General features: G+C 33.9%; 6 protein-coding genes and 3 non-coding genes across 10 annotated transcripts; 4 read left to right on the top strand and 5 right to left on the bottom strand.

The window, feature by feature from the left end:
- Nucleotides 1–2,195: 2,195 nt before the first annotated feature.
- Nucleotides 2,196–3,666, top strand: LOC18043045 (pentatricopeptide repeat-containing protein At1g62680, mitochondrial). Its single transcript, XM_024183714.1, has 2 exons — nt 2,196–2,841; nt 3,098–3,666. Exons 1-2 carry the CDS (start codon nt 2,214–2,216, stop codon nt 3,571–3,573), a joined length of 1,104 nt encoding a protein of 367 aa, XP_024039482.1. The 5' UTR covers nt 2,196–2,213; the 3' UTR covers nt 3,574–3,666.
- Nucleotides 3,667–18,300: 14,634 nt separating this feature from the next.
- On the top strand, nt 18,301–20,658 carry LOC18043044 (protein BUD31 homolog 2). 2 transcript variants are annotated; one of them, XM_006432724.2, is made up of 4 exons: nt 18,301–18,426; nt 19,373–19,474; nt 19,587–19,774; nt 20,156–20,658. In XM_006432724.2, the coding sequence occupies exons 2-4, from the start codon at nt 19,381–19,383 to the stop codon at nt 20,309–20,311; spliced, it is 438 nt and encodes a 145-aa protein (XP_006432787.2). In that variant the 5' UTR covers nt 18,301–18,426; nt 19,373–19,380; the 3' UTR covers nt 20,312–20,658. The 2 variants fall into 2 exon arrangements, with proteins under 2 accessions (XP_006432787.2, XP_024040003.1); XM_024184235.1 differs by lacking the exon at nt 18,301–18,426 and adding an exon at nt 18,458–18,757.
- A 590-nt stretch (nt 20,659–21,248) lies between these two features.
- TRNAD-GUC lies at nt 21,249–21,320 on the bottom strand. The gene has a single exon. It is a non-coding gene; the product is annotated as a tRNA-Asp (tRNA).
- A 2,489-nt stretch (nt 21,321–23,809) lies between these two features.
- On the top strand, nt 23,810–25,546 carry LOC112098095. The gene has a single exon (XM_024183713.1). The coding sequence runs from the start codon at nt 23,810–23,812 to the stop codon at nt 25,544–25,546; it is 1,737 nt and encodes a 578-aa protein (XP_024039481.1).
- A 3,286-nt stretch (nt 25,547–28,832) lies between these two features.
- On the bottom strand, nt 28,833–30,343 carry LOC18042052. Its single transcript, XM_006432723.2, has 3 exons — nt 29,916–30,343; nt 29,786–29,830; nt 28,833–29,682 (listed from the first exon to the last, which is right to left on the bottom strand). Exons 1-3 carry the CDS (start codon nt 30,247–30,249, stop codon nt 29,540–29,542), a joined length of 522 nt encoding a protein of 173 aa, XP_006432786.1. The 5' UTR covers nt 30,250–30,343; the 3' UTR covers nt 28,833–29,539.
- A 9,984-nt stretch (nt 30,344–40,327) lies between these two features.
- On the bottom strand, nt 40,328–41,172 carry LOC18042053 (ubiquitin carboxyl-terminal hydrolase 13). Its single transcript, XM_024183712.1, has 4 exons — nt 41,017–41,172; nt 40,858–40,910; nt 40,570–40,730; nt 40,328–40,482 (listed from the first exon to the last, which is right to left on the bottom strand). Exons 1-4 carry the CDS (start codon nt 41,170–41,172, stop codon nt 40,328–40,330), a joined length of 525 nt encoding a protein of 174 aa, XP_024039480.1.
- A 1,432-nt stretch (nt 41,173–42,604) lies between these two features.
- Nucleotides 42,605–46,087, top strand: LOC18042051 (probable inactive serine/threonine-protein kinase fnkC). Its single transcript, XM_006432722.2, has 7 exons — nt 42,605–42,884; nt 43,823–43,971; nt 44,078–44,210; nt 44,610–44,779; nt 45,022–45,304; nt 45,423–45,583; nt 45,678–46,087. Exons 2-7 carry the CDS (start codon nt 43,944–43,946, stop codon nt 45,833–45,835), a joined length of 933 nt encoding a protein of 310 aa, XP_006432785.1. The 5' UTR covers nt 42,605–42,884; nt 43,823–43,943; the 3' UTR covers nt 45,836–46,087.
- Nucleotides 46,088–56,338: 10,251 nt separating this feature from the next.
- LOC112098573 lies at nt 56,339–56,457 on the bottom strand. Its single transcript, XR_002905684.1, has one exon. It is a non-coding gene; the product is annotated as a 5S ribosomal RNA (ribosomal RNA).
- Nucleotides 56,458–68,526: 12,069 nt separating this feature from the next.
- LOC112098696 lies at nt 68,527–68,633 on the bottom strand. Its single transcript, XR_002905805.1, has one exon. It is a non-coding gene; the product is annotated as a small nucleolar RNA R71 (small nucleolar RNA).
- Between the last annotated feature and the right edge of the window lie 2,892 nt (nt 68,634–71,525).

The following is a 71,525-nucleotide window of genomic DNA, read 5'->3' as shown; positions in this document are numbered from 1 at the left end:
TATGAGTCAGACATCAGATAATTATTTTTTGCCTTCTGAAATAGTTGTTGCCTCACTGTAGAGAATTTCGCCATCATCCGAGGTACTTGCTACACACCCCTGAGCATTTGATGACTCAGGTTCTTTGCCCTATTTTCTCTTCTGGTTACTCCAACACTCTTTTTTGACGTGCCCTTTCTAGCCACAGTTGTAGCATTTAATATTGTTCTTACTTCTGGATTTTGATCTACCATGATTGTGACTTCCACTGGGGCCACGTTCCGTTGATCTCTCTCTTGTCACCGATTGTGCCTCCGCTTGCTACGAACTTACTTGTCTGTTTTCTTTATTTTTCAGCCTGCTCTCCTCATTTAATACGGAGGCTGCAACATCGTCGAAAATCAGACTATCCGCTGGATTGTTGTTCGTCAGGTTGATGATGAGTTAATCATACGAATCTGGTAGACTTTGAAGTTGAAGCTCTACATGTTCATTTTCCTCTATATTATTATCCAATGTTGTGAGTTGTGAAAATAGACTCTTCAAGGTGTTGATGTGATCGGTCACCGTTGTAGATTCGGTCATTCGAAGAGTATAGAGTTTCTTCTTCAAGAAGATTTTGTTGTGTAGTGACTCAGCCTCGTACAATTTTGTGAGAGTATCTCATATTTCCTTCGCTGTATTTTTCTCTGCCACAATTGATAATACTCCATCCGCAAGTGTCAAATATAGATAAAAAATAGTATTATCATTTATCTCGTTACACTTATCATCAGTTATCTCCATTGACCTTTTTCCAGTTGATGTCACCCTTACCACCCTCCTCTCTTTTCAAACCCTTCACACCTTCTTATACATACCTGTTGTTCCCAACATATCCATAGAAGTATAACGCGTCCATCTTATTGTTCTAGTCATTGCGAATGTATGCTCCATCTGTTTTCACAGCCGCCTTAACTGCACAAAGCATGCCAGATCATTTTATAAGAGTTTCCAACGATATATAATATTGACTAATAATTATATCTTTCTATATAAAACCTTTTTTGAACTCGGTATATATATAAGGCAACCTTTTTAACACAAATTCACCGGTCTCCACTATCATTACCTTGTTGATACGTATATAATTTATAGTAAGACCAACAAATAAGTTCTTATATTTTAATTAATTGTCAAGTGTTATATAGAATGTATCTGAAAATATTGCACCCAATAAGCTCACCATTTTGCTTGCTAGCGGAACCTTTCGGCCAGTTCTCTAGCAGCCACACCCGAAGAGAAGAGAACAGATATGGCTACGAAAAGACCCAAAAGAAGAAGAGATTTTGAGCCATGATGTTTCTCACACTATGAAGTATGAACAAGTATATTGTAGTAAGAAAAGATGAGAAAATAAGTGTCTTCTTTGCAAAATTTATAGGATCAAGGGAACAATATTTAAGCCATATATGGGTGGGCAAGCTATGACCTACAAGTATTCTCAGATGTTCGAAATTTCTCCATTTTTCGAATTTGCTTTTCTAATAGAATTTCCATCGATTGATTCATCTTAAGTAGATTATCATTTACTTCATTTTAGTATTAATTTCTTTAATCAGATCTAATTTACATGTGCAAAGGATCTTGGATATTAAAAGAATATATATATACAAATGGCAAACTTAATCGACTTTGATTGAGAAATTGGACTCTGCCACTACCTTGTTGGGAGCTTAGCGATCAGTTTCAGTTTCAAGAGATATTACGAATTTTGATAGTGTATATTTTATTAAGGATGTGTATATATCAGGAAAAGAAAAAAAATTCAACTGGTTCATTAATTGGTATGCTGGGAATAAATGCAACTCTTCGTTCTCCTTAAAAAACCATGCATTACCAGAATTTTGGAAATCAATAATGAAACACTTTTTAAGATTTAAATAATTAGAAATCCCAAATTCCTACCAAACTCTATTTAAAACTTATATTATTAATACAAATCATAACTCATTAGAACAATTTAATAAGTACTTAAAAAGTAGATAAATTTAAAAAATAAAAATAAAAAATTAGTAAATTGAATATGCTGAGAGTTGGGCTGAACATGCCAATTAGGAAGAACGGGCAGGGCCCAAACTTTATTCGGATCCATCCGGTTTTTCAACGTTCGCCCGAACCAGCCGAGACAAAATAACCCGGTTTGTTTCACCCAGAATTAAGAAGCTTCAGTGGTTTTGAAAGCTTTTCTTTCAATGCCATCTTCTTCACCCGCAACTTCAAGGACAGCTTTTAAAGTTAAGCCCTCATCTTCATTACGAAATTCCAAAAAGCCCATATCTTTAAATTCTGAAAATGAGCCCTCTTCTTTGCATTCGAACTCAGTATCAACTGTTGAAGAGAAAACCAAACTCCTTAAATATCTCAGTGAGAACTCTAAATCAGGTGAGGTTGAGCTCAACGATGCACTATGCTTCTTTAATTACATGATTCATATGCAGCCCACTCCATTTATGCCGTCGTTTAATTCTTTATTGGGTGCACTAGCTGGGAAAAAGTATTATGTTAATTTTATTTGTCTTTCCGAGAGATTGAATACGATTGGATTGTTGCCAGATTTTGTTAGTTTGAACATTTTGATGAATTGCTTTTGCAAAATGATTGGGGTTTCTGATGCTTTTGTGGCCCTTGGAAGGATTTTGAGGAAGGTTTTTAGCCCAGACGTTGTGACCTTGGGTTGCTTGATTAGAGGATTGTGCATGCAGGGTAAATTTACAGAGGCGTCTGGGTTGTTTACGAAGTTCGTTGCTTTTGATTGTAGGCCTAATGTGATTGTATGCGCAACTCTGATTCGTGGGTTGTGTCGAACTAGCAACTTGTATCGTGGCTCTTAAGTTAGTTGAAGAAATGATTAACGGTGAATGCGGTGATGTTTGTCAGCCTAATGTAATATGTTATGCTAGTATTATTGACGGTCTTTGTAAAGACGGGTTTGTAAACAAAGTGAGGGTGCTGTTTTTAGATATGAAGGGTAGGGGAATTTACCCGGATGCGTTTGTATATAACTCTCTAATTCGTGTTTATTGCTGTGCGGTTAATTGGGAGGATGCCAAAGGTTTGTTTATTGAGATGCTGGATTGAGGATTACAGTCTAGTGTGGATTTATTTGGGAATTTGATTAATGGGTTGTGTCGATCAGGCAATACGAGTGCTGCACTTGAATTACATGAAGAATTTGTTAATGGGAATGGTGAATTGGGTGTTATTTGTCATCCTGATGTTCTATCTTATTGCAGTATAATTAACAGTCTCTGTAAAGATGTGTTAGTAGATAAGGCAAAAGAATTATTTTTGGATATGAAGAGCAGGGGAATTATCCCAGATGTGGTTGTATATAGTTCTCTAATCGATGGTTATTGTTTGATGGGGAGAATTGATGATGCAAGAAAGTTATTTGTTTCCATCGAAAGTGAGGGATGTATACCAGATACTTCTAGCTACAATACCTTGATCAACAGTTACAGTAAAATTGAGAAGGTGGAGGAAGCTTTGAGTCTTTATGGAGAAATGATTTCTATGGGAGTTAGACCAGATGTTATTTCTTATAACACCTAGTTAACTCATCTTTTCTCAGTTGGTGAGGTCGGACAAGCACGAAAACTGTTTGGTGAAATGAAAGTTGATGATGTTTCCCCTCATTCATACTCATAAAAATTTTATTGATGGCCTCTGCAAGAATAGTTGTATTCTGGAGGCAGCGGAATTGTTTCGGACTTTACATAACACCAAGTTTGAACTTGACCTCACCGTCTTCAATTGCCTTGTTGACGGTTTGTGTAAATCATGGAGACTTCGTAGTGCTTGGGAGCTATTCAAGAAATTGCCCAGATATGGCCCAGAGCCAAATGTTGTAACTTATACCGTCATGATCTGTGGACTTTGTATAGAAGGAGGAATAGAGAAAGCATATGATTTGTTACCAGATATGGAAGAAAAGGTTGTGCTCCAAATGTGCTAACATTTAATCCACTTTTGCATAGTTTGTCTCAGATTCGTGAATGCTTAAAAGCAATTGAACTTCTTCACAAAATGGCGAAGAGATATGTGAAGCCAGATGAAATTACTGTTTCCATATTGGAAGAGCTGCTCAATAAGGATGAAAATTGTCATGAATGTATGAATTTGCTTCCATCATTCCTGTCCAGGAGCCAAGAAGAGAGTAAGTTGACAAGATGAATCTTAATTTATTTAGCTCGTAGGGACAACCTCGTTTAGAAAATCCAAAGGCTTGTTGCCTGTTCATGACATTGATGCTCAGGCTTTCATTGATTTACACATTTTATTATTGACACTCTATTTAACACTTAGTTTGTATCATTGGAATCCTTGAAGCCTAGCAAATATCATTGTAGAATAAGTTAATTAATTAAATTCAGGTGTTGTCTTACTATATGCTCCCTCTTTTTCTTTTTCTTTTTCTTTTGTGTTTTCGAAGTTGTGGAATGCGACAGTAGCTCTTGATGTTGATGTAAATGCTATTTATTTAACATTCTTGCTGCCAGAAATTCTACGTAATTGATTTTTTTCCCCCCATTTACTTTGATGTTGCAAATTGATATATTGATAAATAATGTAATTGATGTTTAAGTTTTACAAATAATTGATGCATATGGTGGCAACTTATTAAGAAAGAGGACATTTTGTTGGTCTTTTTACTTGGAACACTTTAGTTTATATCATTGAGAAGCCTTAAATTGTACCAAATTTCGTTGTAGAACAAGTTATTGAATTAAAGTTGTCTTTATATATATATATGCTCTATGCTCTCTCTTTCTTTTTCCTTTGTGTTCTTGAAGTTGGGACAGTAGCTCTTGGTGCAAATGGTATTTATTTAATTTCTTGCAGGGAAATTCTAAGCAATTGATTTTTTTTCCTATTTACTTTGGTTATTTGGTGTTGCAAATTGACAATTTAGGGTAATAATCTGATTGATGTTTAAGTTTTATAAATAATTGAGTTTATATTTTCATTCTTTTCAGAAGTAAATAATTGAGAACAAAGCCATAGGAGTAAGAGATGTATGAAGCCTATTAATGTTGATAAACTATATCTACTTGGAAATAAGTTTTTTTTTCATATTAATTAGATAAGTCTACTTACGAAATTATTATTATCATCTAAATATCTCATATCGAATAATAATAAAATACCAATTAATTTAGCCTCTTAAGTTTAGGCTCCGTTTGGTACAACTTATTAAATAGAGCTTATAATAGTAGAGCTTATAGGAGTAGAGCTTATACCAATAGAGTTTTTGGACAAAAAGTCATTGGGTGTTTGGTTGTCAATTAAAAAAGCTCTTTTAAATCATTAAAATGTTTGGTTGTATAAACTAAAAGTGCTTTTGTGTAATTAAATTACCAAAAAAGATATGTATTCATAATTATATAACATGTAACAAAATACATTATCCAAGCTATCAATTAATAAGAAAAAATCAGTTCAATCATTTCTTTAATTTTCAAAATTAAAAATTGCATCATTGATGTATTCTCCCAAACAAATAAAACTATCAAAATTACCTGGCATGCTCCTCACCAAAAACGTTGGCTATGATTATGATTGTTCTCTCAGGTGTTGGGTATGTGTAGGGATTGCAAAATTAAAATGATGGCTATTTTTTAAAAGAAAAAAAGTGAAGTGACGGTAACAATTTTCGTTGGGTATGTTTTATACAAAATAGGGTATTATGTAATTAATGAAAAATATCAAGGTTATTTTAGATATTATATATTTTTTGGAAAAGTTCTCTAATTTCTACTCTCAAAAGCTCAAATTTTGGGCTTTTACTAGTAGAGGTAAATTAGTTTATTTAAGCTAAAAAAACTCTATTAAAAAAAAACCAAACACCATAAAATTTTTTAAAAAGTGCTTATAAGATTAAATAAGCACTTATACCTCTTAAATAAGTCATACCAAACATGCACTTAATCAATAAGAACTTCGTAAGGAGGATATTAACAAACTTAAGTTGAGTGTATAATTATTATTTCAATTTTTTATATTTCTCAAATAAAATAGCTACCACAAGACAGTCAGTTTTAAAGAGTCTTACGGCACATTTTATCCTTTAGGAAAGTTCTATTTAGTAGCCATTAATATCTCCTGTAGGAAGCTCATCTAATTTGGGACAAGATATCAAACTACCTTACTATTGGACCCATAATGGAGGCTGTGGGCTTCATGCCTAAAGCCCTCTTCCACTTAATTTTTGTAAGTTAGAGGTTTTCTTTTAATTTTCTTAACTGATCAATTGAAATCCCACCAGTTAATATCTTATTTTATAAAATAAAATAATTAATTAGGTTGTGTCAATAGTAAAGTCAAATTAATAAACATGATATCAATATCCTATTCTAATCTCATTAGAATATCAATATCAAAGTTTATGCATATGCATGAACATGTGAAGTTAACCTTAATGGTATGTTATTTATTCAATCAATTAATCATATAATTGAACAACTTTTAATCCATGATTTTTTTGGAAGAAAACACGTTAACTTTAAGCCTAATTTTCATTAGGCTTTTTGTTTGCATCCATGTTCCAAAGGCTTCTCTTCATTAATGGGTTACGGCAATTTGGGCTTTAAAATTTACTGTTGGTCCATTTTAATTTTTTAAAATACTTAAAATAATTTTAAATAAACTTTTGAACTAAAAATAAATTTAATGGATTAAACCTTAACTTTGCAAGTCTCTAATTCTAATAACGAATGTAAATAAATAAAAGTCCAATTAACTCTTTTTCATTAATTTTAATCTTAGTTTTAGACTAATAATAATCAATTAATAAACCTTGTATCTAATTCTTATAACTAAAGCTACGCCCATGATGAATGTCGTGCCTTTGTAATTATTATCTACCCTTAAGTCACTATTTGTTCATATGATCATTCTTAGTATATCTATAATTGTAAATAAATTTAAAAATTATTATTATTATTCAACAAACAATTTATTGAACAAACTGCAGCCACAAATTTAAATTATTAGTACCACAACCAACCGCTATAAGAAAATAAGGTTAAGACAACAAAACTTTAACAACGTGCATTAATTGATTGTTGTTAAATAATGAAAACATAACATTCAATAAAGGCAAGTTGCTAAATATCTATTTTAATACGTTTAGCAATGTGCAAGAGTACATGCTGTTGAAACATATATAACAATGATTTTCTGCTACTTGTAAATTAATACAAAGCTTTTGCAACACACTTGCATAGATTGTTGTTAAATGAAGTAATTTTTGACAATATACAAACACGCATGTTTCTGAAAAGGTTTTAACAATGTTCCTTACTTGTTGTCAACTGTAGAAAACTTTTTGCAACATACAATAAAAAAAAAATTCTTAACTATTATCACCCTACAACTTTTTAGAAAAATGCTCTTCGTCACAAGTAAATCGCACATGCAGCACTCACAAGCTGCCGTTTCACTCTTTCCATTTCACTCTTTCACTCCTTAGTGTACTAAACAATATTTATTGTTAAAAAAATTGAAAAAAAAGTGGCAAATGACAAAGCAAGTAAATCTCACGTGCAGCACTCTTTATATTGTGGAAAATGACAAAAAAATGACAGATCACATGCATCATGCTTTCTCTCTCTCAACAAGGAGGGTAAACTTAGGCCACTCACTTCTTTACTCATCCTCAGTTTCTCCCTAATGGCCACCTCTACTTACATCATGTTTCAGGCAATCTCACTCTATTTGGCTACCAAAAATCTACACAAATTCTCCCAAACACGGAGGCGTTACTCGATACAGATCTGGAAGCAAAACACTAAGCTGATAATTACTTGATTATAAAGAGTGATTTTTTATTTTGAATATTATTTTTGTTATATCAGTAATAATAGAAATGTACCTACATTTTGCTTAATGCTCTTAGAAGCAATTTACTAGTTAAATGATAATGATAAATATGTTTGATTTAGAAATTTTAATGGATTAACTTTTTGCTAGACCAAAATTTTGTAAAAATTTATAATAATTTATTCTTAATACAAATATTAATTATTTTGTAGAAATGAAAATTTTGAAAAATGATTCCAGAGTCGAAGATGTACAATCAAAAGAATATGAACCGACTCTTAGAATGTTATTTGATAGTCATGAGAAAATGTTGACATTTTACAAAACTTATGGTAAACAAGAAGGATTTCCTATGAAGAAGCTAACTAGTGAGAAATGGAGTGATAGAATTGTAAAATACACAACATTTGCATGTGGTTATATCAATAAGTTGGAAAGTAAATCTACTAATGTGCTGAAGCCAAAACCTATTATGAAAAATGGTTGTGATGCTAGAATTGAAGGTTGTGTGAATGAAGATGGCAAATTAGTTCTTCAAACTTTAAACCTTCAATACAATCATGGATTGAGTCTGAACAAGGCTAAGTATTTTCTTTATATTTGTAGCATTAGTTCAATTGCAAAAACCAAATTGAAATGAATGATTGTGCAAGAATTAACATTGCCTAAAATTTTAATTCTATTATTGTAGAAGTTGGTAAATATTAAAATGTCTCATTACTAGAAAAAGATTGTCGAAATCTTATTGACAAAGTTAGGCGATTACAACTTGGAGAATGAGGTGTTATAACAATTCTAAAGTGCTTCTAGAAAAAGCAAGCAAAGTGCAATGGGTTTTTTAAGCATTGGTTTGGATTAACATGGTCGATTAAGGAATGTATTTTGGGCAGATCCAAGGAGTAGGGCTGCTTATAAATATTTTAGAGATATCATCATATTTGACACCACATATCTTACCAACAAGTATGACATGTCATTCACTCCTTTTGTTAGAGTTAATTATCATGGCAAGTCTATTTTGTTAGGATATTGATTGATTTCACACGAAGATACTGAGACATTTATGTGATTATTTGAGGCGTGACTATCATGCATGTACAGTTCTCCTCCCATTGGTATCATTACAGACCAAGACAATTAATGCAAAAGGCAATTGAAATTTTTTTTCCTACGATTAGACATCGATGATGTTTGTGACATATAATGAAGAAGGTGCCTGAGAAGTTAGGGGCTTTTAAAAAACGTGAAGTTATTATTTCTCTATTGCTTTCTGCTGTTTATGATTTACTGAGCTCTGCTATGTTTAAGGAAGCTTGACATGACATGATTACAATATATGATTTATGGGATAATGATTGATTGAATGGTTTATATGAGGAGCGATATCGTTGGGTTATGCTATTTGAAAGAGTGTTTTTGAGTAAAAATATCAACAACTTAGTGAAGTGAAAATATGAATGCATTTTTTTATGGATTTGTTAACTCAAAAACAAATTTGAAGTAGCTTCTGAAGCGGTATGAAAATGCATTGAGAAGGAAAACTGAATTAAAATGACTAGCAAATGCTAAATGTTTTAGAAAGACTCTATGTGTAACAAGATATGAGATAGAAAAGCAAGTTGAAGAGGTGTACACCATGCCTAAGTTTAAAGAATTCCAGCAAGAATTAACTACACTAATGTATTGTGATATAGTTAATTCTATGGGATCAGTATATGAAATCAGTGAATCACATGGGTAAGGTAAGAAAAGAAGCTTTGAAGATGTTTTTAAAGAAGTTGTGTGTGAAGTTAGTTGTATTTGTTCAAAGTTTCAGTTTAGGGAGATTCTTTGTAGGTATGCCCTTGCAGTGTTAATATGTAATAATGTTGAATTACTTCCAGAAATGTACATTTATCAAGGTGGAGGAAAGATATGAGGAGATCCTACAACAAGGTGAAAGTTAATTGTGGTGTGCAGCATTTGTTCATTCAGTAGGAGAGATGTGACAAAATGTGTACTGTTTTCAGTGAGGTTGCGGATATAGCTACTGATGATGAGAGTAATTACAAATTTGTATTGATTGGATTAATAAGGCGCTAAAAGATCTACCGAAACAAATTCGGTGTGCAAGTGTGGAAACAATTGTTTCACCAATAACCGTTACAAGTGATGTAAGTTGCAGCAACAACAATGTTGAACTTGTAATCAATGATCTAATAGCCACACGCCGTAAAGGCCGTCCTCTTTGTCTGAGGAAATAATCTGTAATTTAGAAGAAACCAACCCAAAAGAAGAAGATTGCATAAAAGAATAAAGGTTGTTGAAATACAAATATATGTTTTCTAATTTTATTCGATTTTTATTTAATTGTCTGCCATAATTTTACAAGATTTACAAGAAGATGCACCATCGTTTTATGAAGTGCCTGATGAAATCTCCACACAATAGAACAACGTGGGCATGGTAAGTTTGTAAATTTTTATATTAAACTTTTATTTTATTTTGAAGATATGTAACTATGTATATTGTTAAGCATATATAGATGTTACATAAAGGAAGTGTTGTTAATGCAAATATCAATCAATACGGGACTTTAGGCTACTATAATATAAGAATTAAATTTGTGAAAAAAATTTATGTTTAAATTTTTAATATGGATTTTACATTTATTTTTTTTATTTGCCTAGGTATTCATATACCCAACCCAAGGTGATACAGATAGTCATTTCATTATAATTAGCACATAGTAAGTTGTTATCTTCAAATTATAATGTTTTAGTGTATATTTATATTTTTAAATTTATAAAATGTAATATATTGTTTTAATTTTTGTGTATTATAGCAACCAGACCCGCCGTGTGTTTTGCAATCACATTATTCTTCTCATTTGATGACGTACGAAGGATCTAGAAGTGAGAATTTTCAATAATTGCTACATCAACAATGTAATGAAAACAACAGTTGATGTGATTGATTTTTTACTTATATTATGTTCAGATTATTTTTTCTATCATTTCGCTTAGATTTGGCTTAAAATGACTAATTGTAGTGATGATTAATTGCACTATTGTCGCTTTTTTTGATAATTTGTGTTGGTCTGGTGGTTTTTTTTGATAATTTTTATGATATTTTTTGACAATTTTCCATGGTATAGATCATTACAATTTCAATGTGCTTGCACTCATTGTGTGCTATTTCGACATCCAATAAAGAATTTATGCCTACCATTTTTCTCAATAGATATTACAAATTGAAAAAACTTAAAAATAAAACTTGAATATAAAGAATAGCACAACAATCACAAGTATTCTAATGAAATCATATCTTGATCTATGTCTCCTTCGAAGTTCATCATTAAACAATCGTCTCAGCATTTCACATTGTTGAGTATGCTCAAGTTCTTTATATGACAATTAAAATTTAACAGACAAACGCTCAATCTCCAATATCAACTTTCTAACTTCCTTTACTAACAAGTTAATTTTCTCTTCACTAGATCGGTCTTCTGCCCATTAAAAGTTTTTACATCCTTTACATTTCTAAAATTTACAATTTGGATTATTTGTAGTACATGATATTAACAACTCCATTTGGTCACCACATTCATTACATATTTGCAGTGAATTTCAACTTTCATTTGTGCTAGATAACATTGTCATTATTAGACTACTTTAATTGCCAAAAAATAAGTTCAAACAAAATCTAGAGTTTGCAAACAGTAGACAAAGTATAAAATAATGTTGCTAGGTATCAAGAATTAATCTTGCTTATAATACATCAAACTCTTCCCGTGGTTATAAAATGCATAGAAAAAAATGCGGCTGAAATAAGTTTGCTTGTAATATATTTTCAACACGTGTAATACATAAACTATTAGTGGTAGCCCACCCTCTCTTGATCTGATCATGTTCTGAGCAAATAACTCATTTATTGATTGGTAGTTAATAAATAAAAAAAATAAAAGAAGTTAAATTTTACCTATACACTACCACTAAAATACACATGGCAGGAGATCTTGAAAAGTTAAGAAGAGATAAGGAGAATATCTTTTTCCGGGGTCATTGCCAACTACACTAAATATCTTCATTTGCGTTCATCTATCCCTAGAACTACTCCCCATACAAAACGTTAAAGACCAAAATTTCTACATATGGAATACCAAATTCAGACCTACATATTCACAGCAATGACCCCAGCTTAAATTAGACATTTTCTTAACAGATCAATAAAATTTTCACCCGACTCATATTTCTACATCACATTGAATCAAAATCTAGTAATTTTTGTAGCAATTTTCACACAATTAATATATCTAACGAAAAATCCAGCAATTTCCACAACAATTTTCACACAATTAAGACTTCAAATGAAAAATCCAACAATTTCCATAATAATTTTCACACAATTAAGACTCCAAATTAAAAATCCAGCAATTTTCACAGCAATTCTCACACAATTAATATTCCAAACAAAAGATTCATCTTTATCGTCAAATAATTACCACCAAAATTTACAAAATTAATCCATAAACAGGCGGATTTTTGGTTTGTATTGCAATTAATACTCTAAACGGCAGTACAATGATTTACAAAATTAATTTTCAAAAAAATTAAAAACAAACATTAATCACTAACCATAAACAGCCAACAGGCGCGGAGAGTGAGGCCGCAGAGAATGAGGAAGCGTGATGGGGAACGACGATCTGGAGAGAGTGAGGAAGACTGGAGAGAGTAAGGATAAGAGAAGTTGAGGCAGAGAGAGGGCGAGGATAATCTGCAGTCATGAGACAGTGAGGATAAGAGAAGTCGGGACAGAGAGAGTGAGAACGATCTGCAGTCGTGAGAGAGTAAGGATAAGAGAAGCTCGAGACAGATGGACAATAAGGATGATCTGGCTTTTTTTTTTAATTAAAAAAAAAATGTTTATAATGTTGAGAGAGGGAGAGAAGCGAAACGACAATACAAATGTAATTTCTCTCGGCCTTTTCTCGGCGTTTTAACTGTTTAGCACTGATGAACTTTTTATTATTTCCCATGTTATAAAGAGAATACAACACCGTTTTCTCTTAAGATAAAGAAGAAAACCATGTACAAAATTTTCATCTTCCCTCTCTGGTCTAAAATTTTCCCTCTCAACTCTTAAATCCCTAACTAGAATCTTTCATTCACTCTCCCAGATCCCTTAAACCAAAAAAATCGTATCCTGTAGCATTTCAAAGTTATTGCTTGAAGAACCATTCGAACCGGAGCTCGATTTTTAACGCTCAAATCTTTTTGTTTGTCAAAGGCGAGCAAACCCCAACTATTGGAGAATCGACAAATTCACGGTCAAATCACATTCTATGGTAAGCTTTTGATTTCCCTTTTTTTTTTTTTGGGTTACCAGTGTTTCTTTCTTAATTTCTCTAAATCTTTTCTGAGTTTATTTATGTTTGTTGAAATTGGATATCGGTTATTATTATTTTTCTTTCTGAAAGGAATTGTTACTAGATTTTAGTTTTGCTAAGTAGTAGTACTCTTATTATCACTTGCTAGGATCGAATATTATCTAATGGTGATTGTTTTCAAGGTTGTGTATGTTTCTGTTTCAAAATTCTGCGTTTGGTTACTGAGAAAGGGTATGACCAGTAAGGGAAATGAATAATTTCATTGTAACTTTGAGCCAAGTAAAAATTGAGAAAGGCTTTTTTTTTATTGTTATCATTATCATTTAACTTTTTCAAAGTGACTTCTAGTAGTTCACATTTACATTTGATCTTCTTTTTCAATTTATAGATCTTTAAAATTTTATTTTTACTTCTTATTTTATTTTTGTAGTATACTTGTTTTTATGTTATTCAGAGAACACTACACAACAGAGCTTGAACTTTTGAAGAACTAGGTCAGATCAAGTTGACATTTTATTTATTTTTTATTGTAAAAAAATGTAATACTATATTGTTATTCGATTAATAAATTATATGCTACATGTTCTTTAATATGTATTTTCTGAATTTGTTTGAGAGGTTATAAACTTAATTTGAATATAAAATATGTTATTTTAAAAATATTAAATTACTTTAAAAAAATTTCACGATAAGCATCTTCATGCTATTAAAATATATGCCATAAAACTATAGAAGACAACATTTATAGCATGTGGTTAGAAACTTTTTAAGCAACAAACAAATGACTGTCAGCAAGGCACTTTTCATGTTGTTAAAACATAGAACTTAAAGACATCATCTTGATCAACAGCGTGCGGTTGCCTATTGTTGAAAGTGTTTAACAACGTACATTACACGTTGTTAAATCTTATTCTTCTTGTAGTGAACTTAGATAACTATCATTTGTAAAGATTTTATTTTATAGGTGTATGCTCTTACGATGCATGAATTATATCTCCAAGTTATCAAGGTTTTGACCGTTTATATGGATCTCACCATGTGATAACTCAAAGATATAATAAATGAATGCAAGTTCACTACCCACTCAGAATTAATATCAATTAAGCTTATTTAAATTATAATCAATGACATTTATTGAATTGTAGTCAAGTTCAATATGTAATGCATATTAGATATACATATTAACTATTTTACTCGAAGTCTCTACTTTAATGATCAAGATAAAATCAATTACAATAGAAGTAGAAATGTTACAGCCTTAAATAGTAAATGCCCCTTCTAGTATTGACATCGTATGCTCAATACATAAATCACATACTTTATAAATAAGGGTTAATAATGTATACTCCATTAAATAATGAATATATAGAAGTTATTGTGTTCAGTAATTATTATTTACCACATGCTTTTAAGGTGCAAAATAATAATAAGTCTAATAGGAGGACGGCCAATGGTATTGGATGACAGGCACCAATTTGTATTGCCCCGTTGATATGGATGCCAATTTTTTGCTAGAGCTCTACGGACGCCAATTTGTATTTGTTCGAGTTGTTAGGTTGGCAGTGGCTAGAAAATGAGTAGGTTCTTTCGTGTTACTTTGCAAAGATGCTTAGAATGCTAAAAATTTCTCCTGAAGTTCATCAAAAGTGACGGGGGTATATCGAGCTTGAATAGCAAGAACCATTTCTTTGTACTCATCTACTAATCCATCCAAAATCTTCTCTGTGAGATCATCGTCGTTTATTGGTGTTCCTAGTATAGGAAGTTCATTCACGATCATCATCGTGAATGCACTATAAAATTCATAATACTTATGAATGAATTATAAATAATATAGAGTGGTCTAATTGAATATAGAATGGTTTACAATTTTATAGTGTCTAAACAAGAATCGAAATTAGATAGAAACATAATGAGTTAGAATCGGAATAGCTAAAATCAAAATGAGAAATTAGAATCATAATAATTTATTTACTTGAATTACAAGAATCGTAATTAGAATGAGTTGTACTACCCTTTATATGTTTATTTGTCTTAGAATAAAAATCAAAATGGATTAAATTGTAGCAAATTACTATAAAATCCTTAATTAATTTTTATCATAATTATTTTTTATTTTAATTATTGTTAAGGTTTTTATTATTTAAAAATTAATTATTAATAATAATTATCGTTAATTATTATCATTAACAATTTAACAAAAGAAATTATTATTAATTATTGTTAATAGATTAATTAATTATAATACTTTTTATTAATGTTAATAATAATCTACTTAAAAATTATAATTATATTTATACTTATAATAATTATATTATAATAATTATAATTTATTTAATAATTATTATATTTTTTAATTAAATAGAGGTTTTTTTGGGAATTTAAAATTATAGGGGGGCGAATTAGTACTCTCGGAGTTTTAATAAAATAAAACAAAGTACAAGGGGTTAAATGTAATTTTATAATTTAAAAAGTTTTATGATACTTATGAATAAATTATAAATAATATAGAGTATAGGAGGCTGAACGAAATTTTATAGGACAGCTGTAGGTTACATTAACGGATGCAATGACTAAAATAGATAAATAAATAATTATTAGTTAAATTGTTATCTATTACAGTTTATAGGTTAAAGTTAAACTTATTATACCGTAAAAACGCAGGAGTTTTTATGTTCTTAAACTCTTTCCTAACAGTTTAAATAAAAAAAGAAGTCAATATTGCAATGATGGATGAAGAAAAAGTATAAATGGAAGAATTTGGAAAAGAAAAAGTGCGTTTTTTTTTTTTTATGGAGAAAAGAAAAAGTAGTTAATATTGCATTGATGGAGAAAGAAGATGTGCCAATGGAAGAATTCCAAACGGAATTAGTAAGTTTAAGTTTTGTTTTTTAAAAAGTAAAATTTAATTAAAAAGTTGTTTGTTCATGTGGATTAATTTATGGTTTGTCTAGTTTTATGCGATCTTTTATGGTTTCGTTTAATAATTTTCTGTTGGGAATTAATTTTCCTTTTACTTAAGTAAGTCAAAACTCAAATCTTTCTAGAGCATATATGTTAAACTATTTTGAGTATTTGGCTACTGTCGTTTTCGTAAGCATGATTTTTTTCTTTGATATGTTAAATTTATTTAAATTTTATTATTTAATTTATATATAATATTTTAAAATTTACAAAATGAATGCGTTGATAACATGTTGGCCTATGAGTTGGTAACAATTAATTTTTTAAGTTAAAACAAACAAAAATCTAGAAAAGAAAAAGAAAAGAAAATATTATAAATATTAAATAGACAAGGGTATTTTTGGTATTTATGGGGTAGGTTTACAAAATAAATTCATTTATTTTTTTAATGGGGTGGGTTAATCAATGGGGCAGTCTTACAGAAAAGAAGGGGGAAATATCATAAACTTAGGCGGACCCAAATAATTAACTTAACGCATTAGATATTAACTATTACTTCCAACTAGTAAAAGAGATATGCCGCGTTTGATTTTCTAGAGATTTTCCATCCACGTTTAATTGGAGACACATTATATATTAACTATTACTTCCAATTAGTAGAAGAGATATGCCGTGTTTAATTTTCTGCAGATTTGCCATCCACATTTAATTTTCTCCAATATTTCATCAATATTTTTATCTTCTATGGAAATTGTAAACGAAGAAAAGATGATGATAAAAAGACTCAAGATATGCCTTCCACCTTTAATTTTCTTCAATTTTTTATCAATATTTTTATCTTTTATGGAAATTGTCAACGAAGAAAAGATGATGAAAAAAAGACATGGAAATAGTTCTTTTGCAAAAATAAAGAGAACTTTTAATGATATTCATCATGTCTGATATGTGCTTCATGTAAGACGTAAGTAGTGTAGTGACTTTGTGCAAGAGAGATTATCGTGAAAATTTATTACATATGATTGAATCAAGGTATTTATTTTTATATAAAATTTGTACTGCTTTTTCCTTTCCACGTCTTAAAACAAAATCATATTAATGCGGATTGGAACCGCTGTTTTGCACATATCAAGAAGCCCCCTCGCCGATAATAACCATTAATTTATGATGATGTCATTAGGCTAATTTAGGCATTTTAGATGCTATCATCACAAATTTAAAACCACCACCATAAGCAATTCATTCTAGACTTAGGCTCCGTTTGGTACAGCTTATTAAATAGAACTTATAACAGTAAAGCTTATAGCAGTAGAGCTTATACCAATAGAGCTTTTGGACAAAAAATCATTGGGTATTTAGTTGTCAATAAAAAAAGTACTTTTGAACCATTAAACTGTGTGATATTTTTTTAATATATGTTTTTAGAAAATCTCTCTAACCTCTACTCCCAAAAGCTCAAATTTTGCGCTTTTGCTAGTAGAGGTAAATTAGCTTATTTAAGCTAAAAAAACTCTACTAAAAAAATAACCAAACACCATAAAAAATTTTAAAAAGTGCTTATACGATTAAATAAGCACTTATGCCTCTTAAATAAGCCATACCAAACAGGCACTTAGTGAAAGATCGAAAATTACTCAAAACTTTGAAAATTATCGATCCATGTAAAATTACTTTAAATCTTATAAAATTATTTGTAGTTTACTTAAAATTTATAATGTGTATCAGAGGGTCCTTTTACTATTAGCAATATCATTGTTTACTAATTAGAAACTTGTAAAGAGATAAAATAATTTTTTTTTAAAATTTTTTTAAAATAATTAACTTAGTTAATGAAAAATAATCAGTTGATTGATATAAAATTAATATCATTGTTTACTAATTAGAAACTTGTAAAGAGATAAAATAATTTTTTATTTTAAATTTTTAAAAAATAATTAACTTAGTTAATGAAAATAATCAGTTGATTGATATAAAATTAAAAGTTAAGATGGTGTCGAGGTATATCAGAAAAATCTCGGTAGCTCCTTGAGGTGATTTATCAATAAATTTCGTTAATTTATTATTAATGGAATTTTTAAACATGGCGATATTTTTATTCGCGGTTTCAAATGTATCAATGTGTACTCGATTACACCTTAACAATATTCGCGAATACAGTACATACAACTTCTTAAAGGGAGCACCTCAGTCTCGTCTCATCGTGCTTGTGCGCCATCGATACGACACCATTTCATTCCCTCATCCGAAAGTATTAATAATCGCCTCCACCTCCGCTCCATCCAGCCTCGCCGTCTCCGACAACCGGGAAACTCAAGGTCAGATGCGGTTTTCCAATATTTCAATCTCTTTCATTGAAAAAAAAAAAAAAAGAGTTTCGGGTTCGGTTCGGTTTAACGCTAAACCCGGTCGGTTCAAACCAACCGAATTGAAAATATATATGCATCCATATAAGGCAAAAAACCGGAACGCAATCCCTAGTCCCCCTTCTCTTTCTTCTTCTTTATCGTGAAAGAGAGAGAATACCTGCGCCCACGCTGCCGCCGCCGCTAACAAACGCCGACGCCGACGCCAACTCCCGCGCCCACGGTCTAGTTTCTCTAACCCTAAGCTAACAAAACAATCCGAGGATAATACGTAGCTGAACAGGTTAGTGGAAACACCATATGTATAGTTTTGTCTTTTTAAAGGTTTTTATTGTTGGTATGATGCAATTGTTGGTATGATGAAGCAGTTTTGAAGGAAAATTGGATTCAATCAATTTCCTCGACCCTTTGAAACCTTTGAAACTAACAAGTTGAAATAATGTTAACTCACTCGCCAAAAATTAGCTGGATTGGGATTCTCCGTGCTTCATTGTGATCTTTTGATTTTTGAGGAATGGCAGCAGCCTTTGGATCTTGGTATTAATTGAGGTTGCGAATTCGACAACCACGGTTGTAGACCTTTTGGCTTGTATTGTGATTTTGAATGTTCGTGATTGAGATTGCAGTCTCTGCTAGTGTAGCAAAATGCTACTTTTGCTGTGAAATTCTTTTTGTGTTCTTATGTTCAAACTAATTAAATAACTCTGCTGCTTATTTCTCAGATATTAGTATTTCTTGATTTCTTGTTCGATTATACTTCGTATGTAACTTATATTTGACAGACACTTGCATTGTCTTTGTTCTATAATCTACCTAATGGCATTAAGGACTTATTAGGAGAAAATCTTGGTAGTTGTATTAAATTTCTTTTTCTTCTGGTTTGTGGCTTTGCTGGCAGGTAGAAAAATGCCAAAGGTAAAGACAAACCGTGTCAAGATTCCGGAGGGATGGGAATTGATTGAGCCTACACTTCGTGAATTACAGGCGAAGATGAGAGAAGGTTGCTCTCTTCACACTCAGCAAAGTTTGCTGAATTTCTTTAAAAAGTAATAATAACTTTAATTTTCTGAATTCGCGAAACTTACAATTTTATGTCTTATCTTATTGGACAGCTGAGAATGATCCACATGATGGCAAGAGGAAATGTGAGACATTGTGGCCTATTTTTAAAATAGCACATCAGAAGAGCCGCTATATTTTTGACCTTTACTATCGAAGGAAGGAAATATCTAAGGAGCTATATGAGTTCTGCTTGGATCAAGGCTATGCAGACTGCAATTTAATTGCAAAATGGAAAAAGGTTTGTTTCGTAATCTCTGTCTGAACTCATGCTTATGTGAAGTATGTTCTTGTGTTTATCATCCATGAATGGGACTGCATAGTGTTCATGTTTATAACTAACAAAATTACTTGGTAAGAATTTACTCAGTAGTTAATGCAAAAAGTTAAAAATTGGATATAGTTAGTGATGGATATTTATGTTGGGAAATTAGAATCTCTTTTCCATTGTAGCATTGTTATGAATGTCTAGAGAATTGTACAAGAAATATTTGGCAAGCTTATTAATTTCCTTTTCTTCTCTGTCTCTTAGAGATGTTTTTTCTCTTATCTCGTTTTCTATTGAAAATATTGATGGATTCCCATTGTTATTTACCATCGTGATTTCTATTTGAAATTGCAGCCGGGTTATGAACGTCTGTGTTGCCTAAGATGCATGCAGCCACGTGATCACAACTTCCAAACAACATGTGTCTGCCGAGTACCCAAGAACCTGAGGGAGGAGAAGGTTATAGAGTGTGTTCATTGTGGTTGCAGGGGCTGCGCAAGTGGTGATTAATCAACTGGTATCTGCTTCTTTTAATCGGCAAGTTGATGTTCTGAGTTTAGACTGTTTGCTGCTTGATGTCAAATATAGCATAACAATCTCTGTAACTTTGCTATTGCAAATGATTATGATATATCTAATCGAGCATGAAACGTGATTCCTAAATTTGGTTCCGACTTTATCATTAGAGAGTGGACTATTTAGATGAGTGATAGCGTAACATCATAGACAAGAAATTCGAATAGTTTTGCACATGCTATGGTGATTATTATTGTGCTGCTATATTGTGTAGTTCTTATGGATTGAACTCTACCCGGATATCAGTTGTAAACTCATCTAGGTAAAAAATAAAAAATAAAAAAGAGCTTATTATTATCTCTTTTTTGTTGGGGGGGGGGGAAGGGTCTAATGATTTATAAACTGTTTGTTCGAAGAGAGAGAGTTTATATGTGAATGATTCTTCACAACCGTCAATTTTGATCACAACACATTTATTTTGGTATAGAAACTAGGTAACGGCGTGAATTATGTGCCCCATGTTACCTTTAAGCTCGCTCAATTACCATCATAGCTGAAAATTCTCTGGAAAATGAGGCAGACGCTGAGATATCAAAATTCTCTTCATCATTGATGTCCAACTTCTTTGTTTTGCTTTGAGTCGAGATAACCTTGAGAAATTTAATTAGTTCAATTTCGTCTTATCATCCTTTAAAAAGATGAAATAATATACGAGAGAAATAGTACACGAGAGATAACTTCTTTCGATTAAGGACGAATTAAGTTAAAACATCTTCGTTAATAAGATACCATGTCACTTACACTGTTCCACAATTTTCTAATTAATTTTCTCTAGTTCTTCACACTTCTCATGCGACATAAGAAAAAAATGCAATCCGTAAATCAACTTTGACAATGTAGAATAGATCTTCGGGACAAAAATTTTCAAATTCGCCGTTGCCGGGGATCGAACCCGGGTCACCCGCGTGACAGGCGGGAATACTCACCACTATACTACAACGACTGTTGGTGACGTCTATTCTAACTATATCTTTTGATAGAAAAACAGCAGCTATTCCAGATTGCCGAAAGAGGGCACAATAAAAACTCGGTAAATAAATATTCCATAAACTAATAACCTCCTTAAATAATAAATTCTTCGGCTTCCGATTTGGGCCGGTGTATTAAAATAATAATTTCACTCAATGCATAATATAATAATTTTTTTTCAAATCCTCTATGGCCCAATGAAAATTAAATTAATAATTGATCAAATATAAAAATATATTAATAATAAACAAAATATAAAATTCATATTATTAAGGATTTTTTTTCTTGATAACTTATATTTTACTTCTTTTCTAAAATATGCATCTAAAGTTGTTTGTTTTTTCTTTGTTTCTAAATCGAACTCAGTCTCATCCTTAATTTTATGTAAAGAATGCACTACATGTGACATATTTTTTTCTTGCTGTAGAAATTAGGTATTTGAGGTTACTGCTGCTTGAAAAATCTCTTTTATGAAAACATTTGGTAAACTATAACTATCATATGGATCATGATCATTATCAGCGGATGAATTCATTATCCCTTGAATAATATCTTCATTAGTAGGAGATTCCATCACTGCATCATTTTCACAAGAATAATTCAAAAGATGCTTAATATCTGTGGCATTTCTATAGCGTAGACCAAAAATAGCTTCATGTAATCGACGGATGTCTTCACCTTCAACAACTTGTTATTCGGTGGCCACACATTCGTCTAATCGAATTTTACACTGTCAAAAACATTTTCCAATGGTTGTTGTCTTCATGTATGAATTTTAGTTAAAAGAATAATACATGTACTAAGAAAACTCTTCATAAATTAATAAATATTTATTTATTGATAAATTAATAAATTATTCATTTATCGATAATAAATAACCTCGCTAAAATAATATTTTTTCTCGGTCCTAACAATATTCATTTATCGAAGTTTTACTGTAATTGATACCGGGAATTGGATAATGTTTTTTGAAAATTACAAAATGAAAGCTGGTAGTGGGTTCTGCCATCATCACGACGAAGCTAAGATTGAAACACTATAGGTGACTTTTTAATAATTTTGACAAAAAAAGATGTTTGTTAAACATCTTAAAAGACATTTGGTTCATAAGTTACTTTATATAAACAGTAGTGTTTGAGGGAAAAATAGGAAAGGCAATAGAGCGCCACGTGTCAACCAATTGAATGATTCCGGAACAATTTGAGGTACTCCGCATAATTAGAGGTACCCCACACAAATAGAGGTACCCCATGTAAATAGAGATACCCCATATAAATAGAGGTACCTTACACAAATAGAGGTACCCCGTACAATTAGAGGTACCCCACGTAACTCGAGGTACCTCCGAAAATATCCGCCATGAGAAACGTCTCCGCCTCCTAAAAGATATTATTCGATTTTGTTAGAATTAAGAATAAAAAACGACGTCCTAAAAGGAGGGACAGCCGCCTGCAACCTCTGCTAAAAGTGAAGGACACTGTCCCAAGGACAGTGGTCCCCAACCGCCTACCCGACAGCTACTGCAGAGGTACCCTGGACCACTCTCCAGCGCGCGCCATGTTTTTAAAGGATGAGATACGCCGCGAACATGCACATAACGGCCCAAAAATCATAAAAACGGTAAAAGGACGTTAGCCAAAAAGGGTACGCCACGTGGCAGCTGAGGTACTCCATATATAAATGCGCCTATGTTTCATTCTCCAGGATGCTCTCATTCGCCCAAAAACACTCACACTCCAAAAAAGAGAGGTTTTCTTCAATCTTAAACCCTAATTTACAGAGGGCTAGCTAGCTCTCTTTGCCATAAAAGCTTGAGTTTGCTAACTTGAGCGTCGGAGTGTGAACGCCGGGGTACCCCGGCTTCACCTCTAACCTCTATTTCACTGTTTTGCAGGCGTGAAGCTCGTTTTGAAGGACACCTCTCTTGTTTCTGACCTTCCATCATTGTTACCACTCTCTCTCCCCTTCTCACCTCCCACGAATTTCAGATACACCGCCCAACACACAATAAACCAGTGAGGTACCCCATCTCCCCTCAAAATAAAAAATTTATTGTTCTAGATTGGTTTGGTTTTTCTTACCCCAAAATCAGTTGAAAACAATTGGCGCCGTCTGTAGGGAAACGCACAAAAAGCCTCCACCGCGGTTACCAAACTAGTTGTTGTGTGTACTCCAATACATGGCACCCGACGTACCTCCCGAAGGTTTAATGGGGGATCCTACAAGGATGAGAGATGACAGCAGCAGTGAAGGTAGTGATCCTGCAAGAAGGGTAGCCGCATCAACAAGGGCAAGGGTATCAAGCAATCGACGGGTGTTCGCCAAGAGGAGGAACCTATTTCGCACAAGCGTTTTGAGGATCTCGCCCACGCAATACTTAGGGCGGTAGGATCTCGGGCACCCGAAAGTTCTCTTCCACCAGTGACGCTAGAAGCTCCACCACCTCAAACGGACGACCAAGCTATGGTCACAAGAGGGGTACCCGAGGCCAGCAAGCCAAAGCATAGGCCGTCGGGTACCCGTTCTAAGTTTCAAACCGTGGGCTCTCGAGACGAGCGTTCCACCGCCTCTTGCAATTCCCGCAGCAGCCAGGGTACGAGGCGTGCAAAGCACACCCACGAGAATCTCCGTGAGAAGTTAAACGCCAAAAGGGCTTCTCAAACGGCGGCGACATCATCGGGTACCCCGACGGTACCCCACGAACTTGTGGAAAAAATGGAGAATCTGGAAGCCCAAGTGAAGCTCCTCTCCGAGAAGCAAAACATCACAGCTGCACCAACGCCAATGACCTACCAATCGCCATTCACTATAGAGATTAGGACAGCAGCTCTCCCCGAGGCGTTCGCCATGCCTCAGATACCCCAATACTCGGGTACCACTGATCCCTCGGAGCATGCTGAGCTATACCGTGACCAAATGCTTATTAAGGGTGTAGATGAGAGCGCCATGTGTAGGATGTTTACACACACACTCACGGGCCCCGCGAAGTCATGGTTTCGCTCTTTGAAAGCGGGTAGCATATCTTCCTTACACCAATTGTTATCCGAATTTACTAAAGAGTTTTCTTATGCTTCCACTCAAGATAGGGTAGCCTCCAAACTTGCCTTTATCAAGCAAAGGGAAGCCGAGCCTTTGGCGGAGTATGTAAGTCGTTTCCACCAAGAGGTGCTGCGAACCGGAGCATTTAGAAACCAATACACATTGACCCATTTTGAGAAAAATTTACGGTTGGGCAAGTTATGTCGTTCTTTTCAAAAGAAGCGTCCACTTTCATATGGGGAAGCCTGTTCTCGGGCGTTACAACAAGTGGAGATGGACGAAAAATGTCAATTGAAGCGCCAAGAAGAAAAGGCCGATGTTACAAAGAACAAGGAGAAGCCCAAAAGGATGGAGGCCCCAATACCACAGGTACCCCGACCACGGAGCCCTCCACGGGTTGCCCCGCGGGGACGAGGGTATAACCCTCAGGGTACCTCAAGGGTACCCCAACCTCCAAGATCGCCACCACCGGATCAGCGAGAGCCACCACCGAGACCTCGGTACGAGTCTTACCACCCACTGAATCGATCACCAGAGCATATCTTCTACCATATTCGGGATAGCGGCCTCTTCCGTCCTCCTAAGCCAATGAAGAAGTACCCCAACATGAAGCGTAGCCTAAAGTATTGCGAGATCCATGAGGATTTTGGTCACAGCACAGCCGAGTGTTTCACCTTGCGGGAGGAAATTGAATCTTGGATTCTCAGCGGGTACCTCAAAGAATTTGTTGCTGGCATGAGAGAAGCTCGGAAATCCGCGGAGCAGGATAAGGGCAAGCGGGTAGCTGATGGCAGTCCTGAACGAGAGGTACCCCCTGGACATAAGAAAGGCGTGTATGTTCGGATGATCATGGGCGGACCGACTTTGGCAGGCCAATCTAGGAGGGTTATCAAAGGCTATGGTAGATCGTTGTCGATAACCACCAATATGGGCAGAGAAGTCAACCTTAATGATTGGGGTACACCAAGGGTACCCCACCATCCCCCGCCTATCCTTTTTACAGAAAAAGATGCGGAGGGCATCTCGTACCCCCACGACGATGCCTTCGTAATCACGTTGAAGGTTGCCACTGGTAAGGTAGCAAGAACTCTCGTAGATACCGGCAGCTCCGTTGACATCATTTTCAAAAGCGCCTTGGTTTGGTATTTCTTAAACCAGTGAGGTACCCCATCTCCCCTCAAAATAACAAATTTATTGTTCTAGATTGGTTTGGTTTTTCTTACCCCAAAATCAGTTGAAAACAAGTAGTTTTAAGATCGTTTTGAAATTTTGTGACTGGTGAAATAAGTTGTTTTTACTGTGTGGATGAAATAAATTGTTGATTTAAAAACAACATGCTGTTTGGTAAATTACGTTCTTATACTCGCGATGAGTTTAAAAAGTATGTGTTTGATAAGTTTTATTATATAGATGTTGTTTTGTTATATAATCACCAATTGATACATAAGTTTAAATTGCTTTTATTTCTATATTAGGATTTATAAAAAAAATGAAATATAACTATCTTTATGTTAAAATATTAAGTTGTAATATGAACTTTAAAAATGTGTGGTGATTTATTTCATAAATTGCTTATTAAAAGTAATCATTTACCTATTTTAATAAGGCTATTATCTAAATGGAGAAACTTATGAAATAAATAGTTTTAAAAAAAATTACCAAACATCATTTTTATAAATTTATTAAAAAAAACCCCGTTTATAGTGTTTCAACTTTAATTCTAAAAGGGACCTTAGAAGTAAGTAAGGGATTACTTTTAATTGGTAGTTTATTAAATAGTCACTACATCTTTTTAAAATTTTTACTATTACCAAAATATTTTAACCAAAAAATTATATCTTATTTTTTCATAAGCCCTAATATATAAATAAAATACAATATAAAATTATATCAATTTTAGTTATTATATATTAAAAACAATATTTTCATAATAAAAATTATCAAATGTAAATGCTCTACTTTTCAAACTCACAACAACTACAATAATGCAATTTATTCAATACTAAGGTTGCGTTTATTTTTTTATCTGAAACTTGAATATGTCTAAATTTAACTGAAGTTTGAGTAAGTCTGAATAAAAATGTCCGAATGACATGTTTGCTTTTTTCTTTTTCAACATCTGAAGAGAAAAACTTAAAAGCTAGTAGTTTGACATAAATATCATTTTAAGTGGTGCATATATTTATTATTCATAATTTATAATTTTCACAGGTTGATTAGTTTGGTAGCATTAAAAAAAATACTATCATTGTTGATCTTAATTTAATTTTTTAATAAAAAATGTAATGATAACATCAAATTTTATTATAAAGTCAACACCGTTATTTTATTTTTGATTCATCACAATGGACATAATTTGGTTTGTTCAATATTTCAGTTTAGTTAATGTTACTTTGTGAATAAAAATTTAAAGCAATTTAAAAAAATAACTTTTTTTTTGGAAATACATTAATTGTTAAGGGTATTTTTGAAATTTGAAATTAAAATTTTCTATTTAGACTTCAGACTTCAGATAAAAGTGGACTTTTTCTATTCAGATAAAATTGTCTAAAAATAAGTGATAAGTTAAAAAAAATCTAAAATAAACAAATATATGAAAAAAAGAAGAAGTTAAATTCAGACTTCAGACTGAAAAATAAAGAGCACCTAAGTTACTTTTTTACTAACAACTTATTGTAAAAACAACTTATTTTATCAGTTACCACAACTTTAAATAGTCTATAGTCTCTTGAAGGAGATGAAAAAAAATTAATTTTTACTTTACCTACCTCCACTTTTTAAAAAATAAAAAGAGAATAATCCAGAATGCAAATACATGCTTCCAGATATGCTAAATGTTTCAATTTGTGGGAAATTTAACTTGTAACAACGCAAATGGTCCCGGGTAATTTATCTTTGCTTTCAACTTAAATACGTTATACAAGCAAAATTAAGCAAACAAATTTGATGAATTAATGACAAGTCAAAACGATAATCGAACAAAGAAAGGAACAAGCTTTGTATGAGAATATTCTGAGTTTCTCTTTCACGAGAACATGTCGTTAATTCAGCTCTCCCTTCGGCTCCACCCGTGATGATGGCGGAGCCCACCACCAGGGACCATTGTGTAATTTTACAAGAACATTATCCAATTCCTTACATCCCTATTTTTGAAAGGGAAGGTGTGATGAATGATGGGAGGCAACGTAGTTGATTTGGATGACGATGATGATAATGCAAAATTATTATTTTTTAATCATACACTCAATGATTTGGATAAACTAAACTATTTCATAACCTTCCAAGCTAAGAAAATTCTCACTACAGAAACTCTTGTGACTCACTCTATTGCTTTAAATTAAATTAAAATTTTAATATATTCCTAAAGTCTTGAATTTTGAATTAGATCCCGACCAAATTAACTGATTAAACCATTTAAAATTTTGAACTTAGATTGCTGGTAAAATTAATCAGCAAATAAAAATTTTTCTTAAAAAATTATTTTTTTGAAAAAATAATTTCAAGATGAAAATGAAAAAATCTTCTGTAGTGCTACAAGTGGCACGTCCCATGTATGCCATTGTAAATTTGTAATGAATGGATTGGAAAAGGTCACTACATGAGAGGATAGACAGACGCTATCGAACCTTTTTTCTTTTTTTTCTTTTTTTTGCCCCTTTAGAATATTTTTTTTTTTGATATCAATCACGAGGTATCCTGGGGAGGACCCCAACTATGGGAGGCACCTTTAAGCCCGTACCACAACCCAGACTAGAAGTCCCCGCTCGAACCGGGAGGTACAAGTTCTCCCAACAAAGGCGACTTCCCTGCGACTCGAATTGGAGAGCAAACCCAGTCAAGCCACTTAAGAAGACTCCATTACCAGTGGAGCCAACACTTTATTGGTACCCTTTAGAATATTTAATCGACTATGAGAATTATAATACTTTATTTTATTTTATTTTTTTGTCACTAACCGTTGGACCTACTGCAATATTATTACATTTATCGTTCAATGAAAGTGATTACTGGGGCCAACAAACCCAATCAATCAAGCCTTTTACAACGACACATACTAATGCAGTCGTTTACGACGACACCTGTCACAGAACGGTTGCATGTGATGCAATGATCGAATCATGTGCATGATCAGCCACCTCAAGTACTGATTTTACCGTTTTGCCCATTATATAAAGTCAAAAGAAACGAGTAACGTAAGCGAGATGATTCCATGATCACCGACACTTTTTTTGAGCACCAATAAATAGCTTTTGCCTTAAAACATCCAAAGGGTAAGCAAAGCAAAGCAATTCTCTCGAGTGTTACACAAAATTGCATATAACAAAACCTTAATTAACAAATTCAAGGGTTCAGGTGCTGTACCTCTACAGTCCAAGCATTATCAAATAATAAAATAATTAACAAAATTAATAAAGTTTAGTCATGCTCAAACTGTGAGGGCACGTAGTCACAAACAAAATTCAAAGCCAAAACTGGCCTTCTTTCTATTGTGGGACCCTCAGAATATATCATTGCGCAACAATTTTTTTTAATTTTTATACAAAAGGCATGAAACAAAATAATATAATAGTCGGCATTCTAGTACACGTGTAATCAGCTGGTGGTGGCATCACCAAGGAAACATGCATTCGACTGTTAGATTAAAAGAATCGCATTCACGGCTGGGCCTGGAGAGCGTTAATGCGCTCCGTAGCAGACGATACCACCAGCACAGCTTTCCAGCTGGCTACCCCAACCTGAACCAGCAGAACTCGATGCTTTGCAGTAACGGTCCGAGCAAACAAAACATACAGCTGTATCCCAATCACTCTAGCTAACTTACGCCCATACTCCACCCAGTGCACATTAGCAATTATTGAAAGAATGACAACAGCCTTCATCTTATTATCATCATCAGCGACCTATTTATCATCTCTTTTATTTTTTTTTCCTGAATAAAAACAGCTGAACAACTAAACAAGCGCCACATAAACATTAACATAGCCATATAAAAATAAACAAATTGACGTGCCAATTGAATTTACTACACGTGCGGGAAAAAAATCGACAAGAGAAGAGCGCACGTGCGAGCCGAGTCGCGCGTGTGAACTCAAGAGAGCGAGAATGAGAAAAGAATTAGCTGGATGAAGCAGTTGGAGCAGCAGAAAATGCGAGCTAGAAATCGGCGATTTTTCGGTGAGGCCGAAATTTCGGAGATTGTTTTTCAATTTCTTGGATGTTTCTAAGGCTTCGAATCGCCAAAAAGTCGCCTCTCCGCAGCTCAATGAACCGGTTGACATCATCGATTTCCCCGGAATCTACTAAGACATTATAAAAATAAATTAATAAATATATAAAAACGGGAAAAATACTTGTAAAAAACAGAACGGTGGCAGATTAAGCAATAAAGCTGCATTGTACCTCTCCGGTTTGAAGGCCGCTGGAATGCATGAAACTGAGCCAAATCTGAAACAAAGACGCAACGGTGAAGATCAAAGAAAACAAAAAAAATGAAAAATAAAGAAACTAACTAAGCTGTATGTACACCGACCCGAAGGAGAGGGAGAGTGAGAGGAGAAATAGAGGACGAGGAAGCAGAAGAGAGTGAGGAGAGGAATGAGGTGGATGAGCTTCTCAGGTCTTGAATGAGTTGACAATGACGACGACAGCGCCAGCGGTGGCGGCGACAGTGAGAATCGGCGAGGCTTTGTTGTTTTGCTCTCGTCGTCGTCGTCGTCGTAGACTGTCGGTGAAGTAGAAGAAGAAGAAGAAAAAGAAGGATGTAGTTCTGTTAAACGAAGGTCTTCTTTTGATGATCCTCCGGCGCCGCCGCCGCCATGGATGTGGAGCTTGGAGACCGGTGAGCCTAGCGATTGCCTTTGCATGGTTAGTGAGAGAGAAATGGAGAGAGATATTTTAGTCGCTGCGGTTCTGTTGTGCTCTGTGTTTCTTAATGTGAGCAGAGCATTCCATTTTTTGTTTTAGGGCAAATTCGGAAATTCTTGGCATCACATTTTTTTAATATATTAAATTTTTACATAATTTTATGACGTCATTAATGTATTTATTTTTATGAATTTTTTTAATCAACTCGTAAAAAAAAAAAATGAACTGAGAGTCTGAGACAGCTATGCTCTCGTATTTTATTGAACTGTGGTGCCTAGTGGATAAAAAAAGAAATGGTCAAAGAAGTCAAATAGCCTCGGGAAGGATCTTTCTTTACTTTTTCTTTGTTTTGTGCTTTTCAAATTCAATCATTTTTTTTAATCTTTTTGTTATTGTCGATATGAAAAAGTAAAAACATAAAGCCTTTAACTACCTCTGAAAATTTTACCAAAAAAGTTACCGCACCATAAAAATTAAAAAACAAAAATTCTTGGAAGAAAATAATTGGGAGGAGAAATGCTCGTACTCAACTAAGTTATTACTTCCCGGTAATTTTCTTTTTCTTTTACTTAAAACGACTTCGTCCTGTCGAAGTTTTTTTAAAAAGAAAAAAATCGACAACTTTTTGGATAACTTTTGAAATGGAAAGTGTCTTTGTTAACAAAGATGGCGTGTAGGTTCAACCTTTTCTCACCTTCTTAGAAATCAATATTTTTAAAATCATTTTCGTTACTTAGGGGAAAAAGCAGTTGAGGCTACAAGTGGTATTTACACATATATTAACGCAATTAAATTGAATTATAATGTTAGTGTATTATTAGCTAATGTTGATTGATTATTGCAGGAAACTTGTTCTGTACCCAAATGGCAATAAGAGCAAGAATGTGATAGGCCACATTTCATTCTATTTAGAACTTGTTTGGAATTAATGTTAAATAGTTGTAACTTAAAAGATACAACACTAAAGTGTTTAATAAATACCACATGTTGTATCTTAAAAGCTAAATTGATTTAATTTTATATTTATATGTTGAAAAATCTACTATATCTTTATTAATTAAAAATTATATTTACTACATATTATTAATTTTTTTTATTATGATTACATTTTTTTTGTAGCAACCATAATTTAGAAGTTACAACACCTCAACATAAAATAGGACCTTAACAATTTACATGCATAAGTTCACTTATTTTTTATTGGAAAATCTATACATTTTTTTTCTTGAGTTTTTACTTTATCAAAACCAAAAAGATTTACATTCACTATGCTAGGAAATTGAATAGTTTAAGTTTAACCTTGATCATATTTTCTAATAAGTTTCTACATTTTATACTTTTGATGATATTATTAGGGAAAAAAATTACCCATACCTCCAAAATATGTTTAAATGGTCACATAGATCCTATTACTTTCATAAATAGTCACATGAACTATTTTTTATTGTCACGATAAATACAAATACAAGTGTGTGTACATATATAATACAAATAAAATATTATAATATGTATAATTAATAAAATTTGTGTGTGTGTGTAAAGAATATTATTTTTAGTATTAAGCTATTATCAAGAATCCCGAGTGATTTTTATTAATACTAAAATCTATTAATAAAAAAGCTGACTTTAAGATTTATAATAATATTGACATAACTAAGAAAATATTTTAAATAAAATAAAATAAATATTGTAAATTATTTTGAATGTTAAATGTAATCAATTTAAAATTATTTATCAAAGTGTTTTTACTATTATTAAACAATATATGACAGATCAAAAATATTCAAAATAAATTTTTAATATTTAAAATAATTTATAGATTTTTATTATTTATGTATTATTCTATTCAATTTTTTATTTGTATTTATTGTAGAAATTTATTTAAAGTCAATTTTTTGTTGTAATAATCAAATGATCTTGTAGTGAAAAAGGGATTGTGTGACTATTTATGGAATCAAAAGGTCTATATGACCATTTAAGCAAATCTTGAGGGTGTTGGTGGCTTTTTCCCATATTTGTTTTGGAAAAGAAATTATAACCTTCATTAATTAGAAGATTGAAACAAATACATGATGTTTTCCAGGAATGAACCTGTCCAAATAACAGACTCCTGATAATCTAAAGTTAATTTATCTAAAGAGTGGGCAATGACATTACAAAGTCTTGGAATATATTGGACTTTAACATTATAAAAATCTTTGGCTAGATCCTGAATTTTCGAAATCACCCAGAAGACTTTAGTTTTATTGCTCTTCTTTTTGTTTAGGAGATTATAAGCACCTTGAGAATCAGTTTCCACCGTACTTGAAGACATAGCAATAGTTCGTGCAACCTACAATCCCCATTCTATAGCCTTAGACTCAGCAAAGATTACATCTCCATGGAACTTAGATGTCTTTACTGCAGTAGCTATTAAGCTCCCATTAAAATCTCTTAACACAACTCCCAAACCTGTGACTTGCTTCTTAATATTTGTGGCTGCATCCACTTTGATTTTAAGCCATCTTTGTGGAGGTGGTTTCCACAACTGGTGCTTAAGGATTAATTTGTTCTCTAGGTGTGATGAACTTGGAATTTTGACTCTCTTGTAAGAGTTCAAAACTGCCTCAGCTTTTGTCATGGAAACCAGGGGGTCCACCTTATTTCCTTAAAAAAGATAAAGGTTCTTTGCATGCCAAATTGACCAAAAACAAGCCACCAACAATTTAAATTCTGTTCAATTTAGCATTTCTGCCATGCCTTGCAGCATATATGACATGCTTTTCTCTGCTAAAGTATAAATCTTGTCTGCAAAAGAGACCATTTTCCATATCTTTCTAGTTGCTTTGCAAGGCACCAAAGCATGAGAGATGCTTTCCATATTCTTTTTAGAAAACTAACAGGTGGGATCTGGTATTACTTCTTTGCTCCAAAGATTTTCAACTGATGGTAACAAGTTCTGGACAACTCTCCATATGAAGATTTTAATTTTTCCAGGTAAAATACTAGTCCAAATAGCCTTCCATATACCAAGTTCATTAACTGAACAGCTAGGGGAGTCCTGGAATTTTACTTTTTGAGCAATCTGATATCCACTTTTGATAGAATAATTGCCTTACTTATCATAGTGCCAAAGGATCTGATCTGGTTTTGGTCTTCGCGGAAGTGGAATTCTGACAATTAAATCTGCATAGTCCTTTATAAAATGTTCGTACACTTTAGTCACATTTCAATTTTGATTAGAATCAATCAACGCAGATACTACAGCCTCATAAGAAAGAGTTAGAGTGGAGATTGGTCTGAATGTTTCTATTCTTGGGATCCAATTGCTGCTGTTAATTTGTACTTTGTTTCTTAAACCAATCCTCCATTTGCTATCCTTTTGGATTACAAGTCTCCCTTACAAAATACTTTTCCAAATATAAGAAGGATTGGACCCCAATTTTGCATGCAAGAAATCAGATTACCTGAAGTATCTTACTTGCAAAACTCGGGCTACTAGTGAATCTGGAAACTGATCCAATTTCTGTTGTGAATTTGTACTTTGTTTCCTAAACCAATCCTCCATTTGCTGCCCTTTTGGATTACAAGTCTCCCTCACAAAATACTTTTCCAAATATAAGAAGGATTGGACCCCAATTTTGCATGCAAGAAATCAGATTACCTGAAGTATCCAAGAGATGTTTCCAGATTCACTAGTAGGTTTATGGAGACCAAGTGAGCCTATAGAGAGAGTGAGCAAAAGAAAAAGAGATAAAAAAAGAGTGAAAATCAAAAGAGGCCGAGGAAAATGTGAGAGAAAAACCAAAGAAAAATGCGGCCATTGAGAGAAAATTATAAGGAAAACAAAAGAATTTCCACGTGAGAGCGAGTGTGATAAAAAAGCATTGTTTTCTTATCAACTAATGATTGTACTTTTGTACAAAGAGGCATTTTTAAACACTAATGAACTGACCCTACTTTGCCTAGTTCTGTTACTTCTCTTTTGCAGGAATATGAGGATGTCTTTCCAGAGGAAGCACCACATGGTTTACACCCTTGTTTGGCTACTAAAGCATGGTTGAAGCACGAGAATTCCTTGAATCCCATCCCACTTCTGCATTTTGCTTTACTTATTCTCTCCGACTTAGCCCAATGAATGCCTCTCTTATCATCCTTAGATCCTCACCAGAATCTAGTTATAACTTTCTGGATATCTTCACACAGCCTTAGAGGAATTTTAAACATGCTCATGGCATAGGTTGGAACCACTTGAGCTATAGCTTTGATGAGGACCTATTTGCCACCACAAGAAAAGTGCTTGTGCTGCTAATTTGAAATCTTGCTTTTCACTTTGAGCTTTATATCATCGAAAAGGTTTCTTTTGTTTCTTCCAACCATGGATGGCAACATTCAAGTGAAAAATTCCTTTAAGAGCAACCACTTGATCAGTTTTGGTTTTACAACTAAAGAACATTGAGGATTTGTCTAGGTTGAAAAGTTGTCCTGAACCAATGGTGTAGCAGTCAAAAATTGCCTTAAGATGCTTGCAATCATTTACTGTTGCCCTCGTGAAAATTAGGCTGTTGTCAGCAAACAAGTAGGATACCATGATGGTGTTTCCAAATCTCACTCCATAGATATGGTTTTGATTTTTTGCCTGCATTAATAAGCTGGAAAACACCTCAACACACGAAATAAAAAGATATAGAGACAACGGACAACCCTACCTAAGCCCTCTTTGAGGTCGTATTATCCCTTTTGCAACCCCATTAATAAGTATAGAAAAAGATGTGGTAGTAATACATCTCATAATTAATTCAACCCAACAAGAGGAAAATCCTAGATTAAACATTGTTGCTTTTACAAATGATCACTCCACTCGATCATAAGCTTTGCTTATGTCTAATTTTAGAGCCACTAGACCATTTTTTCCTTTACTATGGCGAATTTTATGCATGCATTCATACCCAATAATAACATTGTCAGTTATGAGCCTATTAGAAATAAAAGCACTTTGAGTGGGGATATAATTATATTGAGTAATTGCTTAAGTCTATTTGAAATGGTTTTTGCCACAATTCTATATATTACATTACAAAGACTTATGGGTCTGTACTCAATCATTTTTCTTGGTTTCTTTACCTTAGGAATGAGAGCAATATATGTGTGATTGAGTGGAGCAATAATGCATTTCTCGTTGAGGACAATGTTAGAGAACTCCCCATAGGTGCTATTTGTATTGATTATGTTTCCATTTAAGAACAACAAATCGAGACAATGTTAGAGAACTCCCCATATAAAAAATTGTTCCAAAATAACAAACTCTACTACCTTAAAAACCTATGCCATTAAGAAGATTTACTAGATAAATAGGAACTACAATGCTATATGACTACATTGTATTTCTCCAAGAGCATGGGGTAGATATTGGCATGATAGAAGATGATCCGATCAATTTCTATCAAGCCATGCAAAGCTCTAACTCTTAGAAGTGAATTGATGCCATAAATGAGGAGATAAAATCCATGAAGGACAATAATGTATGGAATCTTGTCTCGTTGCTAGAAGGTGCAAAAATTATTGATCGTAAATGGATATTTAAGATCAAGAGGGAATTAAAAGATAATTTGGAGAGGTACAAGGTGCATTTTGTTGTAAATGGCTTTACACAAAAAGAAGGTATCGACTATAAAGAGACTTTCTCTCTTGTTTCTTTGAAAGACTCTTTTTTAAAGACTCTTTGCGGATCATAATAGTATTGGTTGCGTATTTCAATCTTAAGTTATATCGGATGGATGTAAAGACAATGTTTTTCAATGGTGACACTAATTAGACAATCTATATAGGCTAGCCATAAAATTTTATGTTAGGAGACTTAAATAATATGATTTACAAACTTAAGAAATCCATCTATTGCCTCAAGCAAGCATCTTGACAATAGTATTTCAAGTTCATTAAATGATTATCTCATTCGGTTTTGAGATGAATTTATTCGACAATTGCATATACCATAAATTCTGTGGAAGTAGGTATATTTTTTTAGTTTTGTACGTTGATGATATTTTGATTGCCAGCAGCAATATAGGCTTATTGCACAACACTAAGAGATTTCTAGCTAAGGTTTTTGAGATGAAATATCTTAGTGACGCCTTTTTTATGTTAGGCATACATATACACCAGGATCATACCCCGAGTATTCATGGATTATCACAAAAGAGCTATATCAAACGATTCTCAAGAGATATGGGATGCAAGATTACAAACTAGTTTATACCCTTGTGGCTAATAAAGACAAGTTTAGTCTCAATCAATACTCTAAGAATAATTTTGAGGTAAAAAATACAGAAGATTCCTTATGTGTCAGAAGTAGGAAGTCTAATATATACTTAGGTTGTGCGCAACCAGATATTACATATGTAACTAGGATATTAGGCATATATATAAGTAATCCAGGAGTAGACCATTGGAAAGCAGTCAAACGGGTCTTGCGGTACTTACAGAGAACAAAAGACTACATGCTCACATATTGGAGGTCAGATCAGCTTGAGATCATTGGGTGTATTAATTCTAATTTTGCTGCATGACAAGATTGTGTGAAATCTACTTCGGGTTACGTCTATATTTTGGTTGGGGGTGTTGTTTCCTGAAAGAGTGTTAAATAGTCTTTTATAGTCCCTTCTACGATGGCAGCAGAGTTCATAACATGTTATAAGACATACAATCATAGAATATAGCTGTGAAATTTTACCATAGAGCTACGCATAGTAGATGGTATTGATAGACCACTTAAGTTATTTTGTGACCATAAATCAGCAGTGCTATATTCCAAGAACAATAGGAGCTAGACGAAATCGAAGTATATAGACATTAAGTTCCTAGTTGTTAAAGAAAGAGTTCAGAGTGGACAATTGTCTATGGAGCACGTTAACACAAACTTTATGAATGCGGATCTGCTTACTTAAAGATTGCCACCCAAAATGTTTTATGAACACACTAGTTATATGGGTGTATGTCATTAAATGATATTAAGTTTTTATAGGTGTTTGTGATTTTAGATACTTTTATAATATAGACATTTTAAAGTTATTTTAGTTTATAGATATTTCGAGTTATTTTTTGTAAAAATATGGTTTTGGTTTAGTCACACTCTAATTTTGGTATAGATTGATCTTTGGTTGTAAATATATTTCGGCAATGACAGTAAAGTTGAATTCATACGGTTATTTTTGTGCAAAACATAATTATAAGGTTATATATTAACTCAAGTGGGAGATTTTTAGATCTTTGATATAGTATTATTGAATTCTTAATCCAACATTGGGATTATATGTGAATAATTATGTGTTGCAAACTATCATATAAGGTTAAGTCCAATTAAGATTCTGTGTAGAATTGAGGTGCTGTAGTTTTTAAGCTACATCTATTGTGGAAAAAAAGTTGTAACTATGAAATAAAAATTAATAATACACAGTAAATATAAATTTAAAAAAATTGACAAAATTATTAAAAATATAATAGATTTTCCATCATACAAGTAAAAAATCATATTAACATAATTTTCAAGCTACAACAGCTAGTGTTTACCAAATACTTTAGTACTGTAAATTTTAAGTTACAGTTGCACAACATCAATCTCAAATGCACCTAAAAGTGATCTATTAAAGTTTACAGTAACATGAGGTTCAATGTATCTAATAAGGTGTAGACCTTTAATACGTAGATATTTAAGGGTGTTTCTATTTCTACGATTGGCTGAAATAAGAATACATAAAGACAATATGAAAAGTTGTCTATATAAGTGGTTATAGTCCCAAGTCATAATGTATTGTTCTAAGAGACCGTGTTATTTTAGAAGGCTAACCACATGACTCAGGAGAATAATCGTGTATCATGGATTCAGGTATGCTTTCGCATATCTTTGTCATTAATTATTGTGACACAACATAAATATTCTGAATTATAGGGGATGTGTTTTATCAAAAATTTATTATTCTAACATAAACTATTTATTATTATTATTATTTCTTAATATTAAATAGTATAATATTATTAAAATTAAATGAATATATTAATATTATATTTTCAAATAAAATATAGTATATAGTAATATTATTAATTCTCTATGAATATAATAATATAATTCTTAAATAATTTTAACTTAGAATCAATGTAAATTATCATTTTTAACTAAACATAATCTAATATGTAAATGAGCTAAATACTATCGATTTTAATCAATGTGATATTATTAAATAATATAATAATATTATTTAAATATAATAGTAACATTATTTTATTTTAATAAATATAATTATATTAAATTAAATAAGGAAAGGGTAAAAAAGAAAGATGTGAGAGTTGATTCTCACTCTTATCTCCTACCTCAGGTGTTGGAATCTCATTTTTCACTTCAAAAATGAGTAGAACATATGGAGTGAGACTCCGACTCTCCTCCTTAAATAAGTGAGTAAATGCTAGAGTGAAAAGAATTTACACTTCCCGCTCATACTCCAGTAATTAAGTATAGCCTAAAAGATTGATTATTATAAGTTTTATTTCAAAGGGTTATGATTCTTTCAATTTTTTTTTTTTTGAATAGGCTCTCTAAAAAATATTTCTTCTTTAAAATTTCTAGCGGGGACCACGATATACAACAAAAACATAAATGTTAAGGCTTAATGGTTTATACCACTTATGTAAGATAAGGATTTTATACGATGTTATATAATTTTTTTTCAGGATTGATATGAGATTGTTATGAACCTTTAGATTAAATGTTTTAATAATCATTATTGACTTAAATATGAACCACAATATAAATTTGATTATTTTGTCGTGATGCAGGTCGTTAAATGTTTTTAAACATATCTAATGTTTGTTTTCTACTGTGAGATTGGGTTATTATTTTCAATTGTTATCATAAACAATCAACTATAACTCTTTTTAGGTTATAGCTGTGATTTTTTTTAATTAATTAAAGTTATGGTATATCTGTTTTACTCTCTAATTCAGCATTGTCAGCTTGACAAAATTAATTACTCATTTTTATAATTGGGACAATTTAGTAATTTTGAATTCTAACTAATGTAAGTCATTAACTAAATTTAACGTTACATGTTTATGCTATTATTAATACTTTAATATAAATTACAGGATCATAGAACCACCCATATCAATTTTTCATAAAAGGTTGTATAAACATGGATATTCACTAAATTTTAGAAAGTAAGTTAACATTTATTTATTTATCTTTTATATAAAATTTGAATATATCTGAATTTGGCTGAAGTTGTATCCGTCTGAATGCAAATACTAGAATGACATGCTTATTTTTTATTTAATATATGAATATAAGTGGCATCTTTATTGAACCTTGAATATGTAATAGTTTCGAATCAAATCTCTTTAGAAAGAAGATCTTTTGTCTCATGGTAGCCTGCTTGAGTCCTCTTACGAAACTTTCGTTATTGGGTTAGCCATACATTTTTTTTCTTTTATAAATTAAAAAATATCTTAAATATAGTTATTTGAAATTTATGTCAGTCACCTAGAAAAAGAGATTAGGTTTTATAGTTTAGGAAATAAGTATATTTAATAAAGGTATTTTTTTTATATAGTATTTACTTCACATCCAGACCTTTTCCTATTTAGCAAAAATCACAAAGTGAAAATTAAACGTAAGTAATAAAAAAACAAACTTCTAAATTAAAAAAAATCTGGAATTAATAAGTTTTCAAATTTCTGATATTTAACAATTTGTTATCAGTGTAATTCATTATCCTCAAATTTTGCAACTCCATAGTCTATGATTCATTGTCTTCAGGAATTTGGGTTACCCTCTCACACTTGCTTCAGTCAATGAATTATCATGTTTCGCATATTTGGTATCCTTTGACTAATCATTCTTCCCCCCTCCCCCCTCCTCGTGGATGATATTTATGTACATAATATTTATCAGCATCACGCATATTAAATATTTTGATAATTAGTGATTGTACAAACGTGATCGCACAAGTAAACCATGAAATAAATGAATAATTTCTTTCATGAGAAAGCAAGAAGAATTAAAATCCCAAATTTCTTAATTTGTACCAATCGTCCAGTACTTACTTGTTGTTACATTGCCGTAGAAATTCCAAGCACAGCGACCTCAGCTTCCACCACGCAAACGTCATTCACTAGAAACCCAGTCTCTGGCTCATTGAACTCGCTCAATGAAACGAATCTTGGCCAGCCCCAGCTAGATTCTGGTGTCAGGAACCAGTTGCTATCTGCTCGGGAAAAAGGAGCATTCCCGTTATATTATTTGGATTTGCCTCAAATACTAATTGCATGCAAACACAGACATGACACTTTACCTTGAAAAGATTTATGTTTTGCCCCCACTTGATCAAAGATTCGCAACGTATACCTTGCATATACTTTAATAGCCTCAAGCGTGGAATCTTCAAAAGCCAAGAACAAAGAAAGATGATCGCCATCACCACAGCCATTTCCCATGGGATAGAGCACTATCTTCCTGAAAACCAACGAAATGGAATATAATTGTTATTTGGTCACTAGCGACGACTTTTTCTCAAGAACTTATCTATACATAAAATAATGATGATGGTGATAATAATAATAATAATAATGATATTTGATACCATTTGTGTTCTCCAGCGCAAAAGACCTGTGATTCCTGACGTCGTTCGTCCAACTTTGAAAAGTTTTCGACCATCCAAACAAACTTACAACTAGATGTAATTTTTGCCATGGATAGGCACTCTCCTTCGATTATGTTTCTTTCTTTAACAAATTAAGACTTCAGCTACAAAGACACATGTGTCGTCGACGAGGTATCCATTCGAAGCGTCATTGAAAGCTTCAAGAGGAATGAACTGATCAAAACCCCATTCTAGCTTCACTCCGTTAAACCGTCTTTCCTTTCCCATAGCATCTATCACATTACGAGCCGCCATGTTATTTTGTGCATACATTCACACATTCTTAAATTAGTCATCAAATTCTTTAGCCAAAAAAAAAAGTCAAAGAACTACCAAATAGCTGTCTTGGTTCTGATAAAGTAAAAACAGACGAAAAACTGCATAGACTTCCCAACCGAAGGTAAGTGAACTTGTGTCTGCCACTGCTAAATAGAGTGAAATGTGGTCCTTCACATTCTTGCTCTTGTTTCTCTTTGGGTATATAACAAGTTTCCCGCAATAATTAATTAATCAACATAAGTACACCAGTTAATTTGATAATATGGGTAAAACTAAGACTGTGGTTCAAGAGTTGGGGTTCAAATCCTGATCACGTTAGGGTTGCATGATTGATGATCAAGTTTCGCTTATTTAATTGACTTTCCCTTAGCCTTATACTTCTGAGTTGAAACTGAGAAGTTAAATTTCGAAATCACGAACAACAGAGCCTGAATTTGAAGAAATCGAAAAAGTAGGACTTAGTAAACATGGAGCTAGAGCTTCGGATGTTTTGTAAGATGATTTTTAAGTGCAGAGAATAGCACTGGCGCAAATTAACTTGAGACCTCAACATGGTATCAAAATGCATGCAAATTAACTTTCAAACATAACTAGCTAATTGGTCTCATGCAGTGACGGATCCAGAAAAATGATTAGTCTAACTATGAGGAAACTAGAGATGATACCATAAACTTAACCTAAAGATTGTGACCGGGAAAGAGTATGATCATGAGGAATCACACCTAAATTAGTCTCAAATTGAATTCCAACACAAAGAGATGCATTAAGTGCGCACGGTGGCGCGTGATTAAAGCTGAATACGATTCCTCATAACGGAATGAGAGAGGACTAACTTCTCGTAACTGAATCTGGAAATTTCTAGAATTCTGAAAAACATTCTCTTCCAAGAAACTTCTTCCAAACAGATCCTTCGTTGTTTCTATTTATTTGTCTCACGACTTATAATACGATCATCGTTAGTATGCTTTGTTTCCATTAAAAATTTTTGAGACTTTGTTTTGGATTGTGGTGATAAGTTTTCGGGTCCCACTTCACATGATTTTAGTATGCTTTGTTGTATTTTCGCGTCGCCCAAGCGGTTGCCTTTTTGTCAGTCAATTTGTGTTCGTAACTTTTAATGATGATCAAATTGATGCTTCTATTCATTTATCAGTGCGATGAGTAGGGATGGGTTAGATTAATTCGGGTCGGATATGAACCCAAAAAGTTTTAATGTTGAGAAACGATCTATTTCAGAGATAAGTCCAGTAGCAAATATATTTTACGCTTGTGTTCAAGAATCCGAACTCAAAATATTTCTTATTTTAAAATTAAAATATATTTTAAATTCACACAATTGAAAAATATTTAATTTAATCAAATAATTAAAAAAATTACCAAACGCACTTTCCTAATAAGCTTAATCACATAATAAGAAAAAAAAAATATAACAAAACTAAAACCCAGAGTCCAAACTTACCTCTCTCAAAGCGCTAGTTAGACGTCGCCACCTCAAGTCTCCGGCGGAGCTTCCCTTTCCCGGCCGTCGCGTCCAACACCAAGATACCAAGCTTCACCGCCAACGTCGCTCTCCTCTCTCGCTCAAAGACCAAGCTTTGCCGCAAGCCGCTAACCTTTCTCGCCGGCGCTCTCATTTCTCACCGGACTCAACACCCCTCGCCGCCTTCGCTGCCATTTGATCAATCAAGGTAATTTTAGAAACTGCCGCCTGCGCTTGCGACGAGGCCGTAATCTGGGAAACTTGGTTGAATATTACCAAGTGGTGTGTTCCATCCATTGGCCTTAGAAATTATTATATAAGTTTGTTCAGTGATATTGGATTTGTTATTACGGATACGCTTGATGGATGATCATCAATTCGTTATTAATTGCAGATATGCTTGATGGCTGAATTTGTCCGGTTGAAATGTTGTCTGCGCTATTAATTTACTCATTTGTAATTTTATTTTCAAATTTATATGGTCAAAATAATTAATTTTCCTTGAAGGACTCGAATATTTAAATTTTTTTTTTTTGAAAAAATAAATAAATGGGGATAGGTCTCCGTTTTAATCACCACCCAAATTCGGGATATCCCCAAATTATCCCTAATTAAAATTTTTTGTTTCCAGTTTGGGTTCGGGGATCCCGTCCGAACCTGCCCATTGCCATCCCTAGCAATAAGTGAGCTAGTGATAATCATTGCTCTGTTTTGGACTTCAGTACCTTTGAAGAGCTTGCTAGCAGCTTTTGTCGTTGTTGCTTGACATTATATATTAGGGAGGAAGGTTATGTTCTTTTCTGGTATCATTGCTACTTATAGTTGATTTGATTCTTCTAGCTTCTACATTAACACTTTGCTCATGTAAAATTTCAATTCATGCCAAATTTTTATCAAACAGAGATCTTTTTTATGCAAGGGATAAGTAATCATTTTTCTGTTTTGGTAAAATTATATTACAAATTATAATTAATCAAATTGGTTGTATTTTGAGTTGTTTTATAATTTCAGTTTAGTTAGGATTTAATTTATTTTCTTAATTTTTAGGATTATAATTAAGGTAAATTTTAAGCTACCTTATCTTCATTGAAAAAAAAAAAAACCCACCCGAATAAATAATATTCCATTTTATTTCCCTACTTACAGTGACAAAGCCTTGCGCCCTTCTCTTGCCAACGGAAACAGTACTGTCCACAGCCGCCGGCGTCAGTTTAATTGCCAAAAAAAAAAAAAAATCGACAATTCTTTCGAGAACTTGTTAACAAAGATGGACAGTGCCTTTGTTAACAAAGATGGTATGTATGTTCAAACTTTTCACATTCTTTTGGTCAATATTCTTAGAATTTTCAGTTTATTTATTTCTAATCAATCAATTTGAATTAAAATTACTTGAACGTATAGCCATTGCAAGATCCACTTCACATGTATCACCGGCTCATTACGTTGTCAAAATAAAATCATTTTCATTACTTGCGGAGAAAGCAGTTGAGGTGAAATACGAATCAGCAGCATTTGAAGCTGGAGGCTACAAGTGGTATAAATATACATAGATAAGTATTTTTTGTTTCTTTATTGCTGTAAGTTAAATAACTTATGCTGCCACCTTTCTTTTGTTATTATCATTATTATTATTATTATTTCATCTTGATAAATAATCAAACAACTTATCAACTTGTGGTTCGAGCGTCATGTAGTGTAGTTGGGTAAAATCTCTTGTGCGGAAACATGAGATCTGGGATTCAGATCTACTTTGAAAAGAGGGGGAGTGAATTCGGTTGTCGTTAAGCTATAATAATAATAATAGAAAGAATACTATAACTCCTCAACCCTAAGCTCTGATGTGATTAGGACTCAAGCCTCACTCTTGAACCATAGTCTTTGCTTGGTAGTATCATATATCAGTGTATTTATGTTGATTAATTAATTATTGCAGGAAACTTGTTCTTTATCCAAATGGAAATGAGAGCAAGAATGTGAAAGACCACATTTCACTCTACTTAGCAATGGCAGACACAAATTCACTTAATTTCGGTTGGGAAGTCTATGCAGTTTTTCGTTTGTTTTTACTTGATCAGAACCAAGACAACTACCTGGTAGTTCAAGGTTATATTATATTCTACGTTTGAAATCTGAACCTTGATCATATTTTCCAATGATCTACAATTTTATAATTTTGATATTATGATATGTTTGTAAATTTTATCTAGTGTGATCGTCAGTATTTTAAAAATTAGATACAGTCTAGCTAGTTCATATAAAGTTGTATAGAAAATATTGCAGCAAAAGTTTGTTCTAGTCTTTTAGATAAAGAATTGCATAATCGGTGGTCGCTTGTAATGTGATAGATGCCAAGGAAAGACGGTTTAATGGATTGAAGCTTGAATGGGGTTTTGATCAGTTCATCTCTCATAAAGCTTTCAACGAGGCTTCAAATGGATACCTTGTCGAGGATACATGTGTTTTTGGAGCTGAAGTCTTTGTTAAAGAAAGAAATATAGGCAAAGGAGAGTGCCTATCCATGGAAAAATTTACATATAGTTCTAAATATGTTTGGAAGGTTGAGAACTTCTCAAAATTAGATACAAGATATGAGGAATCACAAGTGTTTGGTGCCGGAAATCACAAATGGTATCAAAGATTCTTCTTCTTTTTTTTTTTTTTTTAAAATCAGATTTCAGATGTAAATACATTCTCAAGGCAAAGTTTTTTATGAGTGTACAATTAAAATCCATATCATTCTTTTCAGGAAGATAGTGCTCTATCCCAGGGGAAATGGCTGTGGTGATGGCGATCATCTTTCTTTATACTTGGCTTTGGGAGATTCCACAGTTGATGGTATTAAAGTATATGCAGAGTACACATTGCGAATCTTAGATCAATTGGGGGCAAAGCATAAATCTTTGCAAGGTAAAATGTCTGTCTTTACATGCAATTAGCAAGTCAGCTTAATTAATTGAAGGCAAATTCAGATAATATTACAAGAATGCTTGTTTTACTCCAGCTGCTAAAGACTGGTTCCAGTCACCAAACCTTACCTGGGGCTGGACAAGATTCATTTCATTCAGTGAGTTAAATAAGCCAGGGACTGGGTTTCTAGTGAATGACGTTTGCGTGGTGGAAGCTGAGGTTACTGTGCTCGGAACTTCCGAGCCATTATAACAAGTACTTAATTGGTTCTTTTATTGTGTGATGCTGACTGCCTGGCTATTCTAGTAAATTTACTTGAGCTATTAGCAATAAGCTGACGTTTATTGCTGTTGTGGTTTTCCAAAATGTAGCTATTTGGTGTTCTAGTTTTATGCATCTCTTTACGGGGTATATGGTTTGTTACGTCCCCCAGATTGTAATTCTTCTCTCTTCTAAGATTTTGATATATATATATATATATAGAGAGAGAGAGAGTTTTTAGTATGGGTGTTTTTTTTTTTTTTTTTTTTTTTTTCATATAAACACGCTTTTAAATTTAAGAGAGTTTGTTTTTAACCCCCTTAAACCGTGTGGTTTTAAGAGCGTGTCTGCATTAAAAAGAACGTGTGTGTATAAATATACATACAAAGAAAATTGGGATGTAAGAGAACTAATAAGTCTGCTTGCTAAGAGCATGAAAACCGAGTGTATAATCATTAGTCAAAGCAATTGCTGGCAATTAAACCAACGATTGTGAAGCACCGTCATGGAGGAGGGTAAAACAAATTCTGAAAAAACAAAAAAAAAACAAAAAAGGAGGATTACGACCCACTTAGTTAAAGTGCTAATCATTCACTGAGCCATTAGTGTAGCCACTTTGGGAGCTTTAACCAAGTTTGAATCAAAATGGAAATGAGAAAATTAAAAATGATCAGATCATAAAAGTTTAGCAAAATTATAAATCCAAGTTGCTGAGATGACTTGTTTCTACAAGAAAATTAGGATGAATAGAGTCAATTTAATTAACAAATAATCCAATCACACTGAATATTATTATATAATTTTCTTTCGATTTATCTACCAACTTTATTTATTGTTATTATTTTTCTTCGCTGGACTTACAATCAATAACAAATTGCTGACGCGGTTTCAAAAATGTGGTGAATGTCGATGGTCGCACTAATTCACTTAATATTCAGGTTTCCTTATTTAGGAACTATCATCTAATAACTTATCGAATTGATAGTGGCTGTAAAAAACTTACGGTGTGTTTACTTATCACAAATGAGAATGAAAATCAAGAAATAAGAATGAATGATGTGTTTATTAACTTAAATAAGAAATAAAATAAGAATTAAAATGACAGGTATCATCTGAAATTAGGAATGGTTTTCATTCCCATGAGAAGATGTGGGAATCTATTCCCTAAAATGACTATATATTATCCTTCTCAAATTTTAAAATTCTCATGATGTCCTTCTTTTAATAATAATAATAATAATAATAATAATAATAATAATAATAATAATGATAATAATAATGATTACTGTTATCAAAATAATTATTACTATTTATTTTAATAATATTAATAAGAATTGTTATTATTAATATTAATTAAAATAATTATATTAATAATAGTAATGATTATTATAATAGTAATTTTATTATTAACATTAGTTATAATGATCAATAATAATAATAATAATAATAATAATAATAATAATTACTATTATTATTATGATGATGATGATCATCATCATCATTTTGATAATAGTGATTACTATTATAACTATTCGGGAAAATATCACTCGTATACCTTTAAATGACACTTGTATCAAACGTATTACAACACTTTTAACATGCATCACTCGTATACCCTAAGTTGACAAAATGCGTCTATTGTTAATAAAATTGTGACAAATTGACTATTTCACCCTTGAAACTCAAGATAAGGTAAAAAGATATATTTGCCCCAAAAATTAACGTAAATTTTCAATACACAATTTTTTTATTTTGTTATTAATAATACAATTTTGTGATTAAAAAATATGAATTATTAATGGTACATATTATTAATAATTATCCGTAAAAAATCATCCATATTAATCATAAAAATTTATTAACAATATGTTATTTATAATTATACATAATATACCATAAAAAATTCCAACTGGAGTTTGGAGGAGTATATCTTTAAAAATTTAGGTTAAATTTTAGAGCAGATTCGGTTGTGGAGTAGCATTTTTTTGTTTTTTTAGTCTTGTTGAAACAACGTTGTTTCACATAGATGACATCATCTTTCGATAAATGGGATGACATGTCATTTTTTGTATCAAGCAGAACATTCCTGAAGCCACATTAGACTCAGCAAGAACCACCGTTGCCTCAAATCGCCGCCGTTTCTGCGGCGAAACACCACCCCAGAATTCCCACGAGGCAGCATGTATATTCAACAATTATTTGGAAGAATCTTTTCCATGGAATGTATATTTTCTCTCCTTCTCTTCTTGGTCAAATCAATGTACATAAAATTTTGAATTCCTTATTTAATTTTCTAATTAATCAATTGGTGTCTGAAAGAAATTCAGTTTTATAGTGTTTGGCAAGCTAGAAAAAAGAAAAAAAGTGAAAAGAAAACTCTGTAAAGAAGCTTGTAGAATATTCATGTATCTTAGATAACAAAAGTATGAATACAATCTAGTATTCATATCAAGCTATAATTTGTTGAACACACACACGAGTTTGTTACACCTCATAACCATTTGCTACATAACTAATTTGACACATCAGCTCAATCAGCTAACTAACTTTGCCACGTCAGCTTGGTGAGCTTTTCTATTGCAGTCAGCTACACAGAAATATCATGCTTTGCTTCATCTTCACTTGATTCACTAACATCCCCCCTCAAGCTGAAATATTTAGGATAAGCATTCAGTTTTCTCTGTAAGTAACTAAGCAGTTTGAAAGTAAGAGTCTTAGTCAGTACATTTGTTGTTTGATCTTCACTAGGCACAAAACAAACTTCAATCTCTTTAGCTGCAATTTTATCTCTGATAAAGTGGATATCAAATTCTACATGCTTAGTTTTAGCATGATAAACTAGATTATAGGCTAAGGCAATTGCTCCTTGATTATTACACCATATCATAGGAATAGAACTCAATTTTATGTTAAGTTCACCAAGTAAAGATTGAATCCAGGTGGCCAGATCCTCCACTGAAGCTGAATACAGATCAGCTGCAAACACCACCGCTGAAGATAATTGGATATGTTCTTTATTGTTATTGCACATCAAGGTGTCGCAAAGTCCAGTCATTTATTGTGACAATGCAGGGGCCACTCAACTCTTTTCTAATCCGGTGTTCCATTCCCGAATGAAATATGTTGCCATTGACTTTCATTTCATTAGAGAGCATGTCCAAACCAGTGACTTTTGTGTTGCTCATGTGTCCTCCCAGGATCAGCTTGCTGATGCTCTCATAAAATCTGTACCTCGGCCATGCTTTCTGCAGCTTAAAGACAAGATTGGACTCCTCCACCGCCGTCCATCTTGAGGGGGCATGATAGAGGAAAATACTCCATGATATTAGGAACTTCTTTGTTTATCTAGTCAAATGTATTTAAATAGCAAGTGTATCAAATATGTTGTACAATCCCAATAGAATAGGTCAATTAGTTGTGAATATTACTGTATAAATATCACCTTTCTAATGATGAAATAAATATCATTCATTCAAAAATCTTTATATTGTGTTATTAGATTCTTCTCTTATCCAAAAGGGTGTGATTGGTGCGATAGAAACTTATATTTGTTCAAGTTTTTGCTTTTGATTTGTCTAAGCCAAATCTTATTGCCTAAAAGGAATATAACAATTTAAGGATTCTCCAGTTGAGTTCTATCGTTGGGGTTCTATGGTGAAACGAAGAGAAAACCGTTCGATACAGAGACGACAAGCTTAAATCAAATCGGCATCATTTTATGGAAAATTTAAAAAAAAATGAAACGACGTCGTTTTAGTAAAGTTTCAAAGTTTGACCGGAGGCAAACATCAACATTGTTAGAAATTATAATTAGTCAAACTGGTTGTATTTGAGTTGTTTTTATAATTTCAATTTAGTTAGGATTTGATTTATTTTATTTCTAATCAATAATTCTCCGGAGAACTTGTTAACAAAGATGGACAGTGTCTTTGAAGGCTGAGGCTACAAGTGGTACATATTTTTATTTTCTTGATTGTCATATATTAAATAACTAATGGCACCGCCTTTTTTTTTTATTCAATAAGAGCTCTGTTAAAAGAGCTACAACGACACTATTCGGGGGTGAGCCACCCCATACATATCATGAAAAAGAAAAGGAATGACAGAAGCTGGGGGACTACTCAAATTGTGAAGGCCAATTGGAAGGTCGGAAGCGTAATTCGCAATTGAATCTGCAGCAAAATTTGCCTCTCTGTAAACATAGTTCACCGAAATGTGCCAATTTCTGTGTATAAGCTCTTTGATGGATGAAACTAGTGGAGAGTATTTATTAGTCATTTCTTCAAGATTATTTAGCATTTGAACAATGCACTGACCATCGACTTCAAAAAGAAGCCAGCGAATACCATGGTCCCAAGCCATAACCAGACCTTGACAAACCCCCCATAGTTCTGCAACTGTGACCGAACAATACCCAATGTTCATTGCAAAGCCACTAACCCAATCCCCGTTAGAGTTATTAAGAATTCCTCTAGCAAACGAACCCCCATTTCTTTTACATGCACCATCTGAATTAATTTTGCACCAAGGCCATACAGGGGGTTGCCAACCAATCCACTTTTCCATTTTTCTTGTCAGACCATTAAGGCCAGAATGATTGGAGCTAGTGATCTCTTCTGCACGAATAAGAACATCTTGAGCCATGCGAAGTGAGTCCGTTGAAACCTTATTAAACTGGTATTGATTCTGCCAAAACCATAGTCTCCATATCGCAACTCCAAAAATACAAGACCACTCCAAACCATTCTCCATGTTTTGGTTACTTCTCAAATTAAGAGTTAACCAGTCAATGAGATTTGAAGAGAAAAAAACTTGACGCCACTCACTTGGGAGAAGTTGGTTCCATAACCTTCTTGCCATAAATAGTCACGAAGTACATGAAGTGTGGTCTCTGATGCCACCCCACAATGGTCACAGGTCCAGTCCATATGGGTGTGCCTTCGTCCAATTTCGGCTTTTGTCTTCAATCGATCATGAAGGGCAAGCCATATAAAGGTTTGCACATAAGGCGGTCCCTTTTATTTCCAAGCAATGTTCCACCGAGAGTGTTCTATACTAGCTTCGTTTTCAGATATGGCCATATAGGCAGACTTGACAGAGAAGTCCCCCCTTGAGAATTGGCCCAAAAAAATTTATCATTGCCCTTTCTTTCTAGTGGTGGCTGAACAGTTGCAATTCTTAAAATAATACAATTCGAGAGGAGATGTTCAAAAGAATCCCCGTGGCAGTTGCCATTAGCATCGACAAAATCAACAACTAAATTCATTAAACTCTCGACAGGAATATGAGCCAGCGCATGTGAACTCAAAGGCTTGTGCTTAGTAACCCAATAGTCCAACCAAAAACGGACCCTCCTACCATTTCCTATATTCCACCGAAGCCTTCTAAGAGTATCCGACTAAACCTTTCCAATTGATTTCCAGAGATGCGAACCACTGCGAGTTAGTAAACCAAGAGGGAAGTCCGAGTTAGCTACGCCATATTTGGTATAGAGTACTCTACACTAAAGACTCGTTGATTCAGAAACTAGCCCCCAAGCTAATTTCATCATTAAGGCTTTGTTCATCATCCTAAGATTTTTAAGCCCTAAGCCACCACAAGTTTTTGGCTGACAAACCTTATCCCAATCGATAAGACTCATCTTTCTATTCTCGTTCGACCCACTCCATATAAACCGCTTACAGATCTGATTAATCTTATTAATAACCCCAGTTGGAATCTCCGATGTTTGCATGGCGTATACTAGTATTGCTTGTAAAACAGACTCAGTAAGCGTGATTCTCCCCGCAAGAGATAATTGTGAAGCATTCTAACCCAAAGCTGCTTTTCTACCTTGTTAACAATATCATGATAAGTATTCATTGTTACCCGTGAATGAAGCAAAGGCATTCCAAGGTACTTCCCAAGGTCTTTTGTGATTATAAAACCAAGGAAATTGCCAATACGGGAGGCCTCAACATTATGGATATTCTTCGAGAAAAAAAGCTGAGTTTTAGTTATGTTAATCTTAGCTCCAGAGCTGATACAGAAATCCTCCAAAATCGAGTTGACTATCCTTGCCTGATCACTCGAAGCTTCAGCCAACAAAAGCAAATCATCTACAAAAAATAAATGTGAGAGGGGGATTCCATTCCGTGACAGACGCATAGGCCTCCACACACCGTCAACCATTGCTTTAGAAATTCCATGGCTCAACCTTTCAATACACAATACAAAAATATAAGGGGAAATAAGATCCCCTTATCGAATGCCCCTAGAAGATATAAAGTCCTCCGTAAGCTCGCCATTCTAAATAACATTCATCCGTGCAGTGGTAATGCATTCTATAGTAACCTGAATGAGATCCAATGGTAAACTCGTCTCATTTAAAGTATTAAAAATAAAACTCCAGCTTAACCTGTCATAAGCTTTTTCAAGATTCACTTTAATAACCATATACCGTTTCCAACCAGATTTCCTCTTTATAGAGTGGATCATTTCTTGAGCTACGACAATGTTCTCTATAATATGTCTCCCAGGGAAAAAACTCGTTTGATGCTGTCCAATGACATGCAGAAGGATAGTTTGAAGCCTATTAACAATCAGCTTGGTCATAGTCTTGTAAATCACAGTGCAGAGATTTATTGGCTGATACATCTTTAAATTAAGAGGATTAGCAACTTTCGGGATGAGGATTAGAAGGGTCCTGTTAATCTCCCTTGGGATGTGCTTATTCTCGAAAATATTTTTAATAAAACTACACACTGAGGGCCCAACGGAAGACCATTGAGATTGGTAAAAAACTGCATGAAGACCATCCACTCCAGGGCTTTTAGTGGTTTCATACTGAAAATAGTCGATCTAACTTCATTGTCATCTATAAGAGCTTACAACATATGAAGCATATCAGTATCAATAGGAGGGAAGCAGCTCGTCAGGGCATAAGGATGGGAGCCACTCTTATCCGAAGTGTACAGAGCAGAAAAAAATTCAACAACATGCTTCTTAATGTCATCGCTATTGTATAACCATTGGCATGAATCATCTTGAATAGGTATGATTTGATTTTTCTTCCGTCTGGTAATAGTTTTCCGATAGAAGAAAGTTGTATTACGATCACCTGAACTCAGCCATTCTTTTCGAGATTTTTGTAACCATAGTAATTCTTCGTGATGCAGCACTTCCTCCAGCTCTCTGCGAAGTTGCCATTCCAAACAATAAAGGCTCTTTGAATTGTAAACCTCTTGAGCTCTTTGGATTCCTCCCAGGTGAGCTAGAAGCCTCATTTTCTTATGAAAAATATTCCCAAAACAATCCATGTTCCATTAGATTACCTCACTAGTAAACGTCTGAGCAGCCACTATATAGGAACATTGGAACTCCAACGGGTAGCAACAAAATCAGCAAAGTCCTTGGTAGTAATCCAAGCTGCCAAAAAACGAAACGGCTTGGGACCATGCTTACACTTTTCATCACTAACAAAACGTGCGAGCAGAGGTCTGTGATCAGACTCAACTTTTAGAAGGTGTAAGACCGAACCTTCAGTAAAAGTACTGAACCAATCATCATTACAAATCACCCTATCAAGTCTTTTATAAAGATTGCCTCTAGCCCAAGTGTAACGTGGCCCTTTATAATAGAGATCATGAAGCTTATTCAAGTGAAACCATTGTCGAAATAACTTACAAACTCCACTTCCGTATTGGGAACCTCCTTTCTTCTTCGATGCATATATAATAGTATTAAAATCGGCACCTATAATCCAGGGGCCCTGAACCGACTTTGCAATGTGGTTGAGATGGACCCAAAGATGCCTCCTCAAAACTGGGTTCGGACTTGCATAAACAGTTGTAAACCAAGAAACAAAATTATTATTCTCTACAATTTGCATGTGAACAAATTGTTTGTGATTCAACACCACTTTAATGAAAAAAGCTTCCTGCCAAAGAATCCAAATTCTCCCAGAAAAACCAGTAGCCTCGATACGATGTGACCGAGAAAAGCCACTGTTCATAATAAAATCATCCGCCTTGCAGCTACTAATTCTTGGCTCTAAGATAACCACAATGCCCGGTTTGTAGTTATTTAAAATAATTGCAAAAGCTCGGCGAAATTTCTTCGAGGCTGCACCTTGCACATTCCAAAACAAAATAGACTTAGACATAAAATATGAAAAAGAGAAAAAAGGACATCTTTACTCCGTCCTCTCCAAGACCTCATGGTCCAAGTTTATGTCATTTTCTTCGTCTAGAGATACATCTCCTCTATTGAGTCAGAGTTCCCATCTCCACTTTCATGCATGAAGTCATTATCATTGCTGTCATCTTCAGCATTTTCATTCACCTCAAAAGTTCCAGTATTAGGAGGTTCCCCTGGTGGCTAAGGCGTTTCTGTCACCACGGTGTTGGAGGATAGAAGTTCTGTTGGGTTGGAAGGCATGGACATGGGGTTGATATTTGTGTCAGTTGAAAAAGAAATAGCAGTGTGGAAAAGGGGATTGAGGCTGATATGGGCGAAAACATAGGTGGGCAGGTTAGGTTGATTTGCATCGTCTTAGTTCAAATCACGTGGAACTTGTAAATTTTGCATGGGGCTAGAGGCTGTGTGGATGTCAGGAATGGCAATCTTTTGGTTACGTGTGGTTTGGGTTGGTTGCATGGGAGGGGGGATTTTTTAAATAAAAGTTGTTTTTTAGGTCTTAGTTTATGTCTGTTAAGGTTATTGGTGGGTCCATATGGGTGTAAATTAGGAACAAATCCCTCACAGTTTGCTTCATTGTCAATCTCTCCAGCCATATCACTATCAAGCACTTTAAAATGGGAACTACTACCAAAATTGCTCCGATGATCATGGTTTAGATCCTGTATTAACTCCTAACCCTTATTAACATGTTGCTTTCCTTTTCTAGAGACCACCATCCACGGTCTAAACTTCAGCTCATTCTGATCATCCCTTCCGGCATCTTTCCTTGGAGCAGCTACGGTAGTGGTTTTTTCACCACCGAGACCCTTCTCTCCCATTGTCTCATTTCTCATAACTCTATCCGGACAGGCCTTATAATAGTGACCATATTTTCCACAACTAAAACAAATAATTGGGAGATTCTTATACTTGACTTTCTGGACCTTACCATTTGTTTGGTAACGGATAAAAAGAGGAAAAAAGGGAGAGTGGGGGCATGACTTTTATCTCATCCATAACTTCCGAAAGTGGGAGAGAAGAAGGGGGGAAAGAGGGGAGTGGGGAGTTACCTAGGGGGGATTATTTATTTATTTTTTCTCTCTTCTCCAGGGGGTTTTTTTTGGGCTCTCTTCCTCTCATGGAAAATTCTTGCTTTTACACTATACTTTACTTTTTGTAAATTACTCGAAAAGCTTTGGGTTTGAAGGCAATGCTTATTAAGCCACATGAGTGGTGGCACAAATTTTTCCGAAAGGCCTAGAAACTGACTTGAGCGTCGGAGGCTTCACGCTGGAAAAACTTCGGGCGCCTCTGACCGTCTTCTATGATTTCAGGTATTCGCAGATTAATCGCCGGTGGTTGCAGGACATCTAGACGATTGACCAATCGATTCTCTACCAAATAAATCTAATGCTGGTGTAGAAGTCTGATATTAAATCGCTAATAGACTATATCAGATTTGAGGCATCAACACCATTCAAAAGAAATTGTGAGACTAGTGGCTTTGAAAGGGAGACTTTAACTGCAATTCTCGCAAACTTGCCTCTTGTCGCAGACTCCGTATTATAATCTACTCGAACGACATTGCCAATTACCTGTCCAATCATCTGAAGGATGTGCTTATGATAGTAGTGAAGCGCCATCCCAGGTAACCAGATCCAGACTATGACAGAATCACACTCCTCTTTCGAACTATCAAACTGTGGAGACCATAGCGGGACAATTAAATAATGCCCCATTAATGTCCATGGTCCCTATGTTAGAACGAACTCCATGTCATTGTTGGATTTAAAATGGATTAAGAAATAGTTATTTTCCAAATCAATAACATTGAAACCTGTAGTTGAATTCCATAGCGCTCCCAAACGATTACAAAGGGCTCGGTAGCCAATAGACTTCCCAAGTAGTTTAACCACCACCGCATATTGCCATGGCCTAACCAGTTGTGCATGGATTTTCGGAGAGAAAGAAATAGATGACATATTAATCCCATGCCCAACCATAATATCTTCGGGCTCAAAATCCAACGCACCATCTTCATTAATTGGACCCTCCACAACAGTTCTATGAGACTTCATCAGTTTGTCCTTAAAAGAGAGAGTGACCGGATTATCCCCGTCAGCCCCTTGGGAGCAAAATCTAGCTTTCTTGGTTGACCGATCATCCTTCAAGGGCAGGGCTCGGCTTTTTCAAAGTCCATTGAAGCCATATTATCTTCTTAAAATCGATTTTAAGCAGATTAAAAATAAAGTGAAGCAACAAACCCGCTCTTCTTGAGCAGTAGGTCTCACGTAGCCTTAGCGTTATTGCTTGTACAATTAATGAATTTTTTTAGGGATGCAACACGAAGACTTCCCAAGAAGTCACCCATCTTAGTACTGCTCTCGTTCAAACACGCTTAACTGCGGAATTCTGATGGGATCCGGTGCATTAGTGCTGGTGTGGTCGCACCCACCTTTCCTTTTCTTTATTATTTCTATCATTATTTTTTTCCCCCATTTTCCGATATAAATCGAGCAACTCCTCAACCCTAGTGTAATCCGAATTCGATCCCCAAGCCTCTTGAGCCACTAGTGTTACCGTATTAGTGTATTTATGTTGATTAATTACGATTCAATATTATCATATTTTTCAATATTCTTCTACATTTTTAACTTAAGAATATTCTTTTGATCTAAACTTCAGATTTCAGCCTTGAAGTACACTTTAATAGTTGCACGTTATTATACGTGTGATTGATACCTATTTATTTTGTGATGTTTACTTTAATTATTAACAATTAAGAAATTTTCTCCCGACGAAAGAATATGTGAAAACTAAACTATCGCTATATGGGCTTAGAATATTCTAATTGATGTAACGAAGATTGGTGCAAACAAAAGAAAATTTCGATTGAGTTTATGTTTTCGAGTTTACTGAATTAGAAAGTAGAATGTAAACATTCCAATCATTTGGCCCTTTGTTAATTTTTTTTTTATTTATCCCCTAATTTAGAAATTAATGAAGATTCATTGTATATTTGCTTAAATTATGTTTATTCATTGCATTTTCAAGCATTATATTTTTATGTTCAGATTCTATGATTTTTTTGACAGATCGATAACGTTAAGTATATGTCCTCCAAGAAATTTTATTTTTCTTTTATTTAAACCGACTTCGTGCTGTAGAAGTTACAAAAAATAAAAATAAAAATTCAACAACGTTTTAGAAAACATTTCGCAATGGAAAATGTCTTTGTTAACAAAGATGGTCTGTACGTTGAAAGACTTTATTCTCTTGGTCAAATAAAAGTTTATTATTCTAACATAAACTATTTATTATTATTATTTTTAATATTAAATAGTATAATATTATTAAAATTAAATAAATTAATATTACATTTTCAAATAAAGATAGCATATAGTAATATTATTAATTCTCTATGAATATAATAATATAATTCTTAAATAATTTTAACTTATAATCAATGTAAATTATCATTTTTAACTAAACATAATCTAATATTTAAATGAGCTAAATACTATCAATTTAATCAATGTAATATTGTCAAATAATATAATAATAGTATTTAAATATAATATTGTTATTTTAAAATAATGTAACATTTTTTTTATTTTAATAAATATAATTATATTATATTAGATAAGAAAAGGATAAAAAAAAAGAGGTGAAATTAGATTCTTACTTCTATCTCCTACGTAGGGTGTTGGAATTTCATTCTTCACTTCAAAAATGAGTGGAACCTATAGAATAAGACTCCCACACTCCTCCTTAAATGAGTGCGTAAATGCTACAGTGAGAAGAATTCACATTTTCCGCTCGTACTCCAGTAATTAAGCATAGCCTAAAAAGATTGATTATCATAAGCTTTATTTCAAAGGGTTAGGATTCTTTCAATATTTGTTTTTTGAATAGGCTCTCTAAAAAATATTTGTTCTTTGAAATTTCTAGCAGGGACCACGATATACAAACAAAAACATAAAATGTTAAGGCTTAAGGGTTTATACAACTTACCTAAGATAAGGATTTTTATATGATGTTATATAAAAATTTTCAGCATTGATATCAGATTGTTATGAACCTTTAGATTAAATGTTTTAATAATCATTATTGACTTAAATATGAACCACAATACAAATTTGATTATTTTGCCGTGATGCGGGTCATTAAATGTTTTTTAACATATCTAATGTTTGTTTTCTACTATGACATTGGGTTATTATTTTCAATTGTTATCATAAACAATCAACTATTCGGTTCGAGCCTTGGGAATGCAGTTGCGTTAAATACTTGTTGGGAGAGCTTTGATGCCCTAGTGGTCTTACCCGGCTCGAATTTAAATTAGTCGACGCCCAATATGATCTTCGAATACTAGATAGTTTAATACACCGAAAAAAATAAACAATCAACTATGACTCTTTTTAGTTTATAGCTGTGATTTTTTTAAATTAATTGAAGTTGAGGTATATCTGTTTTACTCTCGAATTCAACATTTTTAGCTTGCCAAAATTAATTAATCATTTTTATAATTGGGACAATTTAATAATTTGGAATTCTAACTAATGTAAGTCATTAACTAAGAGGTTGTTTGTTAAATGTCTGAAGTCTGAAATTTTATTAATTTCAGACATTTTCTAAAATTTGCTTGTTTGTTTTTTTCGCACTTATGTTTGATTTTCAGACATTTACATCTGAATAGAAAAAGTTAAGTTTTGTGACTTTTATCTGAATAGGAAAATGTCTGAATGACAACTAACTATTATATTCCAAAATATCTCTACAAAATAACTTATTTCCTAAACTATAAAATTTAATCCTCTTTTTTGTTTTAATTTACAAAGACATAAATGTCAAACAATCAAGTTAAAGATTTTTTTTTTATTGTAAAAACAAACAAGATGTCACTTATATTCAGATATTAAAAAAGAAAAACAAACATGTCATTCATATTTTCATATTCAGACCCATTAAGACTTTAGAAAAATTCAGACCTATTTAGATTTCAGACAAAAAAACAAACGCTACCTAAATTTAATTTTACATGTTTATGATATTATTAATGCTTTAATATAAATTACAAGATCATAGAACGACCCATATCAATCTTTCATATAAGGTTAATATAACCATTGATATTCACTAAATTTTAGAAACTAAGATAACATTTATTTATTTATCTTTTCTCTAAAATCTAAATTTGGCTAAAATTTGTGTATGTTTGAAGACAAATACTGGAATGACATGCTTATTTTTTTATTTAATATATGAATATATGTGGCATTTTTATTGGACCTTGGACATATAATAGTTCTGAATCAAATCTCTTTAGAAATAAGATCTTTTGTCTCATGGTAACCTACTCTAGTCCCCTTACAAAACTTTCGTTATTGGGTTAACCATACTTGTTTTTTTTTCTTTTATAAATTAAAAAATATCTTTAAAATAGTTATTTTAAATTTATGTCAGTCAAATAGAAAAAGAGATTAGGTTTTATAGTTTAGGAAATAAGTATATTTAATAAAGGTATTTTTTGTATATAATATTTACTTCACATCCAGACCGTTTCTTATTCAGCAAAAACCACAAAGTGAAAATCAGACATAAGTTATAGAAAAACAAACATGTAAATTTAAAAAAAAAATCTAAAATTAATAAGTTTTCAATTTTTTGATATTTAACAATTTGTTATTGTAATTTATTGTCCTTAAAATTTGGAACTCCATAGTCTATGATTCATTGTCTTCAGAATTTGGGTTACTCTTTTGTTTGGGGGTATATTACGGCGTGACCTGGAATACCCAAATGAGGATTTGTCCTTCTCGTAAGTGAGGAACAATGTGACATCTGAGAGCAAGATGTCCGGGAGCAGGAGTCTTTTGTTCGTCTATGAGGAGATCCTTTGATGGGACTATAGTATGAAGAGGTACCTTGCTAGGCACTGAGAACATTTCCTGATAGGGGCCAAAGTCAGCAGACTCAGTCTACGGTAGATAACAGAACATGCGCTACTATCCGAGAATTCAGGCACAAAGTCCACTCAGTCGCAGCCACAATATTCAAGCATCCACTTCCGGGGACTCGGGTGAAATGGCGAACGTGAGTCATAGGGGCCCGAATTCCAGGGAGGCTATAAAAGGGGCAAACAAAGAAGGTAAAACGGTTGGATATTAAGACACTAAAAAATTAACTAAAAGAAAATCCAGAGGGTGTTCTTGTTGAAACCTCGAGAGAATTTAGATAGCTTACATCACTTTAGAGATAGTGATAGAGTCACAATATTAATGGCAAGGATTTTCCATAGTAAACCCGGATTGCTGACTTGAGCGTCGGAGGGTTTAAGTCGAGAAAAACCCCCAGCGTGCTCTGATTGGTGTTTGTGTGTGCAGGAGGTTAAAGAGGAGAAGTAACAAGTCTCATGGTCTGATACATCTAGAAGGAGTAGCACAAAATCATCTTCAATCAACTACAAATTCAATTGTTGAGGAGGAATCCAGGTCGTGCTTGAGCAGACCAAAATCCTGTATCAACATCTCTCTCGCTTCAATCAATGAATTATCATGTTTCGCATATTTGTTATTGTTATGAAGGTATCCTTTGACTAATGATTCTTCTCCCCCCTTTTTTTGTGTCTTACCAAAATTGCCTAGCCTGGATGATATTTATGTATATAATGTTTATCAGCATCATGCATACTAAATATTTTGATAATTAATGATTGTACAAACGTGATCGCACAAGTAGACCATGAAATAAATGAATAATTTCTTTCACGAGAAAGCAAGAAGAATTAACATCCCAAATTTCTTAATTTGTACCAATCACCCAGTTACTTGTTGTTACATTGCCGTAGAAATTCCAAGCACAGCAACCTCAGCTTCCACTAAGCAAACGTCATTCACTAGAGACCCAGTCTCTGGCTCATTGAACTCGCTCAATGAAACGAATCTTGGCCAGCCACAGCTAGATTCTGGTGTCAGGAACCAGTTGCCATCTGCTCGAGAAAAAAGAGCATTCCCGTTATGTTATTTGGATTTGCCTCAAATACTAATTGCATGCAAACACAGACATGACACTTACCTTGAAAAGATTTATGTTTTGCCCCTACTTGATCCAAGATTTGCAACGTATACCTTACATATACTTTAATAGCCTCAAGTGTGGAATCTTCAAAAGCCAAGAACGGAGAAAGATGTTTGCCATCACCACAGCCATTTCCCAGGGGATAGAGCACTATCTTCTTGAAAACTAACGAAATGGAATATAAGTGTTATTCGGTCACTAACGACGACTTTGTCTTAAGAACTTATCTATACATAAAATAACTGTTGTTCTTGAAAGCAAATCCAGAAAACCAAAATGGCAGAAGACTTTACGTTTAGAGCTAAAATCACTTAAGCCCAATGACAGAAATACATGCATTTGAGGAGCAAAACAAACACTCTTCTGAACGACGTAGAAGCTTACCGTTTAGCCTTAAGTGAAGCATGTGCGCATCACGTGTTTGAATCTAGCTCACAGGGCCGTTAAATGATGTTTTAACACGAGCAACTCACGTGAGTTATTGGGGGATTTCTGGGTTCGTAATGAAGCTGTTATGAAGCAGCTGGTTTGCGTGCAACGGATTGGAGTGGAAAGAGAGCTGTAGAGAGAGAAAGGACTAGTATAAATAAGCAGTCCATATCTTGTGAAAAAAGCTCATAGCATTGCTCTATAAATCATCTTGTGAATCAATATAACTGATATTTGCCCTCCCGTGGATGTAAGCTAAAGAAATCTAGCTGAACCACATTAAATCTCTCTTGTTCTTTCTCCATTCTAAATCTTTTGTTTTCTTAAATCCAATTGGTTAATTGTCACGTTCCATTGATCAATCTTAGTCAATTTCTTCAATCTTTAATCTTGACGCATCTTTGTTAGTTTAGTTGGTGATCTTGGGCAAGATCTAAGGTTGCTTGATCTGTTTATAGCACTTTAGGTTCTACAATTGGCATCAGAGCTTAGTCTTCAAACAAAATACGAGTATGGCTTCAACCAAGATTGATCTAGAGAAGTTTACTGGCAAGAATGATTTTAACATGTGGAAGGTCAAGATGAAGGCTTTACTGATAACACAGGGGTTAGGAAACGTAATTGAACCTGTCACCAAGAAGGAAGGGAAAGCAGTATCATCCTCCAAGACACCTAAAGTAGCTGCCGAGATAGACAAGAAGACTAGAAGCACCATTATATTGAGTCTTGGTGACTCAGTTGTAAGGGAGGTTGCCAAGGAGAAAATAGTTGCTGATCTATGGGCCAAACTCGAAAAGATTTATTTGACAAAGTCTTTGGCTAATAGATTGTATATCAAAAGGAGGATGCTCACTTTGAAAATGGTTGAGGGGTCCTCTCTTGATGATCATATCAATGAATTTAATCAAGTTTGTGACACTCTTGAAACCATTGGTGAAGGTTTGGATGATGAAGGAAAGGCTTTACTTCTAGTGAGTTCTCTACCCCAGTCTTATTCGAATTTTATGGATGCCCTTATGTATGGAAGACAAACCTTATCCTTAGATGAGGTTAAGGCTGCTCTAAGTACAAGAGGGTTACAAGAAAAATCTAGCAATATGATGAATGTTGAAGGGTTATCAGTTAAGGGAAAATTAACAAGAATGATGGAAAGAAGAAAAAATAAAAGAAAGATAAGTCTAAATCTCAAAACTTGAAGTGTTTTCAATGTCACAAAGAAAGTCATTTTAAGAAAGACTGCCCAAAATTGAAGAACAAGAAAAAAAGAAAGAAATGGTGATGCAGCTACTGTGGACGAAGAAGGTTATGAATTTGCTAGGGTATGTGTGGCTCAGAGGATCTCCAGAGAGGTAAACGGATATTAGATTCTGGTTGCACTTTTCATATGTGCCCATTTAAAAGTTACTTCTCTGATTACCATGATTTAGATGGGGGAAAAGTAATGATGGGAAACGATGTTATACATGGGGAATGTAAGTTTTAGGCTTCATGATGGGACAACTTGGGAGCTTAGAGAGGTCAGATATGTTCCTGATTTAAAGAGGAACTTGATCTCACTAGGTTTGATTGATCAGAATGGGTTTACTATTAAGCTTGAATTTGGTAGATTGTTGATTATGAAGGGTTCTAAGATAGTGATGAAGGGTTCAAAAAGGAATGTAGTATGTGTCTTAGATGGTGAAGCAATTATAAGTATGACTGGTGTGATTGTTGGCACTGGTGGGGAAAACACTAAGTTGTGGCATCTGACATTGGGGCATATGAGTATTAAGAGGTTAAAAGAACTTAAAAAACAAGGAGTTCTGGGAAATGATAAGAAAAAAGAGTTAGACTTTTGTGAAGATTATGTCTTTGGAAAGTCCACAAGAAACTGTTTCAAAAATTCAACAAGCAAATCTCTTAACATCCTGGACTACGTACACTCTGATCTCTGGAGACCTGCACAGACCAGTTTATTAGGTGGAAACAGTTATTTTTTTGTCAGTAATTGATGATTATTCAAGGATGGTTTGGGTCTATGTACTGAAATACAAAGATCAAGTCTTTAGCAAATTTAAAGAATGGAAAACCTTAGTTGAAAATCAGAGTGGAAAGAAGGTAAAGAAATTGAGAACATACAATGGACTTGAGTTCTGCAATCAGCTATTTGACAGCTATTGTGCAAATGAAGGGATAGCAAGGCACAAAATAGTGAGGTTAACACCTCAGCAAAATGGATTGGCAAAAAGAATGAATACGACCTTAATGGATATAAGTTGAGGTGTATGCTGGTGTAATCATAGCTTCCAAAAAGTCTCTGGGCAGAAACCTTATTAACAGCAAGTTATCTAGTGAATTTGAGTCCTTCTGTTGCTCTGGACTTTAAGACTCCATTTGAAATGTGGCATGGGAAACCAGCAAGCTATGCCAATCTCAAAGTGTTTGGATGCTCAGCATATGCACATGTAAATCAAGGGAAGCTAGCACCAAGGGCTCTTAAAGGTTAGTTCCTAGGCTATCCTAATGGAGTTAAAGGATATAAACTATGATGTACTAATTTAGGACCTCCAAGGTGCATAATAAGCAGAGATGTAGTGTTTAATGAAAAGGTTGTTTTGGAAACCAGAAAGGATGTTGGGGTTAAAACTCAGAGACCTCAAGAGAAAGATAAAATCCAATTTGAAGTACAGCATTCTGGTTTGAAGACATCTGAGGAAGATGGAAATTTAGATCAAGACAGTGAAGATCATGATGAGTGCAGTGATTTTCAACCACAATCTTAAAGGCAGACTCAAGTACAAAGTTATCAGCCAACAAAAAATAGAGAAAAGAGACAAACCAGACCACCACAAAGATATAGATATGCTGATCTGATAACATATGCACTAGTTGTTTCTCATGATATTAATGTAGATGAACCCAAGAGTTATGTTGAAGCAATTCAAAACTCCAACAAATCAGAATGGCAGAAAGCTATGAATGATGAGATTGCCTCTCTTAAAAGGAATAACACATGGATATTAGTTGTGAAGTAGGGTAACAGAAGAACAGTGGGTTGTAAGTGGATTTTTAGAATCAAAGAAGGCCTAACAGCTAATGAACCTAGGAGGTATAAGGCTAGGCTTGTGGCTAAGGAGTATACTTAAATGGCAGATGTTGACTTTAAAGATGTTTTCTCCCATGTGGTCAGACATGCTTCCATAAGGGTGTTGTTAGCATTGACTGCAGTCCATGACTTAGAGCTTGATCAACTCGATGTCAAGACTACATTCCTACATGGAAGACTATAAGAAGAAATTCTTATGACTCAACCTGAGGGTTATGTGGATTCTAAGAAACCAGACCATGTTTGCTTGTTAAAAAGATCATTGTATGGGCTAAAGCAATCTCCAAGGCAATGGTATCTCAGGTTTGATGAGTTCATGTTGCCACATAGATACCTCATATGTAGTTTTAATTGCTGTGTATATTACAAGCTAACAAACTCAAGTCTCTACATATGCTTATTACTATATGTAGATGACATATTGGTTGCCTATAAATCAAGAGAGGAAATTGAAGCTTTGAAGAATTTACTGAGTTTTGAATTTGATATGAAGGATTTGGGGCCAGTAAAGAAGATATTGGGTATAGAAATCAAGAGGGACAGAAGCAAAGGCATTATGTTCCTTTCTTAGGGAAAATATCTGAAATGGGTACTAGAAACCTTTGGAATGACCTCATGTAAACTTGTGATGACTCCATTGGCTGCACATTTTAAGCTCTCATGTGATCAATGTCCAAAAACAGAATAAGAGAAGTTAGAAATGGCTAAGATCCCTTATGCTAATGCAGTTGGCTACATGATGTATGCTATGGTTCTAACTAGACCAGATATCTCCTATGCTCTGAGTGTAGTAAGCAGATATATGATTTCTCCTAGAAAAGAACATTGGAGGGCTGTAAAATATATGATGAGATACCTAAGTGGAACCCTAGACCATGGGCTGGTTTATGGAAGATCAGAGAGCAAGTCCAATGGGATATGTGGATTTGTTGATTCTGACTTCGCAGGGGACTTAGATAGAAGAAGATCTCTCATAAGGTATTTGTACATGCTGGATGGCTGCTTGATTAACTGAAAGGAAAGTCTTCAACATGTTGTTGTATTATTAACAACAGAAGTTGAATATACAGCAGTCACTGAAGCTGTAAAGGAAGCCTTGTGGTTGAAAGGCTTGATTTCTGAACTTGGAATGATTCAAAAGACTATAGATGTGTTCTGTGATAGCTCAAGTGCCGGTTACTTGAGTAAAAACCCCGCTCACCATAAGAAAACAAAGCACATTGACATCAAGCTGCACTTCATAAGAAATGTAGTTTCCATGGGTGTGGTCAGGATGGTGAAGATACATACAGACAGAAACCTTGCTGACATGTTAACTAAAGTAGTCACTACAACTAAGTTCAAGGTTTGCTTGGACATAGCTGGTCTTGGTTGCTATTGATTCATTCTGGAAATGAAGGGGGATAATTATAGGTGATTTGTCTCAAGGTGAAGAATTGTTGTTCGTGAAAGCAAATCTAGAAAACCAAAACGGCAGAAGACCTTGTGTTTAGAGCCGAAATCACTTAAGCCCAATGACGGAAATACATGCGTTTTGAGGTGCAAAACCAACACTCTTCTGAACGACATAGAAGCTTGTCGTTTAGCCTTAAGTGAAGCATGCGCACATCACGTGTTTGGATCCAGCTCACAAGGTCGTTAAATGCTGTTATAACACGAGCAATTCACGTGAGTTACTGGGGGATTTCTGGGTTCGTTATGAAACTGTTATGAAGCGGCTGGTTTGTGTCCAACGGATTGGAGTGGAAAGAGAGCTGTAGAGAGAGAAAGGACTAGTATAAATAAGCAGTCCATATCTTGTGAAAAAAGCTCATAGCATTGCTCTGTAAATCATCTTGTGAATCAATATAACTGATATTTGCCCTCCCGTGGATGTAAGCTAGAGAAATCTAGTTGAACCACGTTAAATCTCTCTTGTTCTTTGTTCATTCTAAATCTTTTGTTTTCTTAAATCCAGTTGGTTAATTGTCACGTTCCATTAATCAATCTTAGTCAATTTCTTCAATCTTTAATCTCGGAGCATCTTTGTTAGTTTGGTTGGTGATCTTGGGCAGGTTGCTTGATCTGTTTATAGCACCTCAGGTTCTACAATAACGATGATGGTGATAATAATAGTAAGGTGTTAGAGTGCAATTTATGCACTAGTTTTGCTTTGTTTACTTCCCTTAATATCGATGTTTTGCACTTAATAATAGTGATTTACTTGTGATTTACTTTTGTAGGTGCAATTCTATTGATTGGTGATAAAATTGAGCTACAAGATGATATTTAAGGATGATTGTTCTCTTGGAGAAATTATGAGCGGCAGAAGAACTTTGTTGATAAGCCGTGGGCGCGTGCTGTCAACTGCGGACCTGCAGTTTTTAGTTTAACGTGTTTTGTATTTCTGGCTATTTTTGTAATTACGAATTTAATATTTTAGATATTAGTATTTTATTTTAAATAGAACTCTAAAAGAGAAGAGAGAGAGAGTATTTAAGGGAGGAATCTATTGTGAAAAAGGGGGGATTGGAAAAGAGAAAGAAAACCTAGATCTAAACTTTTCTCTTCTCTCTATGAAGAACTAAACCTATTTTTCTGATTGAAGGATAATGAAGCTTTGATTCATCACTACTGTGAGATCTTTCTTGTGCTTTAATTGTTTTATTACTTTTTGGGTATTTGTTTATTCTCTGAATTATTTTCATGATTATGTTTGTTGATTAGATAATTGACCACTATTTAATTATCAACTTAATCTATTGTCAATTAAAGGATTTATCGTATGAAGAATTTAATGTTTGTGACAAATAACATAACAGAGAGTTGTGTTGTGAGAATAAACAATCTAATTTAAATGAATCATCATATGTGTTGATTAGGATTTGTGTCTCTCTGGTTTTTCAGGCTGTCAATTGATTAAATCCTATGATCGTATCTAGGGTTGTCTACTGATTAGGGAAATAACCAACGGTCGTACCTTGGTTATCGACTAGTTAAGGAGAGGTTGGCTATTTGAGGGTCTCAATAGCTATAACCGGTCTATTCATAAGTAATAATAATCTATATTTAAATCAATGATCAGTAGTCGAATCAAGCTGAGTTAATTCCTTCAACCAGAGCTTTCTCCAATTTGAATTACAACTTTAATTTGCATTCTTGTTATTTTAATTTGATTTTTATTATTGTCAACAAAACCCCCCATTTTATGTTTTACGTTTTAAAAGGATTTAAATAATTACCGATCTCTGTGGACACGACCCTGCTCAATTACTATACACAATTTATTTAGAGTAGGAATTTATTTTTGTTGGCTTCGCCAACCATCAAATTTTGGTGCCGTTGCCGGGGATTGGTGTCATTTATTTAATCATTTTTATGTTTTACTTGGTGTATGATTCGTTCTTCTCGTACAGGTACACTTTCGTTTGATCCTGAAATTGAGAAGACAGCTCGCCAGTTGAGACAGCAGACGAAGCGAGCTAAGCAACGATCCTCGTCGCCTTTGCTTTCTGAAACAGATACAGTGCCTGATTTAGTTGAATCATCTAGCGATTCAGAAGAACAAGTGATGGATAGACCTGCACCTGTAGAAAGAACTCTTAGAGAGTTAGCTGAACCAGACTTTAATCAACAACCACTCTGCATTCAATATGTAGACTTAGAGGTAAATTTTGAATTAAAGTCTGGTCTTATTCATTTATTACCCAAGTTTCATGGTTTTGCAGGTGAAGATCCTCATAAACATCTTAAGGAGTTTCATGTTGTGTGTTCAAGTACGAGACCACAAGGCGTGACTGAAGAGCAGATTACGCTGCGTGCTTTTCCTTTCTCTTTAGATGGACTAGCTAAAGACTGGTTGTACTACTTGCCTCCTGGATCAATTACAACGTGGAATGGTTTGAAGAAGCAATTCCTCGAGAAGTACTTTCCTGCTTCAAGAGCTGCTAACATCAGAAAAGACATTTGTGGGATCAGACAACTTCCTGGGGAGACTTTGAATGAGTATTGGGAGCGATTCAAACAATTGTGTGCCAGCTGTCCTCAGCATCAGATTTCTGATCAACTTCTTATTCAATATTTTTACGAAGGACTGTCATTGATGGATAGGAGTATGATAGATGCTGCTAGTAGAGGCGTGTTGGTGAACAAGACTCCTACTCAAGCAAGGGAGCTGATATCAAATATGGCTGCCAACGCACAACAATTTGGCAGCAGGCAAGATCTCATTTCAAGGAAGGTGAATGAGGTAAATATTTCTTCTGTTGAACAACGTTTAGATAAACTTACTTCTCTTATGGAAAAGTTTGTTGTAGGTAATGTGCAACATATGAAGACTTGTGGTATTTGTTACAATATGGGTCATTCAACTGATATGTGTCCTACACTTCAAGAAGAACCCGTTGAACAAGCCAATGCAGTTGGAGGATTTCCAGGCATGCCTCAGAGGAGGTATGATCCTTATGCACAAACATACAATCCAGGATGAAAGGATCATCCCAACTTCAGCTATGGAGTTAGGCCGTCAGGATTCCCACAACAGTATCCACCAAGACAACCAGTACCTCCACAGTCAAACTCCAAGTCAAGTATATCTCTTGAAGAAATTGTTAAATCACTTGTGACTAACACTCAACAATTTCAGCAGGCAACTACAACAAGCATTCAGAATTTGGATAACCAAATGAGTCAATTGGTGACTACAGTGAACCGTCTAGAGTCTCAAGTATTAGGGAGATTGCCTTCACAATCTGAGGTGAATCCAAAGCAAAATGTTAGTGCTGTCATCCTTAGAAGCGGGAAGAAGTTGCAAGAGCCTAGTAAGAAAGTGACAAAGCATGTAGAAGATGAGCTTGAGAAGAATGAATTGATGCCTCAATCTCAAGATGTGGAACCCACCAGAGCGAAACCCCTACCTATTGTGATACCTCTTCCTTTTCCAAGCCGGTTTGCAAAATCCAAGAAGGAGGGACAAGAGAAAGACATCCTTGAGACATTTCGCAAGGTTGAGGTAAATATTCCTTTATTAGATGCTATAAAACAAATACCTCGATATGCTAAAGTCCTTAAGGAACTGTGCACCTCCAAGAGAAAATTAAGAGGAGATGAAAAAGTTCACATGGGGGAGAATGTTTCAACAGTTCTCCAAAAGAAACTACCTCCTAAGTGCAAGGATCCAGGTATGTTTACTATCCCTTGTAAAATTGGTAGTGTTAGAATTGAAAAGACTTTGTTAGATCTAGGAGCTTCTATTAATGTCATGCCTCGTTCCATTTATTCATCTTTGAATGTTGGTCCATTAAAAGAAACTGGCGTGATAATTCAACTAGCTGATAGGTCTAATGCATATCCTGATGGGGTATTAGAAGATGTCTTAGTACAAGTTAATGAGTTGGTTTTTCCTGCTGATTTTTATGTACTTGATATGGAAGAGGATAACTCCTCTAATTTTGTCCTAATTTTGCTAGGAAGACCTTTTCTTAAAACTGCTAGGACTAAAATGGATGTACATAAAGGGACTCTCACTATGGAGTTTGATGGAGAGGTTATAGAATTCAATATGAATGATGCCATGAAATATCCTAGTGAGGAACATTCAGTATTTTCTGTGGATGTTATTAACCCTATAGTGCAGGAAGTTTTTTACAAGAAAAAGACGAAGACATTTTATGATAGAATAATTTTGAGAGAGGAGTTCTCTGTTGGTCAAAAAGTTCTTCTTTTTCATTCTAAGCTTAAACTTTTTCCAGGTAAATTACGTTCTTGCTGGGTTGGACCTTTTATTATTACTAACGTTTTTCCTCATGGTGCAGTTGAGATTCGGAGTCCGACCTCTGACAAAGTTTTTAAGGTTAATGGTCATCGCTTAAAACCTTTTTATGAAGGTTTTTCGGTGAATATTGTGGAGGATGTGGCTCTCGAGAGTCCCAATTATGGAGATTGATGCATAAATGTGTCTAGCCAAAGACATAAAACAAAGGCGCTTTTTGGGAGGCAACCCAAATAATTTATTTATTTTTATTTTTGTTATATCTAATTTTAATTTTGATTCAGAATTTTTTTTAAAAAATAATATGTTTGCTTATTTTGGTCAGAAGAAAATTTTTGATAAGGCGTGCCCACGTCTTAACTAATAAGTACTTCTGTAATTTTTAAAGTAAAATGGTTTTAAGGCGTGCCCACGTGCTTATTAGAAAAGTACTTCTGAAATTTTTTTTTGTGTCTCAAGTGATTCATCACTAAAAGAAAAAAAAATTATTATTTATTTATTATTATTTTAGAATTTTTTTTTAAAAAAACGAAAAAAAAAGATTCGTTGTTTTTTTTCTTTTATTTTTTTATTTGAAAAATTTTTTTTTTAAAAAACACTGTTCACAAAATCCCTAATTCACAAAACTTTGTTTTCTTCTCCAGCAACACCAGCAGCCGCTTGCAGCAAACCAGCCCGCGCGCAACCGCAAGCATCTCCCGCATCCGCAGCATCTCGCTCGCAGCACCAGCCTTCTCCAGCCGACCAGCAGCTCCCGTCAGCGCAAGCATCCCGCGTCCATCTCGCAAGCAGCTCCCGTCAGCACACAACGCAAGCCCTACCAGCGCGAGCAAACCAGCCCGCGCACAACCAGTCCAGCATTCCACGCAACTAGCCCACGCATACCAGTAGTGCGCAAGCAGCCCCAACCCGCGCAGCAAGCTCCAGCCGAACAGCAACGCAACGCAACGCAACTAGCCTATGCCCGGGTAAATCGAAATCCGTGAGTGCAATTATTGTAACAATGCCGAAGAGGAAAGCATTAACTTCCAAGTCATCTAAAAAGACACCCATCGCAAAGAAATCCAAGATTGTCGCTCCCACTACGGTTACATGGAACACAATTTCAGATTCATGCAAAGCCGTGAGACAAAGATCGAAACATAGAAAAGGCATGAGTGTTTTGCCACTTGTGGAAT

This window comes from Citrus clementina, unplaced genomic scaffold, assembly GCF_000493195.1.
Source record: "Citrus clementina cultivar Clemenules unplaced genomic scaffold, Citrus_clementina_v1.0 scaffold_5, whole genome shotgun sequence".
Taxonomy (NCBI): Eukaryota; Viridiplantae; Streptophyta; class Magnoliopsida; order Sapindales; family Rutaceae; genus Citrus; species Citrus x clementina.
Note: the sequence above shows the minus strand (reverse complement) of the source record. Positions and strands in the feature narration are given on the sequence as shown.

What these genes read in the sequence shown, in the direction of transcription:
- LOC112098095 (XM_024183713.1), top strand. Translation starts at nt 23,810, where the DNA reads ATGGTCACAAGAGGGGTACCCGAGGCCAGCAAGCCAAAGCATAGGCCG.
- LOC18043044 (XM_006432724.2), top strand. Translation starts at nt 19,381, where the DNA reads ATGCCAAAGGTAAAGACAAACCGTGTCAAGATTCCGGAGGGATGGGAA. An exon ending in ACAGGCGAAGATGAGAGAAG is followed by an intron (nt 19,475 to 19,586) that starts GTTGCTCTCTTC and finishes CTTATTGGACAG; the next exon opens with CTGAGAATGATCCACATGAT. An exon ending in TAATTGCAAAATGGAAAAAG is followed by an intron (nt 19,775 to 20,155) that starts GTTTGTTTCGTA and finishes TTGAAATTGCAG; the next exon opens with CCGGGTTATGAACGTCTGTG.
- LOC18042053 (XM_024183712.1), bottom strand. Translation starts at nt 41,172, where the DNA reads ATGGCGGCTCGTAATGTGATAGATGCTATGGGAAAGGAAAGACGGTTT. An exon ending in CATGTGTCTTTGTAGCTGAA is followed by an intron (nt 40,911 to 41,016) that starts GTCTTAATTTGT and finishes AACTTTTCAAAG; the next exon opens with TTGGACGAACGACGTCAGGA. An exon ending in AAAACATAAATCTTTTCAAG is followed by an intron (nt 40,483 to 40,569) that starts GTAAAGTGTCAT and finishes TTTCCCGAGCAG; the next exon opens with ATAGCAACTGGTTCCTGACA.
- LOC18042052 (XM_006432723.2), bottom strand. Translation starts at nt 30,249, where the DNA reads ATGCAAAGGCAATCGCTAGGCTCACCGGTCTCCAAGCTCCACATCCAT. An exon ending in TCACTCTCCCTCTCCTTCGG is followed by an intron (nt 29,831 to 29,915) that starts GTCGGTGTACAT and finishes TCTTTGTTTCAG; the next exon opens with ATTTGGCTCAGTTTCATGCA. An exon ending in GCGGCCTTCAAACCGGAGAG is followed by an intron (nt 29,683 to 29,785) that starts GTACAATGCAGC and finishes ATGTCTTAGTAG; the next exon opens with ATTCCGGGGAAATCGATGAT.
- LOC18043045 (XM_024183714.1), top strand. Translation starts at nt 2,214, where the DNA reads ATGCCATCTTCTTCACCCGCAACTTCAAGGACAGCTTTTAAAGTTAAG. An exon ending in TCGAACTAGCAACTTGTATC is followed by an intron (nt 2,842 to 3,097) that starts GTGGCTCTTAAG and finishes AGATGCTGGATT; the next exon opens with GAGGATTACAGTCTAGTGTG.
- LOC18042051 (XM_006432722.2), top strand. Translation starts at nt 43,944, where the DNA reads ATGGACAGTGCCTTTGTTAACAAAGATG. An exon ending in CAACTACCTGGTAGTTCAAG is followed by an intron (nt 44,780 to 45,021) that starts GTTATATTATAT and finishes GTAATGTGATAG; the next exon opens with ATGCCAAGGAAAGACGGTTT. An exon ending in AAAGCATAAATCTTTGCAAG is followed by an intron (nt 45,584 to 45,677) that starts GTAAAATGTCTG and finishes GTTTTACTCCAG; the next exon opens with CTGCTAAAGACTGGTTCCAG.